Here is a 72,089-nt window from a genome sequence, read left to right as displayed (position 1 = left end):
AGCACAGAGGATTTTTTAGGGCAGTGAAACTATTCTGTATGGTACTCTAATGGGGGATACATGTAACTATACATTTACCCAAATCCATAGAATGGACAACACCAACAGTGGACCCTAATGCAAACTATGAATGTTGGGCTATTATGAAGTGTCAGTGTAGGTTTATGGATTATAGCAAATGTGGCACTCTGGTGGGGAATGTAGATAATGGAGGGGGCCGTGCACATGTGAGGGCCTGGGGAATACGGGAAGTCTCCGTACCTTGGTTCAATTTTTTCTGAGAACCTCAAACTTCTCTGAAACATAAGGTCTATGCGTATCTAAAAAAGAAAAGGTCCCTTAGGGACATTCCCAAGCACAAGTAACCCAAGGGATCTGAGCAGGTTTTAACTGTAAGCCAGGGCACCCACCAGGTCCCGGAAATGGAGGGAAAAGGATGATGGCTCCTCAGGGGTTTTTCCTGATCAGTGATAATGAAATAAGGAATTTAATTTACAGGGCCATGGGAAAAGACACAAAAAATTTGTAAACTTACCAATCTTTGTAAATTTTCCACGCTAAAATTAGACCACTTACATAGTTACCTGTGATGTGCTCTAGAGGCTTTGCCTGGGTTTCAGGTTGGCTTTCATACTTTTTGCTTGCTTTTTAGGTATTTCCATTATAAAGTATAAAATCAAAATTATAATGTAGGGAGTAATAGTTTCCTTGTCAAATTGAAATAAGGTAATTGGTAGCTTTCCAAGATAGTCTGAAGGGGGTAAGTTACATTTATGTGATCTAAATCCATTGGTGAAATGCACAGGGGTTAACATCTGTTAAAAGAATTGTGCTTGGCACGCAGGTGTTTTAATATTTGCATTTAGTATGTGTTTCAGAAACAGCCTCTGAGAAAAACATTTATGTCACAATCTGGTGGTTTTATTGTCTAAATCTGTCAGGACAGTCATTTTGTTACTCAGACTTTGTGACCCTCTTGCAAGCTGTAAACTCTTTAATGAAGTGAGTATATTGAGAAAGATGACAGACCTTCAGACTTCAGGGAAAGAGTATTATATGCGAAGAATCAACTTTTCCCCTCGAGACTGTGCCTAATATGTGAACAGCAAAAACAATTACATTGGTGATTTCAGGAAGTCCAATAAATTCCATTGCACAGCTCCACTTTTGAAATATTACATCACTCAGCAAAAGCTTAGGCTCATATATTAGCTGAAATGAACTAATCATGAATTAATTACCATCAGTTTGGTTTTGTGAATGGAGTGCAGAGGTAGGGCTCTGGTTTCAGTGCGGTCAGAGCCTTGTGGTCTAGCTGTGCCTGCAGTTTCAGTCTGTGTCATTGTGCCCATATGTGGAGGGCGCTTCAGACCTACTCATTTTTGCAGTCTTCGTGATCACCTCCCATTGCGGTGATTGACTTAACCATTCCGTAATCGACTTTGTTAAAATAAGTTGTGCTCTGATGATTTTTTTTCTTGTAGGTAAAGCTTGAGGAAATAAATGCAATCTTTCTTCAAGGGTTTTTTTTTGGCCTGAAATTAGGAAGAAAATAGAGGACTTGGTTTCACACACTGCCTGATTATACCTCAAGAAAATTAAAACTGGGTAAAAACTGAATTATAAGTGATTTTGGCTTTATGAAAATGACACATGTGGCTAGGATAGCACATGATGACTCATTTTGCTTCAATTACTTTTTAAGTGCCTGAAATATCTTTGGGGGGGACATGACTATGCAGTTAGAAATAGTGTTGTGTGTCTAAATAGCGATTAGCTTTTGATGTTAATATCTGCCACGTAGCTTGTTCTCCTACACTTACTTTACTTTTTGACTTCTAGATAGTTCCTAGATTGTGGTTGTTTCAGGTCACTTCGGAAATTCACCCAGGAAATTTCAGTTGCTGCAGATTCAGATACCCATGTTGCTTCAGGCTGTCCCTGAGCCACAGCGTAGGGTGGGGATGTGGACATGGGACTATATTTAAAGTTCTGTCTGATGGCTTCTGGAAGAGTCTTGCACTTCTCCAGGGCTAGAATAGCCATGCATTGTGTTCCCTTCCCTGGATGCTAACACTGCTAATGGTTGTACCCAGTCCCATTAATTCTTGTTCTCTGGATTCCAAGAGTTCAGCACTGGTGAAGACTGGGGGGAATCTTAGCAGCAAAGGCTACAGAAATCCTCAGTGGTGGTAAGGATTGCTGGGGTCCCTCTCTTCTCTTTTCCCCCAGAGGGTGAATCCCTCTGAGGGAACCCTCTTCGTTGAGAGCTGCTCTGGGCTGAGGGGCTGGGGTGACGCACCCCAAGTTCTTCCATATGCTTTCCACTCCACAGGATTTCCGCTGCTTCTTTATTGTGGTCCAGATCCTTCTCAGAGCTGTTTTCGTCGACTGTTAGCTGTTTGTTTATCCTTTTTGTTGTGTTTGTGGAGGAGACAAGTACTAGTCCATCATTCTGGTTACAACGGTCTCCTATGTGGTGCTTTTTTTTTTTTTTTTAAAGATTTTATTTGTAGAGAGAGGGGAAGGGAGAGAGAGACAGAGAGAAAGATCGATGTCAAATATCAATCGGTTGCCTCTCAAACATACCTCTAGCTGGGGACCAAACCCACAACCCAGGCACATGACCTTACCAGGAATTGAACCAGCCATGCTTCTTTTTTTTTTTTTCCTTTTTCTTTTTTACTGTTCAAATACATTTGAACCAGCAACCTTTCGTGTGGTGGGACACTGACCAACCAACTGAGCCACACCAGTCATGGCCTAGATGGCGCTTTTCCACCTCAGCAACATATCATGGAATCCTTTAAATACAGTATTATATCAAGATCTGGATCATTCTTTTTAGTGGCAGCATTAGATTAACATGATATAATTATTAATTAGTCCTCCATTCATGGATATTTAAGCTGTTTTTTTGGCATTATAAACAAAACTGCAGTGAATAATCTTGTAGAGATTATTTTGTACCTATGCAAACGTGTGTAGAAGAAATTCTTAGATGTGAAATTGTTAGATAAAAGGCATGTGCATCTTATATTTTATATAATATTGCCAAGTTAATTTCCATGAAAGTTATAGATCAATGTTTGGTCCCATTAGCGATGTGTTTTCACATAATTTCACTAGCAGAGTATGTGAAACTTTAAAACTTTTTGTCCACAAGTGAAAAAATAGTTTTATAATCATTAATTTCCAGTTCTTATATTATAAAGGAGAATGTCTTTAAATGTTTAAAAACATTTACAGTTACTGTTTTATGACCTCTCTGGTTTTATTATTTGGCAGCTTTCATGTTGGGTTCTGATTCTTTCTTATTGATTTACAGGAACTGTATAATAAATTAATAAATTATCCCTTTGTGATATAGAAATATTTTATCCCAATTTGTTTTTTGTCTTTGACTTTCTTTATAGCATTTTTTGCTGATTACAATTTTTTTATGTAGTCAAAGATCACTTTTTTCTATTATAGTTTTAGAAATTTGTGTGATAATTAGAAATCCCTTACTACAAGATTATTTTAAAAATGCCAGTTTTCTCCAAGTATTTTTATGGTTTCTAAGTTTTTTCTTTTTGTGGTAATTTCTGGAGAATTTTCTGCAGAGATGGTAATTTTTCATACAAATAGAGTCAGTTTATTTCCTTCCAGTTTGGATATCCTTTATTTCTTTTACTTGTCTTATTGAACTGGCTTAAACTTCCAGCCCAATGTTGAATAGATATGGTAAGAGGGGATATCATTGCGTTTTTCCTGGTCTTAGGGGAAAAGCTTTTAGTCTTTCTCATTACATTTTAAAAAATTCTCACCTGAGGATATGTTTATAGGTTTTTATTTTTAATCATTTTTAAAAATTTTAAACCTAAGTTCTAGGGTGTTTTTTGTTTGCTTGCTTTTTTTTTAAAAATCCTTAAATGTAGGACATTTTTTCATTGCTTTTTAAATAGGGTGTGAGAGAGAGAGAAAGAGAGAGAGAAACATTGAGGTAAGAAACATCAGTTGGTTGTCTCCCCTATGCGCTCCAACCAGGGATCAAACCTGAATCCTAGGTATGTGCCTTGACTGGGAATCGAACCCACAGCCTTCTGGGGTATGGGACTATGCACCGACCAACTAAGCCACCCAGCCAGGGCTCTGTCCCGTGAAACATGACATTAGATATAAGTTTTCTGTAGATGCCCTTTGTCAAGTTGAGGAAGTTCCTTTCAAGTCCTGCTTTGCTAAGAGTTTTTAGCAGATTGACTTATTTAATTTTCTCAGGTGTTCTTTCAACATTTGTTGAGATCATATGATTTTTACTTTTTAGTCTGTTAATGTGGTGAATTACTTTGACTGATATTTGAATGATCAACCAATTTTGCTTTTCTCAAATGAACCTTATTTGGTCATGTTGTGTTATCCTTTTTATATGTTGTTGGATTTGATTTGCTAAAATTTTACTTAAAATTTTTGCATTTATGTGCACATGGGATATTGGTCTATGGTTTTCTTTTCTTGTAAGATCTGTCTTATTTTCGTATCAGGGAACTTTCGGCCTCATCGAAAGATCTGGGAAGTTTTCTTCCCGCTTTAATTTTCTGGAACAGTTTGTGTAGAATTGACACCATTTCTTATTTAAATGTTTGGTTGAATTCTCCATTGAAGCCACCTGGGCCCAATAAATAGGGCTATGTCAATAAATCTTCGAGGACTGGACTTCCAAGGAAGTGAAGTAAGCACATTGACAATTGAGAATATCACAATATCCCTGCTCCTTATTTTAAAGGTAAAGAGTGACTAGGATATAAATTAGGTCAATGAAAAGAAGGTGGGTAGGAACTCCAATTGCATATCACACTTCATCTGCTATTTCTGGTGCATCCTAGATGATTAGTTGTTTTTACTACATTACATAGTAACAGCTTGCCCTTGAATAGCACATTTAATGTAATTCACATTATCTCTATTTTAAAGATGAGGAAATAGATGGATGAAATTTTAAAAATTCCTTTATTTACTTTTTACTTCCTAAAAGGTAAATAAAGGAATTTAAAAAATTTCTAGCCTAAAAGAATGTAGGAACTTCTAAGAGACAGACAAGGGAAACTATCTTTAAATAAGTCTGAACCAGAGAACTGCTGGAGGGAACTCTCCTTTGTTCAATGTGGTGCTGCCTTAACCATACACTTTTATGCTTTATGCACTGATATGCATTTGCTGAGGGTCTTTAATATTTATTTTATAATATATACTTGTGCTTCTTTCAGGGCCCCTGGCGTTGCTGCGTTTTTGGTGGTACTTTACGGGTCAGGGTTCCCCTTGCCAATCTCAGTGTTTAGGGCATCAAAGCAGTGACCCACAAATCACGCCTTATTTAATCTTGTGAATTCTAGTTTTCTTAGATCCATTTCAGTTTAGTTGTTAAGAAGGAACAGTTCTTTCACACATTTATTTCTGAGAAAATGCCATTAATGAAAGCACTGTAGAGTCATAGTCCCACAAGTTCTCCAATAATTTGTATATTGTGTGACCTACCACATGCTGCTTTTGCAGATTTACACCTTCAGTGGAAACTTGCTCGCTGAAGACCTCAGGGAAGTGGGAGGGAAGGAGAGGGGGAGGGAGGGCGAGCCGGAGAGAGGCTTTATTTTTAGCTCGACTTCTAAGTCCGGGCAGAGAAGAAACAATCACAAACGTTCATGACATTCATGCCTGGGTGATGAGGCCTGTCATGCTACTAAGTTGTTCAGGATTTCAGTGACCTTTCTTTTAAATTCTAACCTACTGATTGAATGTACTTGAGAAAAATTCCAGAAAAAAGTGATTTCCAAAGAGTTTTTGTTGTTGTGGTGGTGGTGGTGGTGGTGGTGATGAGGGATGTGTGTTATTGATCTTATAATAGAAATAATGGCTTCAACCCAGGTTTTCTAAGAAAATTAATGACTGCCCCAGGTTAATGGCCTTCAGCCAATCTCCCAGCCAGCCATTAATCCCCAGGAAATGCCCTAGGCCTTGATCATTATTGTGTAAATAATACAAAAGTGGGTATAGTTCTCTTGTCAGATGGAAAACATACATTGCCCTTGTTCTCACTGGGACTCCCTTTATGACAATAAGAATAACCTATTAGGGGAAAAAAGCAACAATTTTGTAACCAAGGCAAATAAATAGGCCTGTTTAAACAAAATTATTAAACAAATTATTAAACAAACTTGAACTCTGTATGTTTGAGTAAGAAATGATGGAAGGCTCTAAGCTCAGCATTCTTAGATGGCTGTAGTTAGAGCTGTGAGGGATGTAAAATGTAGAGCCAAATATTGAATTGTGAGTAATGCAATTACTGTCATATTAGATATTTCAAGTTAAAATCAGGGTTAAATAAACACGTAATTGACTACTTTAACGGTTGCAAACAAAAGATGGTGGAAATTTACTTTTAAAATTAGGACTTTATATTCTAATAAAAATAGCTTAAGTAACTACATTTTTAAAGTTTTCAAATAAATATTATGATGCATAGGGATATTTTTCTTATCTTAAAATATCAAAGGATTTTTACAGTCCTTTTCGTGGCTTATTTTGCATTGCACGATCTTCTAGAAGGCAAATAGTAAAATAAAAACCATGTGCAGGAAATTAGTATAGCAGTTGCCCTTGACTGCCAAAGGGGATGCTACTGAAGTGGAAAGGCCTTCAAGGGGATTTTCCGACTTTGAACAGACATGTGCATGTGTAACATCATCCCGTGTCCCAAATTCAGGTGCAGAACTTTACACCAAGAAGGTTTGCAATAAACATTTTCATAATGAATGAATGTACCCTTTCAATATCTTAGAATTTTCTTTGCCAATTTTTTACCTCATAAAGCTGCAAGAAAACTACCCCCCCTTCCTTTTGTCCTGAGAGTTCTCTGTATAATGGGTTGATTAACTTTTTCTATTTGATATATGTTGCAAGTGTTTTCTGCTAGATTGGCATTTTTCTTTTACCTTTTTTTCACTTTCAAATGACTATGCTTTTGTCACAATATTATTTATTAAAAAGTCCATCTTGTCCTCAGAGACATGAGATGCTATCTCAGTTATAGTGTAAATTTCCATATATAGTTGTATTAATTTTTAAATTGTCTTTTGTATTACTCCTATTATTTATTTATATGCCATGTTTTGATACCTAGGAGAATTAATCATTTTTCTCTTGGTCCTTTTTAAATAAGCAGCTTATTTTGCATATATTTAGTATATATATGTGGGTTGTAGAACCAGCTTGCCCAACCCTGGGTTTTATGCCAATTTTTTTTTTTTTTTGAAAATCACATTAGAGTATTTATATTAACTAGGAACTTGACAACCTTTGTTGTTGTTTGTTTTCTGTTTTTTGTTGAGCCATTCCAGTGAAGAGCAAGGGCTGTCTTTCCTTTTCTTTAATTTCACTTTGGTCTTTCAGGATTTTTGCTACTTATATGGTTTTGTATATTACTGTTAGTTTACAAAATGTTTACTTTTACTTTTTTAAATATTTTATTGATTATGCTATTACAGTTGCCCTGATTTTTCCCCCTTTGCTCCCCTCCACCCAGCACCCCCCGCTCCCTCAGGCAATGCTCTCGCCATTGTTCCTGTCCAAGAGTCATGCGTATGAGTTCCATTTCCTATATGTTACAACCTCATGGCTATTTTATAGCTACTTATTTGTACTTTTAAAAATTTTTGTAATTTTAATTTTTTAAATTTTTTAAAATATATTTTATTGATTATGCTATTATACTTGTCCCAATTTTTTCTCCTCTTTATTCCCCTGTGTGCTACACCCCCCTCCCCAAATTCCCCCCCACCTTGCCTTAGTTCATGTCCATGTAAGTTTTTTGACTTCTCCATTTCCTATACTATTCTTAACCTCCCCCTGTCTGTTTTGTACCTACCAATTATGCTTCTTATTTCCTGTACCTTTTCCCCCATTCTTCCCCCTCCCCTTCCCCTCTGATCTCATTTCTGTTATTCTGTTCCTGTTCTGGTTGTTTGCTTAGTTTGTTTTTGTTTTCTTTAGGTTCAGTTGTTGGTAGTTGTGTTTGTTGTCATTTTACTGTTCATAGTTTTTGATCTCCTTTTTCTTAGATAAGTTCCTTTAACATTTCATATAATAAAGGCTTGGTGATGATGTACTCCTTTAACTTGACCTTATCTGGGAAGCACTTCATCAGCCCTTCCATTCTAAATGATAGCTTTGCTGGAGAGAATAATCTTGGATGTAGGTCTTTGCCTTTCAGGGTCTTGAATACTTCTTGCCAGCCCCTTCTTGCCTGCAAGGTTTCTTTTGAGAAATCAGCTGATAGTCTTATGGGAACTCCTTTGTAGGTAACTGTCTCCTTTTCCCTTGCTGCTTTTAAGATTCTCTCCTTATCTTTAATCTTGCATAACTTGATGATGATGTGCCTTAGTGTGTGCTTCCTTGGGTCCAACTTCTTTGGGACTCTCTGAGCTTCCTGGACTTCCAGGAAGTCTATTTCCTTGGCCAGATTGGGGAAGTTCTCCTTCATTATTTTTTCAAATTAGTTCTCAGTTTCTTGCTCTTCCTCTTCTCCTTCTGGCATCTCTATGATTCAGATGTTGGAACATTTGAAGTTGTCCCAGAGGTTCCTAAGCCTCTAATTTTTTTTGAATTCTTGTTTCTTCATTCTATTCTGGTTGAATGTTTATCTCTTTCTTCTGCTCCAAATCATTGATTTGAGTCCCAGTTTCCTTGCCCTTACTGTTAGTTCCCTGTGTATTTTTCTTTATTTCACTTTGCATAACCTTCACTTTTGCCTCCATTGTGTGACCATACTCAACTATTTCTGCGAACATCCTGATTACCAGTGTTTTGAACTATGCATCTGATAGGTTGGCTATCTGTTCATCACTTAGTTCTGTTTTTGGAGCTTTGATCTGTTCTTTCGTTTGGGCCATATTTTTTGTCTCAGCCTGTGTGTTATGTTGGAAGGAGTGGAGCCTTAGGAATTCACCAGGGTGGGGCAACCCAGGTCACTGCGTTGTGACACTGCATGTGGGGGAGGGGTCTGAGAGGGACAATGCCTCTTGCTTGGCTTTCAGCTGGCTTTCAGTCACTTGCCCCGCTACCCATAAGCAAGTGGGCCCTTATGGTGCTGATTCCTGGGTGGGTCCATTTGTGTGCGTCCTAGGACTCTGTGGGTCTCTCCAACGAACTCTCCTGTGAGGCTGGGAGTTTCTCCTGCTGCTGCATCCCCTACAGGATTTTATAGCTAGAGGTTTTGAGGCTTTCTTTTCCCGCACTGGAACCCTGGGTTGCATGGTCTGTCTTGCTCCCCAGCTGTTCCTCCCGGTTTATCTGCCTACAAATGTGGGAGGGCCTGGTCCTCCAGCTGCCACTTTGCTGAATGTCCTCTCTGTCCAGCTGTTTCTGCCCCTCCTACTGGTCTAGGTGAATGTTTCTTCTTTAACTCCTTGGTTGTTGGACTTCCATACAGTTTAATTTTCTGGCAGTTCTGGTTATTTTTTGTTTTTAAATTTGTTATTTCCCTTCTTTTGGTTGTGCAAGGAGGCAAAGTATATCTACCTATGCCTCCATCTTGGCTGGAAGTTCTACTTTTATTTTTTTTTGATTTCTCTTCTGTCATTACCTTTTTTGACTCATTATTTATATATTTATGGCTATAGATTTTTGTATAATTTTGTATTTTGCTAGTTTACTAAATTATTTCATTTATGATAGTTTTGTCATTGACCCAGATATTCCAAGTAAAGTATTATGCCATGTGCAGATAGAGATAATTTTACGTCTAATAATTTTACTTCTTTTCCAATTCTTTTATCTCTAGTATTTGCTCTTGTTTTATTGTGTTAGCTAATAAGTCCAATTCTGTGTTAAATAATTGAATGGAATAGCAGGTATCCTTACCTTGTTTCAGATCTTAGTGGAAATGCCCTTAGTGTTTACTATTAAGTAATATGCTGGCTTTAGAATTGAGAAAAATATATTTTTTCAATTTAAATAAAAATCTATGGTTTTCTATTTTTAAAAGTATTTTATCAGATATTACTTTTGAATTTTGTTGAAATTTTGTTTAGTATCTATGTCAAGCAGCAAATAATTTTTTTATATCTTTTAAAATTGTGGTTATACTAATGGATTTCTTAATATTGAATCACTCTTAGATTCATGTAATAAACCTTACTTGGTCATGATATATTAATTTTTAATGAGCTGTTGTGTTCTATTTCCAAATATTTCATTTAAGATTTCTTTTTGCCTCAATAATCCAAAGTAAGATTGGTTTGTGTTTTTCTTTACTATAGTATTTTATCAAGTTTATAGATCAATACTATATTTTTGTAATAAATTTTTGGAAATGTGTTGTCCATGCTTGGAAAAATTTAAGTGGCGTTGTATTATCTGGTCTTTGAAAGTTTGGCTCAGTTCCTCTGTGAAACTATCTACACATGGTAATGTTTGAGGTCTAGTTTTCCATTTCTCTTATAAAAATCAGTCCAAGATTTTTTAAAAAGAAATCTGTGTTTGGGTCTGTGATAGAGTCATGCGTCCTAAAGATGTCCATGTCCTAATCCCTAGGCCCTGTGAATATGTTACATTACATGGGAAAAGGGGGTTTGCAGATGTGGTTGAAGACCTTGAGATGGGGAGGTTATCCCAGACTGTTTCAGCCTTTGAAAACTTAAAAGTAAATAACTTTCTCCTGCTAGGTCAGAGAAAGGCAACATGAGAGGGACTTGACCTGTACCCACAGTTGCTGGGTTTCAAGATGAAGTAGGAACTATAAGCCAAAGAGTGTGGTTGACTTCTGGAAGCAGGGGACAACCCTTGGCTGATTGATAATTAATAAGAAAACAGGGACCTTGGTTATACAGCCACAGGAAAGGAATTCTGCCAACACATGAATGAGCAGCAAACAAATTCTTCTCCAGAACCTCTAGAAATGGAAGCAGTTTCTGACACCTCAAGTTTGGTTCAGTGAGACCCACATTGGGTTTCTGACCTCCAGAAGTATAAAATAATAAATGTGTGTTGTTTTAAGCCCCTAAGTTCATGGCTTACTTTTCATGGCAGCTATTGAAAACTAGTACTTATGTGGACAAAAAGGGTCAAATTTGATAAATGTACTTTATAGGAAATTCACTATTTTAGCTAGGTATTCAAATTTATTTTCATAGAATTATGCAACATGGAATATTACAGTTTTCAAAGTTTTATCTACTTCCCATTTGTCGTTTTTTATTTCATGTACTTTTACTTTATCTCTTTTTCTTCAAATAAGTTAGCTAAGTTTTTGTTTATGGCTATTTTTTAGGTCATTTGAAACAGCAGCCTTGTATGAGAAGGCCAAAGGCCATATCTTTATCTGATTTTTGTCAATAGACTGGCACTATTTATCTCGGGGATTTTTGAATAAAATTCTTATTCGAGGATATGTTTAAGGATTTTAGAAAGAAAGTAGTGGAGAGGGAGAGGGGGGAGAGAGAAAGAGAGAGAAAGAGAGAGGGAGAGAAACATCGATGTGAGAGAAGCATCGGTCATTTCCCTCATGTATGTTCCCTGACCGCAGATCAAACCCTCAACCCTTTGGTGCATGGGATGACACTCCAACCAACTGAGCCACTCAGCCAGGGCTCGGGGATGTTTTTGAGAAGACTGAGCCCGTCTTATCTCCTGCTAAACCTGCTTAAAAGAAATATCTTGTAATTTGCTTGGACTATTTTCTCTTGTGGGCATGCTAACCTTAGCAAAAATAAAACAACAAAACCCAATTCTCACCAATATAATGATCCCCTCCTTCCCGTGTAGTCTCATTCATAGGGTCTATCTGCCTGTGATTGTACTGGAAGGTATTATGATCTGTAGTTTACCAAATAGTACAGGTAATCAAATAAGGTACCATGGCATTACAAGGATCACCAACTTAACAGACTGCAGTGTCTGTTTTCTTGCTGGTCTGACCACCAAAGTAGTATTTCGTATTATGTTTTGTTAAGGTAGTTCAACTTCTAGGTACCAAACTGTATTTGTAGAGTATGTCATTTGTTCACAATATAAAAATAAAATAACAGTGACTTTAAAAAAGTGAAAGTGTATTTGCTTCTCTTGTAATAATCCAGGCATAAGCCATTCAGCATTATAACATGGTAACCGTTGTCTTTTCTTGCCCTGTAATGGTCTCTCCCGTTCGTTCTGGTCTGCATATGGCTGCATATGGCTTACACTACTGCTTCCACATTCCAGGCCCAAGTGCCTATCACCTCTGTGTGCAACTGGTTTGGTAGAGTTTGGGCATGTTCCTATAGTCTCACATAGAAGGGAGAATGGACAGTGTGGTGTTTGTTCTCAGTGCCCGTTTGTTCACATAAAGCACAGGGATAATCTTATAAAGGCGGGGGTGGGGGTGGGGTGGGGAGGATGGATAGTGAGGCTAACTGCAGCATATGCCACATCCTTTCTTTCTTATGATTTTTTTCCCTTTAAAATAAAAATGTTTCTTTGCATTTCAAAGCTTAAAATTTCCCCCCACAGTTAAGTATTTATAATGAGAGAAATTTAAGCTAGTATTTCTTTTTGTAGCTTTTAGGTTGTTTTCCTCCAATGAAAATAGTCTTTCATCATATATTTTATATATAACAATGATTGCTGTTTTAAAAAATCAGCCAAAAACAGAGAAAGGAAATATCATCAAAACTTTTGCACATTAAGAAAAAGCACCATGAAACATGTTTTTAAATTGAGATTACATTAGTTTATAACATGTAAGTTTCAGTATACAACATTATGATTTGGCATCTGTATACACTACTACTTCACTTCTGGGTAATTTTCTGAAAAGTACCAATAACATTTTGATGATTATTGTTTCATGTACCTTTTCAAGAAACATGCAGATAAAATAATGCTGCTTTTAATGGATGAACCTTTTAAAAATGCAATTTTTTTTTGTTTATTGTCTCTTCCTGCCAACTGAATAACACTAATTATAATTGCTACCAATTTGGTATGTATCTTGGCTTACTTTAATTTACGATCATATCATTGTAGTCTTATATTTAGATATATTCATACATATTTATAGTTGTATATATATTCAAATATTTTGGTATTATTTGGTTTAGAAAAATAGGATAATATACTATATTAATCATAATTTAGACTAATGGTAATCTTTTAAAGTCATAGCCTTTGATTAAGTTAAGCATTGAAACCATTATTATGTTAACATACTTGATTGTGTTAAATATTAAAATCACTCTTCTTCAGTGTAAAAGTCTTGAATTAGGTGCTTAGAGAGCACAGTAGGGTCAGACTAAGTAGTTTAAAAATATGATTATCAAGGTTTTTAAAATATATTTGTTTTATCTACTTGAAATCTGAGATCTTATATAACCATTTATTTTATGCCATAATGTTAGTTGCCAAATATTACAGGTTGATTAACTTATGCCAGTCCCAACTTTTACAATCTATTCAAATATGCCACTCATATTTTTACATAGGCACTGCATGCTTATTTGTGGTTACAACTGGAAGCATTTATTTAATATAAAAAAGGGACACAAACTTATTTTAAATTGCTGTTAGAAATTCAAAGTGCATGATTACTGTAGCTATATGTAAATGACATACATATTATGGATGCCAAAATCAAATACATGTATTTGGTTGTAGTAGATAATTTTCCCCTATGGTATCATGTTTCCCTTAAATCTTTAGGAGTCTTTCGGCTGCTATATAAAGCTCTGAGTGCTAGGTGAATTTTTTTAAATATAAAGATACACAAAATTGTAGCTACTTGTTTCTATGTGATAGGGACAGAAACTGTGAAATAAATGCGGTTGTTCTTGTGGCATTTTAAACAAGCAAAGAAGTTAAACTGTCTATAAAGAAACTGTATTTATAAGTTTTATTATTAAATCTGCCACTGCTTTGCTGACTAATAAAATGCAAAATGTGTGCTTTTATAGGTTTATAAAAAGGCAAGCTATAGTTTCATGAAAATATCTTAAGCCGATTGAATACAGGTGGCTACTTGTTTAGACTTTGAAGATGTAAAGGCTTAGTATAGATGTCTGAAAAAGGTAATATGGCACAATAAAAAAAAAATCTTCCTTTCTTTGCTCATCAATCCTTTGGGTATTCCATGTCAAATAAACGCTACAACAATTTATAGTAAAAGTACACAGTGGAAGTGCCAACGTTAACACTCCTTAGGACTGGATACCTGCCAGATTTTTCACACCAATATTTAATGTGAACTAAAATGTCTTTTTCATTGGAAGTGTGAGAAGGAGCTTGCTTTCCTATATTTGGCAACGCGCTTATGTGAAGTGTAAAGTCCAATGCCCGTGATGTTCTCTTTATTTCAACCATGATAAATTGTGTTCATTTGTTTAAGCGCATGTGGCAGCTTTAGTGTTCCAACTATAAATTTTGGTTAACTTCTATTGACATGCTGTATTAAACTTAAGAAAAACAAATTACACTTCACCCGTTTTAATTGACTAAATGTGTCAAAAACACAGTAAGTATAACACGAAGGTCAGAGCCTTGGTCTACACTGTAATGGGTGTCATGGCAGGGATCCAACTCTTCTTGTACATTTCATTTTTCATGAAGTTTTAGGACAAGGCATACGTTTAACATTCACTTCCACTTCTCATTTGTACTTCAAAGTTTATCATAGGCTGTGTGACTACCAAGAACACTTTTCTCCTGTGCTATTTAAAGTTCTCTTCGCATTGACGTGCGTGCCCAGAGAATGCTGCTGTTCTCCTGTAAACAAGGCCCTGAGAACAGACTTTGGCATTTTGAAGAACAAAATTCTGATTTATAGATCACTGTAACACTCCCTGCAAAAGACCTGGTTTACACATATTGTCCTTGCTTCCATGACTGAACAAGCAACCATGTGGTTAGGCGCCAGATTAAACTTGGCATACTAGATCCCCTGGGATCTGATTAAAGGGACCCGTTTTAACCCTTTTGCTCTCTGTTCAATGTTTTATATAAATCTTTATTCCTCAGTAACTTATTAGCTTGATGCCCAATGATTAAATAACATTAATTAAACTCCCCTCTCACTTGTTGCTGCCAACCTCTCTTCTTTCTGAGAGATACCTCTTGGTGTGGTATCTTTTCATCCCCTTTCTCAAAATTAGCTCATTTGCCAGGGTTCAAACATTAGTTTGCAGGGTGAATTTATGTCTGGAAAAATTCAAAACGGGGCAGGTGTTTGCAGAGTGTTATGTTTTGTATTGGAGAAAACAGGGATTCTAAATCTTAAAGTTTACTCCATTTTCATCACTACTTTTAAGAATCTCATTCCTTAGCACATACCTTACTAACAAGAAACCACAACTTTTTTGTTGGCAATAATGGGAGACTCTCAATATCTGTTCTGTTCTGATCGATTTAGAGGAGGGAAGAATAACAGTCATCCTTACTCAAGAAGCTCAGAGACTGCCTGTTGGAGCCAAAGGTTTTGATTCTCCATAAAGAAAAGAGACCATCCTGTTCCCCCAACCCCCACCCCACCCCAGGGGATCTCTACCATCACAAAGAGTCCCTGAGAGTGAGTCTGATTCTAAATTATGACTTGGCGAACTTTCTGTAAAGGGCCAGATAGGAAAACTTTTAAGCCTTGAAGACCAGATGTTCTCTGTCACAGCTGCTCAACTCTGCCATTGACAGCACAACCATTGACATTATGTAAACGAATGAGTGTGCCTTTGTTTCAATAAATATTTATGGACAATGAAATTTGAATATCATATAAATTTCACATGTCATGAAATAGTCTTCTTCTAACTTTCCCCCCACTGTTTAAAAATGTAAACATCATTCTTCGGTTGGGGGCTGGACAAAAACAGTTGGCAGGCTGGATTTGGCTGGAAGGCCCTAGTATGCCAATCCCTCCTCTAAACTAATATAATTTCTAAAAGGCCCAAGAAATTAAGAGTGGGGAAATGTTCTTTTAAAATAATGTTGTCCTAGTTTCTTCTTACATACAGTGTTCTCTTACATACCAGGGTACCTTCCCTCCCTTCCTGCATTTTTTAATCAAATGATAAGTATATTGGCATCTGGAGTCTAATCTTTTGGGAATTTGGTGTAGCAAACACTGCAGAGTCCATGCTTGTCTCTGCTTAGAACTCACCATTTCCATGCCCATCCACTCTGGTGCTTTCTGCAGTGTGCAAGTGGGACTCGGCAGTTTCCTTCACGTGGCCTGTGAGTAGGGCACACCGGATGTGCTGAGGCAAGAGCTCTCGGTCAATGACTAGTAGAATTGGTGGGAGTGTATCTCCAGCTTAGGATATCTCTGGAGGCATATTTCACATTTTTTTCCTGGGTTCCTCAATGGGATTGGAGCTCCAGCTGCTAACAACTGCAACCTGCTCAGAAACATACCCTTTATTGACCAACTTCTTTCTGTTTCACTTTTCTCCTTTTCTCCTGGTGCTTCTCAGCATTACTTCCCAAATTAAGCACTTGTTTGCTAGATTTTCAAAATAGTGCATATTCTTAAATTCCAAAACAGCCTTGTGTAAATAATGAAGGTCCCTGTCCTAAGTTGCAGATTCTAAATCCTTGCTTTCTCCTTTTGTATTTCTGCAGAACTTGCCACCTGTTTTTTTAGTGTGGTGGGGACTTTTTCTACCTCTTTTGTCTTCAGCCAAGGGGCAGACAGTCACAACTATTGGCTCTCTTCCATGACTGCTAAGCAAGGAGCATGCCAAGAAGTGGTGTGCCATCCTTACCCAGGTCACACTGATGATTGTGCCCTGTACAGTGTGACATATGGCACAAGAAAATAGGTCAGAGGGGACATTATTCACCCTCCTCCCCCATATCCATCCTGTAAACATCTCAAAGGTTATGCCTCTGACACTTCACTCTGATTTTCCCTGGTGAAGTGTAGAACTGGGATGAATTAAAATGATGAGATCTTTTTTGAAATCCAAGGCTTTGACAGATTTCACCCTGCATCTCATGCGCTGCAGAACTCCTCACGGCTGCCTTGCATGCTGGCCTCTACACTCACTTGTCTTCCAAAGCACCCATGTTTTATGGTATTTGGAAAAGCTATGTAAAAAAAAAAAAAAAAAAAAAACAGGTCCCTTATTTTTATTAAAACTCTTATAAAGTAGTTAAAAGTTTTCCTCTAATATCATCCTATCTCTGTTTCTTTCACTAGCGTGAAGCACAGATTTACTAACATTCCTGCTGTTGGTTCCTGTTTTTGGAAAGGACTACCCCTTTGCGACTTGCAGAGCACGAGGGGGACGGAGTAGGGATGGCCAGAGCCTGTGAAGGGTAAAATTTTCTTGAAGAAAGAGATTCAAAGTGGATAAACACAAAGGAGAGAAGCTAAGATTTTTTTTATAGCAGCAGAGGGTGGTGGTGGTAGAAACATCTGAGCATTAAATATACAGTTGATAAGGTAGAGGGAAGGGCTATGCCTACCCAAGGCCGGACAAACTGAACTAGAAGTTATATGTTAACAAAAGTTTGTATTTTTAATAAAAGGCCCTGCTATTACTTCAAGTTGAATGTCAGATTTTTAAAAAAGTATGTTGGACTAGATGGTTATCTCCATGTTAACTCCCAATTCCTATGAATAGTAAATCCATGTTTACTTGGACTAAGAATTAGTTTTGCATGGAGAATGATGTGAAAGGCTAAGGTGAGAATAAGAATAAAATCAAAGATAGAACAAGAATTATAATTTTATAGACCAAACTTACACGCTTCAAGAAAAATACAGTTAAAAAATAGTCCCATGTCTATGAAGAGCTATATATTACAGGAAATCTCATTTAACATTGTTACAAATATGATTTTGAATGGATGAATGAATTTTCTTTTTTTGAGGATGAAATTATCCTCAGAATTATTATTATTTTTTTTGTTCACGTGAGTTTAATTCATCTACTTAAAGACTTAGAACAATGCTCAGCAAATATTAAGCTCTTCATGACACTGTTACCTATGGTGAGGATGATGATAGTTAACATACATGGGGCCACTGTATTTCTTAAGTCTTGCTTGGTAATCAAGAATTTATGTAGAACTATCTCTTTATTTGAAAAATACATAAACCAAAAGTTTCCAGTTTCTAACTTCTTGTACATGTTGAAACTTTCAATAACGATCTCTTGGATATAAAATATGGTTCAAGTGGCTCAAAGTTAATTCTATGATATATTATTTTGAAAGTCTGAAGTTCTTTTTTATGGCAAAAGTGCCACCAAATTGAAATATTTTTACTTTGCTAATGTACACATAGAATATAACAGTCCAGTTTTTATGGTTTCTAAACACCTCTGACGATTTCTGTACGATGGGATTGTCCTTCACAAACTAGTGTCTGACCTTCTTCTATAAAAGCCCAACTTGCTTTCCTATCTACCACCGAATTAATTTGTCTTTTCAGAAGTCTTGTTGGATGTGTTCTTTGTTGGCCTCTCCATGTTGCTGCTTCATTTGAAAGACTTCATTTTCTGATTGCACAAGAGTCCTTTCAATCTCATAATTCTTACTGACCAGGGATGTTCAATTTAACTCCATTTCTCTTCATTTAGATCCAGCTGTGAATTGCATGTTCTTTGGCTGACAGTTTAAATCTTGAATATGTTTCCTTAGCTTCTGGAATTCTTTCTATGCATGTCAATCATATAAACTAGGTTTTCATTATATATTTTCCAGGCATTGCATCCGTGTTGTGACATTAATTCCAGGTAATCAGTTTGAACTGCTTGATGCTCTTACTGGCCATAGAATTGTTTACACACTCTTGCCATGCAGTAATGTAATTTTTCTGACCCGAAGAAACGGCTGGAAATTCATATCTTTTAATATTGAGCAATTCAATTTGTTGTCGGGCAGCCAGTTTTTTGAATTCGTTTTTCATTATGTAAGTTTCAAAAGCAAAATAATCCAGTGCTGTCGGGTAGCTCAGGTAGTTCTTAGTTGGTATCTGTGAGTTTCACCTCCACCAGTGCTGAGCCACTTCCTGCACACCAGGTGCTTCATAACCTTGGTCAAAATACGGCAGCGCCTGTACCACAGCCTCTCTAGCCACAAACCCCATGTCCGTGATGCTTAAGTTTGCCTGTTTTCTGAGTCTCTCAGTGAATTTTCTTATATGTAGGCCTAGTGCTGGGTCCTAAAGTCACCATAGTTACTGAGATGCAGTCTCTGGCATAAGCCGCCTGTAGTCTAGTGACTTCATGATCAGCACCAAAAATGGTATAGGAAAGCCCATTAGGGCCTTATGCTCTTTAATAGATGCTGGATAGATAGAAGACCTATGGGTGGTCTTAGCTTTGTTTAGCTGTAGATTCATATTGATTTCACCATTCATCCCTTTACTCACTCACTCAATATTTTTTTGATCACTACTATATGCTAGATACTATACTAATTGCTTCAGATGTCTTTGTGGGGCTTACTATGTTGTTTTTAAATATAAGACCCAAAACCATAAAATCCTAGGAAGAAAAAACAGGCAGTGAAATCTTGGATATTTTTCTTAGCAATATTTTTTTCTGATATATCTCCCCAGGCAAGGCAAACAAAAAAAAAAATGGGATTGTAACAAACTAAAAGTTTTTTGCACAGCAAAGGAAACTATCAGCAAAACGAAAAGACAATCTATTGTTGTGGTGGAGAGGATATTCACCAATTATACATCTGATAAGGGGTTAATATCCAAAATTTATAAAGCACTCATGCTACTCAACACACACACAAACCAAACAATCCAATTAAAAAATAGGCAGAGAACTTGAATAGACACTTCTCTAAAGAGGCTATCCATAAAGATAGCCATTAGACATGTAACAAGATGCTTAATGTCACCCTTTGTCAGGGAAATGCAAGTAAAAAATAAAATGGGCTACCTCACACCTGTCAGAATGGCTGTCATCAATAAATCAACAAATGATAAATGCTGGTCAGAATGTGGAGAAAGGGGAACCCTAGTACATCTTTGTGGGAATACAGATTGGTGCAGCCACTATGTAAAACAGTATGGAGTTATCTCAAAAAATTAAAAATGGAACTGCATTATGACCTAGTGATCCTACTTCTAGGTATTTATCTAAAGAAACCAAAAGCATGAATTCAAAAGCATCTATGTACCCTTATGTTCATTGCAGCATTACTTACAATAGCCAAGATATGAAAAACAATCCCAAGTGCACATCAATAGATAAATGGATAAAAAACTGGTGGTTCATACACACAATGGAATATTACTCAGCCATAAAAAAGAATGAAATCTTACCATTTGCAACAACATGGATGGTCTTAGAGGGTATTATACTAAGTGAAATAAGGCAGTCAGAGAAAGACAAATACCATATGATTTCACTTATATGTGGAATTTAAGAACAAAAGAAACAAAATTAAGACAGACTCATAGACACAGAGAACAGACTGATGGTTGTCAGAGGGAGCGGGGTCTGGAGGACTGGGTGAGAAAGGTGAAAAGATGGAGAAGTACAAATTGACAGTTACCAAATAGTCACAGAGATGTAAAATACAGTGTACAGTATAGGGAATAAGTCAATAATATTGTAATAACTATATATGGTGCCGGGTGGGTACTGGAAATATCGAGGAGAACACACTTTGTAAAATATATGGTTGTCTAAGCGCTATGCTGTATATCTAATACAAACTAATATTGAATATAAACTGTAATGAAAAAATTTTAAAAATTAAACAAGCCCTGAGATTTAGGAATAAATTAGTATCATTGAGATCTAGGGTTAATTAAAATTGAATTATGACACAATAGAATTTCAAAATGATCCACATGTGGAAATTAAACTATGGCAGAATAGCTTTACTGACAGCATATCACTACTGTCACATGAAGACAGAAGATAATTGGAAGACAGGACATCTTCTATATTATGTTTAAATATTTAGTTCCCAAGTGTTGTTCTTAATACTCTTTAAAATATCCATGTATCAAAATTCAGCCCCATGAGTTTTCAAGTTTCCTACTGATCATTTGAGTAATCTTTCAAGATAAAGTTTTTAACCGTATGAATAGATGTCCAACACCCCAAGCTCGCTGCCCGTGTCACTCGATCGCTCCTTGGGATTCTCAGCTGCACTTCATTATATATCATCCCCTTGCCGCCTGCTCTGGGAGCCCCATCTCACACTTCATCACTTCATGCATTCTTTGTGAGCTTGCCACTCTGCTACAGGATTCGTCTCCATTATCCATTCTTCATTATTTCCAGACCAAATATAAATTAATCACTCTTTATTGGTATCTAGATTAGTTGTTTTTAATTTATTAAAACAGGAACTATTTAGTTGCACATAAAAAAGGAATAATTTTCTATGATAAAAGGTGGTCCAGAAGGTATTATATGCTATTATACGATCCCTGGGCTTTTATTGTTCTCTATGTGGATTCTGTAAGCCTAAGCAGGCAACGTATTGCTAGGGGTCTTTGTTACATTAAACTGAAAGAAGCTAAGATACTTGCTGACTGCCCTGTTGAGGTGTCAGCATTATGAGTTGGTCATGTTGCTTCTGGTGATGTTAACCTGAACAGGTTATTACTTTGCACTTCAGAGTAATGAGTGTCATTTTTCTGGATTGCCTTTTTTTACCTTACACAGCTAAATAATTTCTTTCATTCTGATTGACTGATCCAGATTGAACATAAACTAATCTGGATCATCTGAAAGAAAATTTCTGTACAAAATCAAAAGTACTGTTGTTATATGTTTTACTATTGGCTTAAGCAGATTTTTCTGAGCGAATTATTCCTTCAAGTATTCTAATGCCAAGTTGCCAACAATATTTTTTATTATATAATGGAACTGGTCATACAAATGTAATCTTTTTTATCCATAGTAATTATACTCTATGCATCCAGTTTCTCATGTATTCTATGTGTAATTTCCCATCTTTTGCTAATATAGTGATCTGAAATTACCCAAAGAGATTTTCCATCACTTGGTGTCTTAGCCTGTTTATGCTGCCATAAAAAAATACCACCCTCATGACTTCAGCATCTCCCAAAGGCCCCACCTCTTATAGCATCACCTTTAGAGGTTAAGATTTCAACATATGAATTGGGGAGGGGGGCATAAACACTCAGACCACAGCACCATGTCCATGAGAATCAAAGGCTGTCCACCTAGAAGTTCGCCATCTCCACATGGTCACCGCCATCTTTCTGGTTTGCCTTTGAGTTTCAACATGGTTTGGTAGAGTCTAGAGGAGGCTGGCCAACAATTTCAAGATATAATGTGATAGGATCATGATTTCTGATTATCTCATTTTAATAATTCTAGAAGTTGTATTCATAGCTATATGGTAAGTCTTATTGATGTGACTAGCTCATTATTCAGTTAGTCTTAGTGAATGTTGAATTTATGCTATTAAGCCGGAAAAGCATGCCTCTATTAGGCATTTCAATTATTATTTTAAAAAAGTATTTATTATTTAGAACAATACATTAGCTTACAAAATCAAATGGCTGCAAATTTAGGGTTACTAACCTTTACAAAGTCCTCCTTGAGTACCTCGTTATTGCCTGGGTACTAAATTGCAATATTAATCACACATGTTATAGCTAAGCAGGCAGGTGTGTGTGGTCAATTTTTAATTTTGTTTTTATTTTACTCTTTAATCTGTGGAATTTAAGACTTTGTTTATTCAGAGGAGGAATAGAAAAACCTGCCTTTGGAGTACTCCATAAAAATTTACAGAGACAATGCTTTTTTCTTTAGTCAAAACAATGCATTTAATTTACTTTAATGACTGCTTGAAGTTGTAACTGGTTTGCACTTTGAAACACTTTGGTATTCGGTGGTGGTTTTCAAGTTTAGGCGGTATGCAAGTTAAAGTAGAAATGGATTGATTAAGTCTTGACTTCAGGCACTGGCTTTTCAATTTAATTTCAGGAATCCAAGAAAACAAATGTTAATAGTTTGCAGGATAAGAGGCTATGATGTTATATCATCAAGTATGTACAGAAACACTCCTAGAATATCTGATGTTATAATTAAAGCTGTGTAAAAAATTTTCAAACTGAGATAGGCAGTGCGGCCTTGTTGATATTTGTAAGTAAGGGATGAGGGAGCACACAAGAAGACTTTGCTGTGACCTGGGACTGCATACAGACATAAAGCTTACTTTATGATTGGATTCAGATGAAAAAGGTGAGATAATTTGGATGATGAATTTTAGGAGGCTCTGAGTCAGTCTACAAAAGCCCACTGTCTTCCAAGAAGAGGCCAACATATAATCTACACTTACTATTTGTTCAGAAAATATTTGAATCTCTTCAATGTGTTAGGCATATGTGATGGAAATATAAAAATAAATAAGACACTATCCCACTTCATGGATGGAGCTACATGGAAATAATAAAAGTAGAAGTAATATAAATAACGATAGGTCCTGTATTTTGAACCCCTAAAGTATGCCCACTACTTAAATGCAGTTTTCCCTAACAAAATGACTATGCAAAATATTATTGCTCTGGTTTGCAGCAAAGAAACAGTCTCAAAGCAGTTAATTAACTTGTCTGAGTCATGAGAGAGCACATAGAGAATTTCAATTTGAACCTTATTCTAATCCCAAGGTCATCATTTTGAAAAAACATGGGTCAAGTCATACTTGTAGACCATTTAAAAATCCCAAGTAGTTGAGATTTTATTTGGAAGGCCATTGAAAGCTTCTGATTTTAAAGAGCATATGGCATGCCAGGACTCGGGTTTTGGAGAGAAACTTTTGACAATGGGATGGAGAATGGCATGGAAGGGAATGAGACTGGAAGCAAAAAAAGCACTGCAAAAGTTCAGGTGGGCGACGATGAAATCCTGACTTGAGTCACAGCAGTGGGAATGAGAAGGACGTGAATGAATTTAAGACGTATTGAAGAGGAAGTAGGTACAAGGGTCAGTTAAGGACAACATCAGGTTCTTACTTGAGAAGCCAGTTAGAAGATGGTGACATTTTGTAAATAGGAAATACAGAAAGAGTAAGAGATGAGATTAGTTTAAAAAATTGTATTAAAAATTGCACAAGGGCTCATTATATAAATTGGAGGAGTACAGGAAGGCAAAAAATAAATATTTATGTTACCCTAAATCTTAGAACTTAGACATATTTATTATCAACTTTTGGTACACTTCATTCTGAACATATTTCTATAAGAAAATATAGAAATAGAAAGATAGATAAATTACAGGATTTAATCAACTTTAGATGAATGATTCTTTACTATAAAGGATATTAGTTCCTAAAAGCTCTGTGTAAAGTTAAGACATATATTATATGTCAATAGTGATTCTGGTTTTATAACCACACATTAAATCTCTAAACAGTATCCTGTGGGTTCAAGCTTGGTTTTTAACACATTGAATTTGAAGCATTTATGGGACATCCATATGGAATTGTCCTTTAGTGAAATGTATACGTGGTCTTGGATCCACAGTGAGATCAGGGCTAGACATGTCGATTCAGATGTTATTGAGGTAACACTAGATTAGCGTGCAGAATGCATGAGACCCAAGGATAGATAGAGCCTTTGAAGGTACTCAAATATTTGAAAAGTGGGAGAAATGGGAGATGACTCTCCAAAAGTATTTATTTAGGTGGAAGAAAAAGAGAAGAGATATGTTGTTATAAAAGAGAGGAGAGAAAAGAGTTGGGAAAAGTTGTCCATGGTATCAAATGTCATAGAACGACTAAATTAAGATAAAGTGGGACATGATCCATTGGTTATAGCAATTTGGGAACAGCATCAACAATAATTTGCCTCATCAAGAACAGTTTTTGTAGAGTGGTGGAGAAAGAAACTAAATTACAGTGAATGAAGAAGTAAGTGGGAAGCAAAGATCATTCTTAAGAAACTCAGTGGCGAAGGTCAGGGAAAGCTAGAGAGATTGGGCAAGAGACACAGGGGATTTAGAGAAGGCTTGTTTTTCATGCGAGAGAGGCTTGATTATATTATATAATGTGGGTGAAATCCAAAACAAAGGAAGAGGCTCAAGGAGCAGGGGAAGCCGAGGTGACTGGGGAGCAGGGAGCGGGGCAGGTCAAAGATGTGGGTTGCATGACTAGCTTTGGGCAGGAGGCAGGACACATTCTCTGTGATAGAGCAAGTGGAGGTATGGAGATAGACTTACAGAGTAAAACAGGGCTTTAAGAAAGTTCTTCCTAAATGATTTGTGTTTTCTATATTAAGAAGAAGATAAAATAGCCTGCTGCAAATAAGAGAGATAGGGTTTGCAAAAGGAATCAGAGAAAGTAAATGTAAATAGTAAAGTTATTTGTGGTAATAAGAAGAGGTGCACACTAAAGGTATGTAAAGGAATGTTAATTGGCTCCAAAGGCTTGATCAGAGTTGAAAACCATATTTCTTCCTGGTGCCAGATTTCATGGCTGTGTGATTTTCTTCCCTGAACTTAGATGTAGAAGTGGAATAAATCAATGGTTAGGTTGAACCAAGGCTTTTCAATCCTTATGCATTGTAAGAAAGATTGACAGAGCCAAGGCAAATAGATGTTAACAAGAGAGTATCTGAAGGGATAGACCATGAGACAGTCCAGACATGAGAGAGAGCGGGAGGAAGGGAAGGCAGGCTCTCCGAGGCTGACTATAGATAGCAATGAAAGGAAGGGAGCAGGGAATCTGTAAAGAGAAAAAATTGTGACTGGGATGTGATGTTTTTGATTTAAGAGATGGAATACTTTCTATTGAAATGAGACATTTTATACAGCCAAAAGCAATTTACATATTTTTTTTTGTGAGGGGAAAAGTAACCGGGAATTCCACTGCTGTGGACTGGAGAATGCAAACTCACCAGCTGCGGTGGGCACACAGCAGAACTTCAGGTCTGTACAGTGAACACAACGTCTTTCTCCCAGGCTATCAGTTCTACAGAGAAGAGTCCTTCTAGGTTTAGAGAGATTGGATCCTCTGAGTGGTGATGGAGGTGGAATGAAGGTCCATCATCCCAAATCCACTGCGGCTAATCTTAAACTCATTTTTACTTTCAAACTAAAGTAACTATGTGAAATGGTTGTTTCAGCATCTTTTATTATTATGCTATTATATAGCTTAGTACATTATATGATAAGTGCTGTTATCTCTGTCCCATTAGACTGTGATTTCATCTGTGGCATGAACTGCATCTTATTTATTTTGGAAGCCTTAGTGCTAAGCAGTGTCAGTAATGTTTATTTCCTCATGTAGACAGAGAGAATCAGGAAGACTTCATGAACGTAGCATGCTTTGAACAAATGACTGTCCTTTTTTATCACTGTTTTCCATATTTAACTCACTCTCAAAAGACAAACATGGCACATAGTAGGTGCATAATAAATTATTTGTCATCAATTGATTATAAGATGGCATCTTTCCTTAGTTGTGGAATTTTGGGCATTACTTTGTTTTTATTTATGTAAACATGCATGTGTAGAGCTATATTTACACAGATTTGTTTACTGTTATTAGTTCTGACAAAATTTTTTTATTTCTTGAAAATATACCTTTGAAATACTGCTTATGCACCTTGTTGAAGGTACTTGTCACACAGTTCTATTAATGATAGAATGATTTCAATAGTAGTGGCTTATCTCTGTATATTGTATGGATCCTACTGGAGATCTAGTATGCTTTCAGACAGGTAGATGTTTACTGAGAACTCTTCTGAAAATGTTGTACCCATTGTTTTCAAGCCCAAGTCTACCTGACAAAAGTGGAAGGTTGAGCCTTTAGCTTATTTTTATCTTTTTTTTTCCTTGACTGGTTCTCTATCAGACAAAAATCATTGAATAATTATTCAAACAGCTCAGGTATGGTTTGGGTAAATCAACAAGTCTGGGGAATCATTTGCTTGACATAGGATGGAAAAAATGTTGCCACTTAAAAAAGGTGAAAAAATTATTTTAATTACAGGAACATTTGTGTACTGGAAACTTGAATGACTAGTTTCTTTCAGGCACACAGCAAATGTCAGAACTTTTAGAATGCCTGGCTGGAACCTGTGCCATAGTCTTTAAGACTCTCAGTTCCATTCTCACCTTTAAGGAGTACTAGTCTTCTTGTCTTTGAACAAAGAGCTGTCTTTCTTTTTCTTTTTTTCCTTCCTCCCTCCCTTCTTTCTTTCTCTCCCTCCCTTCTCTCTCTCCCTCTCTCCTTTCCTTCCTTCCTTCTTTCTTTCCTTCCTTCCTTCCTTCCTTCCTTCCTTCCTTCCTTCCTTCCTTCCTTCCTTCCTTCCTTCCTTCCTTCCTTCCTTCCTTCCTTCCTTCTAGTTTCAGTTATACAGTTTAATTCAACAGCTGTATATGCTACAAAGTGATCATCCCCAAAAGTCTAGTTACTATTACCATACAAGTGACTGCATTCACTCCTTTATTTTAATGTCTAGTGAGAGCTTATCTATCTATCTATCTATCCATTTATCTATCTATTATCTATCTATCTATCTGTCTATCGATCTACCGATCTATCATCTATCATCTGTCATCCACAGGAGTTTGGGGTATCTAGTCCCTAGATGTCCCTTATAAATAGTCATAAAATTCCACTTAACACATAAAGGATGTAAACATTAATTAAATTGTGAACCCAAGTGAAAGTATTTCTATATTAAATGGCCATCACAATAGCCACATTCTAATAACATCGGCTTAAATATTTATTTTGACTACAGATTTAAAAATCTTGGTAAGGGGAGAGGCTTAGGCTTAGTGATGAGATGATGTCATGTGTAACATACCAAGACAAATTGTTTCTTTGAAATGTGGGTCAAAACATCATTGTTTTTTTTTGAAAATTTCATCAAATGCAGTTTAGATCACTTTAAACTTTTAAGTAGTACAGAGAAGGAATAGTCTCAAGGAAAAGAAATATAAACCTAGAGCACTTAATTAGTTGTTTTTACCATTAACTCAAGAATCAATATTTACATGGTGGGATATATTTTATAAAATGTCACAAAATAAAACATACATAATTTAAATGCCCTCAATTTCTGAAGCAACTGAATGCTTTCTTTTTCAAAGTTAAAGACTTTTCAAGGAAGATTAAAATAAGGATGCAGTCCCAACCAGATGTTACTGTAATCCGTCTGAAAGACTAGTCAGCAACAATTTTATTTTCACTCCTGATTGCTTGTCTTCTTGACAAGACTTTTCCAAATCCTTCTTGGAACAAAAATAGGGAAGAGGGGGGCACAAGAGCTGTTATTTCCTATTATTCATTTAGACAATTTGCTTTCCCTTTTTCAGATTCAATTCATACACATTTCCATAATGTGTCAGAAAAGTTGGATTCACCTCAATTCTCTGGTTTTACCTCTGAGTGAATTATTTTTGGGTCAATTTTTCCCATGTCTACTCCTGGATTCTTATTTCAATCAAAAGAAAGCTTTGAATTCACTTTTGATGTTGCCAATCATAAGTTTCTAATAATTCACCTCTTCTCTAACCTCTTTTTCCTACACCCAAGACATCTATGGATGGGAGCCAAGAAACAATGTTTTTCCATCCTCTTTTCTTCCATGTAGTATCTATATACAGAGTTTTTAAAGTAAGCTGCTGAATTAGAGGCTTATCATCTGTCTACCCAGTTGTTAGGTGAAGTAGAGAATGATGAAGGAAACTAGTTACTCAATTTGTGAGAGCAGGAAACTGGGGTGTGTAGAGGTTAAACACCTTTCCTCAGATCACACGGTTAAGAACCAGCAGAGCAGAGACTTAATCTCAGGTCAGTGTCATTTTGAGGACTGTTTGTGCTCTTAAGTACCACACTACAACAACTCAACCAGCTGTTTAGAAACATTTGCAATGGATAACACAAACACCTTTCCTATGGGAACAACTCAAAGCTCAGCTTGTGTGAGTGTTGGGTCTGTAGCCCTGCCCGTGTTGGTGCTGTCCAATGATGCCCGAAATGCCTCTGTTGTGTCCAGAGAGAAGGGCATTGTGTCCTGGAGGAGGGGGGTGGGGTAAATGGTGGAAAACCAGTTCATTTCAAAAGACCCACAAGAGATTGGTATATAACATGGTAGTTCAAATTATTTCTGTGAAGAGAAATATATGTCTATAGGATTACAAATATTGATCATTTGGAGAGAGTTTTCCTTTTAGCTAGGTAGAGTCTCTTAAGAGATCCATTAATATATTAGGAAGTTTCTATAATTAGGAAAAATGTTCATAATAGATTTTTAAAAAATCTACCATCGCCAAGTGATTGGTATAGGCTGAACTGTGTCTCCCCAAAATGCCTACGTTAAAGCCCTGACCCGCAGCACCTGAGAATGTGCTGTTTTGGGAGACGGGAGCTTGAAAGAGGTGATTAAAGTACAATAAGGTCATATGGGTGGGCACTAGTCCAATATGACTGGTGTCCTTATAAGAAGAGGAGATTAGAGCACAGACCTGTGCTCTCACAGGGGAAAGACCACATGAGGACACAGTGAGAAGATGGCTGTGTGTAAGCCAAGGAGAGGCCTCAGGAGGGACCAAACCTGTGCACATCTTGATGTTGGACTTCTAGACTGCAGAACTGTGAGAAAATGAATTTCTGTTGCTTAAACCATGAAGTTTTTTATGACAGCCCTGGCAAACTAATTCAGCAATTAAATTTTTTTATTGTAGAATTATTTCCATTTTACTAAATAATATTGGTTATTAAAAAGGCAGAGTTCATCTTCTCTAAATAGTCCTGAAGATATTCTGAATGATTTTTAATCTATTTCCTAGATTCTGTACTGATCTTTCTTCTATATTTTCCCCCCTAATAAATTGTATTAGTTTTTATTATCTTGATCAGATCTGGTAAAATTTTAGACCAGTCCTCAACAATTAAAATACAATGTGAATCATTAAAGTTCACATTACTTAAGTTTCTAATAGCCATATTAAAAAATGAGAGAAAACCCAGGTGAATTTAATTTTTAATAATATATGCATATATATTAATATACTATGTTATGTCTTATATATAAATATTGCATATGGCATATCCAAAACAGAATAATTTCAACATGTAGTTAATATAAAATTATTAATGAGAAATTTTCCATAGTAAGTCTTCAAACTTTAATGTTTATTTTACTCTTAGGGCAGATCTCACTCTGGAGCTGCCACATTTCAGATGCTCAGTAGTCAGTGCAGCTGGTGGATGGGACAGAATCGTAGAGAATTTAAAAGACATTTTCCTTCATCAGTACTGTATTTGCATGCTTTTACAGAGGCACTTCTGCAAATGGTTGAGGTCGCCTGTAGTATGTTGGTTATTTGAAGTTTCAATTTAGAGCGTAATATGCTCTTATCTGAGAGCATAAAGTTTATTAGTTCAGTGTCATTCTATGTACAGAGTCTTGATGGACACAGAGGAAGTCACTATTAAAGTTCCAATCAGGTAATATCTTCCTTCCAGGGCTTTCCAGAAACATTCCATTTTCTTCAATAGATATTTAAGTAATTTCTTGCTACATGCAAGGCATGAAGAGGGAAAATATGTGTACGATCATTTATTTTCAAGTTTAATCTTCTCTAATATTGAAAATCTATAAAAAGAGAAAATGTTTCCATTTGTTAGTTTGTTACTATGCACTGACATATGTCATCTCATTCATCCTTTAATAATCTTGTGAGTGTTATACAAATGAGAAAACTGAAGCTTACAGGTTTTAAGCAAATTTCGCAAGATCACATTGTTTACAATTGATGAAGTCTTTCGTACATATTTGTTTGATTTTTAAAGGATTTGTGCTATGGTTAAATCTCATTCCAGTGCATTCTTTATGTTTGAGAAATTTCAAAGCAACATGAGGCGTGTATAAATTTTGCAGAAACTGTTAAGCCTAGTTCTCAAGAGTATGGCTTTGGGGTCAGCCGGACTCAAATTCAAGTTTCAGCTCTTCCAGTCACTAGTTTTTTCTTTCTCTTTTCTTTTTCCTTTCTTTCCTTCCTCTTTCTTTTTTTCTTCCCTTCTTTCCTCTTTCTTTTTTTCCTTCCTTCCTTCCTTCCTCTCTTTCTTTAATTCTAGTCGTGTGTTTCCTCATTTAGAAAACAGGCATCATGATGATTCCTATCTCAGGTTTGTATAAGGACTGAGCGAGCTCATTCAGGAAAGCGCGCTGTGCAAGGCTTATACTAATGACTCACCAATGTTAGCTTTTTCTTTTTTATCATAAGCAGTGACGGGCCTGGTGTATATTAACTCTTTCAAAATTTTTCAACTACTTAATATAGCAGAACAGATCTTAATATATTAAATATGATTAAGCAGAGACGCCTGAAGTACTTTTCCATAATTAACTGTGCAAATTGTATTCAAGAATGAGAACAGCTTTCAGAAGTAGATCTGACATCCACCAACAGCTACAGGAGAGGACAGCACTGATGTCTTTTCTACCTATGAACTAACAGTTTTATCCTTCAGAGGTGGTGACCTTGATTTCTCTCTGAAAGATACCTGAATTCTAGCCAATGCTGCTTTGGGATTTGACATACCACATCACCCATTTAAAAGGAGATAGACAAATAAGGTTTTTCCAAAGCTCATGTCTAAGCCATTCGAATATTTTAAAAATGTTTTTGCTATTGCTAAAGATTGTATTAAGACAATTGCAACAAAACAACAAAAATATAAACGAACCAATGAACAGAACAAAAAATAGAGAAAGAAAGGGGGAAAAGAGCCCCTGTTTAGGGTTCAAATCCTTCCACTCGTCAGTTAGTCTTAAACTTTTTGATAATTACATTATGTGCAGCAGCAAAGAAACAAAAGGGGATAAAGGTCTGAGGAGTTATATTGATAAACTATGTGTGGCGCTCAAAAATGGCATGGAATATCTTGTTCAAGCTGTAAAAATATATTAGCATGTCATGTTATCTTCATAAATTCTTCTCACACGGAGGGTGGGTGGAGCTCCCAAATCCCAAGGCACATTACCAATTCGGCTGGTCACTGCAATTCATCAATTGTTTTGTCACATATTTGCAAGCTCGCAGTTGGGACTGAGGTATTATGATTCTAGAGGGTTTGATAATAGGTGAGTTATTAGCTGTTGGGGACAGATTTGTTTCTGAGCTTTTCTGTGGCAGTCTCTTATATAGGAAAGCAATCATTCTCATGGAATTTGCTCCCTCCGACTTAAAGAGATTTTGAATATAGCTTGTAATTTTTTTCCTGGTAAAATTTCATTAGTGGTTAATTATGACTGGTAGAGCTTTCCGGAAGTTCACCAAGTGTGTTGAGAGTTCAGACATGTCAAATTTTAAACAGTTTCATGATACAACAGCCCTCTGTAATCTTTGTCACCATGTTACACACATGGTATACAGTTCCTATGTAATATTGCATGTGGAACTTGTTCGTTTAACCTTTTTGGAAAACAAAAAACTTTTAGAATTTATTTTTTCTTAGGTAGAGCAATTTTATTCTTTGGATTTTGAGTATGGTATTGGGGAAGAAATATTCATTCCAAGGAATATGTAAATAGCACCAAACTTTGATAAGGATGCAAGAAGTTAAATGCTTTTTGTGGGAGTTGTAAATCAGGCCAAAAGAACCCAAATCATGCTTAATCCTAGTCATTCCTAACTAGAAGCTTCTCAAAGAAGCCAGAGCGTATCTATGGCAGATTAAGTAGAGTCAATTTCTCTTCCAAAGGCGCACATTTGTGGAGACAGAGAGGAGATAAAACACAAAATAATGTAATAAACTTCTCAATAAATTCTCAAAGCTTCAAGTTTCTATTATCATATGGTGACTTCATATTAAGATAGGTACTTTGGTCCACACATTGTCATCAACTCCAAAATTAACTTGCCTGTTAAAATGTTATTAATTATGTATTTTTTTTCAGTGAGGGTGGGAATATATGCAAATAAGTTTTCCAAATAGTCAATACAAAATATAATTACATTGAAATAATTAGATAATTAAACACATGATTTAAATTGTGCTGAATTTAAAGTTTTTGTTAGGACTACAATACTTGGAGACCATGTGCTGTTTTTCTTTCTATTTTCCTGGTGACTGGGGTTATAATTTCCTAATCGTGGCATACAGAAAAAAGAATGACCAAAATTTAAGATGGAAAAATGGTTATTTTGGCAACGGAACTCTTAAGTGGCAATTGCATATACAGCAAACATTCTAGAAACTGGGGTAGATTTAAAATATTACTAAAGAGTTATATTTTTGCTGTGTTGGGATGAAAACATTTTGGGGGTGAGGGACATTTCTGTCTCATCAAAAGAATTTTGTGGTTGAATTATCGGGGATGCGATTCAGAGCTTGAAAGAGTTTTGATTATATGCTCTAAAGGGCTCCTAATTGAAATAGGGTATGAGTCACACCCAATATATATCCATCCAGCAGTTATGGAAATTGTTTCTGATAAGTTACTATGAGCCCTTTTGTCAGCCCTAAACTTCTCATGCCCTTTTACAGAGCCCTTGGCTTAGGGCAGACTCCGTCTTAGATGTTCTAATATAAAGTGCATTATGGGGGATACGAAAGAAATCTAAGCCGTAGACTCAATATTCTAAAAATGTATAGTCTATTTTAAGAAAGCAGCACTCAGAGGAGTAGAGAGAGGGAGAAGGCCAATGTGATCTTGAGGTGACATTGGAGCGACATTGAGGTGTTATGGAGTGACTTCACCTGGATAGGCAATGAACAGGGAGGATGAAAATCTAGGCTTATTTTGGGAGCTAAATAGGTGTGCAGACTGAGATACACCTGGCATGAGGAGTTAGATGGCCCTTCTTCCTCTTATTTGTTTGTTTAACTCAGTCACTCCCTCAACACATGTTTATTGGATATCCCCCATGGGCTAAGTGCCCCACTAAGAAGCACAGTGCTGAGGACAAAGAACACAGTTATTGCCTTCATGAAGTTTAAGGTCTAGTGAGAGCAGGCATGAAACATGGAAACGAAAAATGTGTGTAAAGACAAACTGTGGTGAGCTATAGTAAAGAAAAGTAAGGTGCTATGAGAAAGATTATGGGTTGGAGGATGCAGGTCCTAAGAAGGAATATTTAGGCTGAGATTCGAAGGATATGCTTATTAAAATATAAAGCCGTACAGAAGATATGCTAAAATATGGAATTCTCTACCAAATTGCTCTTTTATAGTATGAGTCTGTTAAGCAAAATAAAGAAATATTTAGGTAATGCTCATTTAATTCAGCAAGTGTATCAGTCAGGGGCCCAGCGAGAATCAGACGTCACCTGGAAAATAAAGAACTTGGGTTTAATGAGTTTTATAAAGCAGTGGTGAGAGGATAGGGAAATGACAAAAGATAGAGAAGCGCTCTTTGGGCTGTCACAATGTCTAGACCCAAAGGACGAGGTGGGAGGCATGGCTGCCAAAATCTGCAAGGACAAAGTAGGAGAGAGGGATTCCGTGCTGCCTTGGGAAGAGAAGGGACCTCAGCTGAGGGACACAGCAGCCTGAGGTGGCCTCCAAATACGAGAGTCAGGGGGATACATGTTCAGGGTTCGCTCTCCTTTTCCTTGTCCCCTGGTGGAACTCCCTTCGGGCTGCACCCAGTTACAAGTCAGAGAGGGAACCCTCTGACTTCTATGCCCTCTGATGAATTCCACACAGGTCGGCCTCTCAGTGCCGACATCAACGTCTAGAAGGTAGAGCATAAGTCTTGGGGGAAACAGAAGATATCCCACATAGCAAGTCTGTGCAAAGCACCTACTGTGGGCAAGGCTCAGAAGTGGGGGAAGCAAAAGAAATGTAAGCCTTGTGAAAAGATGTGTAAAGCCTTGCCCTGTTGTGAATTCATGTATGCTGGGGAGTGGTGTGATCTGTCAAAACAAAATGTGTGGCTGCTAGATAGTACGATAGAAGCCCTGTCTTCTAAGACTTCTCCTACTCGGTAACTCTGACTTCCCTCCTCAGGGCTGTGTTTTCTCCACGCGGCATGTGGCGGCAGCGTCATGGGGAGTGCCACAGGCCAGAAATAATCTCACAACTGAGCACTGCATACCAGAGTTACGCAGGCACGGACAGCGCATTCTTACAATGCCGCGTTCTCCTGTGACGGTTGCTCCGCTCTTTCTTAGGGTGGCTTTGCAATTTTCTTTCTTCTCAGCAAGGCAGGGGATATAGAAATGAGGGGAGGCAGAAACTGAAGCGTGCTGGTAATAATGGCTGACATTTGAACACTGGGATTCCTGTGTAAGAGGAAGGAATGGCTGTATTTACCAAATAGCTCCAATTCCCCTTTCTGCCTTAGTTTCAAATTTTGCAGGAATAAGACAGCTCTGAAAATTTACGAGCCATAACTTGCTCTTCATTACTTGGTCACAGGGTAAGCAATGAGCACCCACGCCTAAGGGTCACCTGCAGGTCTGGAAATCTTTGTAATTTTATAGGGAAGTTCACTGGCTGCGGGAGGAGTGATGAGGTGCTGAGAGGCCACTCAGTCACCAGGGAGGCTGCTAAATAGTTTTGTTAATAATAAGGATACACTTGTGTACAAAGGTCTTTAGTTACAAAATTTTCCCCCCTTGCGAGAATCTAAGGTAATTCTTACAGTGGCCCCATGAGTTGGGTAGGGCAGGCCTCACCGACTCCCAATTCGGATGAGAAATTGAGTCTCGGAGGCCCGCTGACCTGCCAGGGTCCCTGTGGCTGAGAAGTAGCAGAGGTTCTGAAAACTAGTGCCAATTAAAAAAAAAAATCACAATAGTTTCCAAAGGAAGGTTTCAAAGCGAAGAATATCTAAGCCTCTCTCTGTTCTCAGAAAATTCTCGTGTTGGGAATAATCGAAATCTTTTCTTTCAACAAGTTTTGTTTGTAAATTTGTTTGAGGAAAAAAAAACAACAGCTGTGGTTGGAAGTAAAATTATACTCTGAATCATTGTTCAAATACCTTTTTCCTTGTTTTTTCCCTCCTTTGAATACTAGTAGCAGGACTGGAAGCTATTTGAGGACAGTATCAGGCCTGTTTCTCCTGTGTCACCAAGTGCTCACCCTTAGTAAAATGAGGACTTGTTGCAGTGCTTTGAATAAAGGAGGTTCCATGAGATGACTTACAGTTTTACAAAGGCAGCCTCAGGCACTATGTCGAGAACAGACATGGGGTAAAGCGACAGCAGGAAAGTCCAATTATAAGTCAAAGTGAGGGATAATGATGGTGTTTTGGGCAAAAGTGGAGCAGAGGAGGGGGTAACAAATATTAAGACCTGGATATATTTTGAAAGCAGAGCCAGCAGGATTTTCTGGCAGTTTAGATGTGAGTTGGGAGAGAAAGAGAGGAAAAGATTAATACAACTGGAAAGAAGGAGGCGCTGACAATGAAAATGGGGAAGAATGAGGTGAAGCCATGTGGAGAGAAGATCAAGAGTTCAGTTTTGGAAATGTTGAGCTTGTGGTGTCTATTACACATCTGTATTAGTTGGTGTGGTTTTTTTTTTTCCTTGTGTAACAAATTACCAGAAGTGTAGTGGCTTAAAATAACACCCATTTATTTAGTTCACAGTTCTATAGGTCAGAAGTCAGGCAGTGCATGGCTGGATTCTCTGTTCAGGGTTTCACGTGGCTGAAATCAAGGTGCTGCTCAGGAGGAGTTCTTGCCTGTAGGCTGTGGGGAACAGTACACTTCCAGGCTCACTTAAGTTGTTATCAGAATTCAGTTTCCTGTGGTTGTAGGACTGAGATCCCTGTTTCTTTGGTGGCTGTCAGGTGGGGGCTGTTTTCAGCAACTAGAAGCCACTCTGAGGTGTTTGCTCCACGGCTTTTTCCATTTTCAGCAATGGAAAAATTTCCATCGTGTTGAATTTGTCTCACACTTCTACTCTCTGCCTTTTTTTTTTTTTTTCCCCTGAGAGGAAATGGAGAAAACACCCAGCTTTTAAAGGGCTCGTGCAATTAGGTCAGGCCCACCTGGATATCTCTCTTATAAAAGTTAACTGTGCCATATAACGTAACATAACCACAGGAGCGGGATCTGTCATATTCTGTCCCAGGCATTTCACATGCATGTACGCTGGGGGCCAGGAATCGTGTGGGGCTGTCTTAGAATTCTGGCCGCCACAACATCCATGAGAAAAAGTTGAATAGAGTTTGAACATTCATATTAGCGTTCAGGGGAGAGAAAAATGGCATTCATTGTGGTATAGATGGTATTTAAAGCTGCAAGTCTCAGCTCACTAAGAGGGTGAATCTAGACAGAAAGGAGAAAAGGTTCAAGGACGGAAATCAGATGATGTCAAGGATAAGAGATCAGGGAGAAGAGGAAGAACTACAAAAGGAGACTGAAACAGAATGACCAGTGAGGTGGAAGGAAAGCCAAAGACGTGCTGTTCTGGGAGCCACTTTAAAAAAAAAAAGTATCAGTATCAATTTGATCAGTTGTGTCAAATACTCCTGATGTGTCAAGTAACATGAAGATGAATTGATCTTTAGATTTAGCAACATAGAGGTCTTGGGTGACTTTGATGAGAACGGTTTTGCATAAAAGAGATAGCAAGTCTGTCAAAGGGGGAATAAGAGAATGCAAGGAGAAATAATGGTAATAGTGGAAGGGGAAGTAGAATAAAAAATGGGATTAAAAGCGGAGTTAAGGACAGGTTAAATAACATGCTTCTATATTAAAGGGAATAATCAGCTGGAGAGAAAAAAAATTGATGATGTAGCATAGAGAGGTGAGCATTGCTTGTGTGGCTTTGAAGAGGCAAAAGAGTAAGGATCAAGTACCTAAGGAGGTAAATCAGCTTTACACAAGAGTATGAATTCTCTTTCTATAGTAACTGGAGCAAAGCAGATTATTTAGGTACAGATGGGACCATGACCTACAAACTTGCAAGTTGTGCGCTACTCAAGGTTGTCTGCCTAAACAGAGAGAGGAAGCTGAAACACAACCCCTTGATATGGGGCTGAATCTACTTAGTAGAAGGGGCAGAAAACTATTATTTGGGGTACGGATGCTCATAGATGGTGTTATGGCCTGACCTGTGCCTCCAAAATACGTATGTTAAGCCCTAACCGCAGTTCCTCAGAATGTGACTATTTGAAGATGCGATCTTTACAGAGATGGTTAAAGTAAAATGAGGTCATAAGGGTAGGGCATTAATAATATATGACTGCTATGTCCTTATAAGAAGAGGAGAAAAGAAATACCAAAGATGCATATACACAGTGAAAAAACCATGGGAAGACACACTGACAAGGTAGCCATCTGAGAGCCAAGGAGGGAGGCCTCGGAAGAAACCAAACCTGTGCATACCTTGATCGAGGATGTCTAGCCTATACTTGATCTTAGCCAAAAGGTCGAGATGTGATGGATTTCTAGGCTAAAAAACTGTGAAAAAATAACTGTCTGTTGTTCAAGCCATCCAGTCTGTGGTACTGTGTTCTGGCAGTCCGCGCAGACTAATTCAGGAGGGTAGATGTGGTGGTGGGAGTCTGCGGGGGTTTCTTTGGATGGCTTAAATTTTCTCAGATGTAATTTTTAAAATGTAGTCATGGAAATGAGCTCTTACCATGAATATATTTTAATTGTTGTCTTCTTTTCATGGGTTTGTTTTGTTTTTCACTTGTTAGTATCTTACCATAGATATTTGATCAATTTGAGACTTTCAACATTTTTCTGTAGCTGTTAGTGCAATAAGATAAGAAAAAAGTTAGAGGCGTAAGGAGGAATAAAACTGTCATTATTTGTAGATAACTATTTATATAAAAACCATAAAACATTTAAGTAAGTTATTATTAAAGATAAAAAATGTATACACCAATTCAATCAGATTGTATAAAAATAAAAAAGGGAATGAGGAACATGGCCTTTAGGGGTGGGCAGGAGGTGAGAGAGCAGACTAACTGGCTAGATGTGAATTGTTATTAGGGTGCTAGTTTATGTTTTGAATGATGATTTCATAACGTTTATCATGTTATTAAATATGTAGCCCTGGCTGGTGTGGCTCAGTGGACTGAGTACTGACCTGCAAATCGAAAGGCCGCCAGTTCAATTCCCAGTCAGGCCACATGCCTGGGTTGCGAGCCAGGTCCCCAGTTGGGGGCATGTGAGAGGCAACCGATCGATGTATCCCTCACACATTGATGTTTCTCTCCCTCTTCAAAAAACAAAAACCAAAAACCAAAAACATGCTAACTAAATACAGAGTATTACAGTAAGTGGAATAAGCCAGGCAGTGAAAAATAAATACCATATGATCTCACCTATAAGTGGAACCTAATCAACAAAACAAACAAACAACAAAACAGAACCAGAGACATGGAAATAAAGAACAAACTAACAGTGACCAGAGGGGAGGGGGAAGGAGGATAATGGGGGAAAGAAGGGGGAGGGTCAAGTCAAGGAACATGTATAAAGGACTCATGGTCAAGGACAATGGGCAGAGGAGATTAATGTGGGAAAAATGGGGGCAACTGTAATTGAACAGCAATAAAAAAATTTAAAAATAAATAAAAATAAACAGGCTAACTAAATAATCAGTCAACTAAATAGAGAAGATACAAGCCTGGACCAATAATGAATGTGTGTTGTGAATTAAGAATTATGATTACTCTAATTCTGTGCATGGTAAGTACAAATAAAAAATATATTTATAATTACTATGTGTTTATTACTTTACAATGTATGACATGCTTTCACACCTATACCTAATCTTAATAAACAATGGAAATATCTCACTCAATTCTCACAGTGATTCTGTGAGGTAGAACTTTATCCTCATTTTACAGTAAAGACAGAGCTCTAGGAATATTAAATAAATGCTACATTGCTCATAGGTAGTATTTTTAGAACTTGAATCAACATGTTATGCTAAGCTTTGTGCCAACTATTATGTGTAACAATGTTTTCCAAATTGTTCAGTTGAATGCCAAGTCTAAAATCAGGAACTGTATTTGGATGTTTTTTGATTTGTCTTGCTATCATTTTATTAATTGCTTTTATATTTTGAACAAATTCAGTGTATCCTTTTAATATTCATCTATATCATAACTGTCAATAAGTGAAAATTACAACAAACAGACAGGTGTCATTGAGATTTAGCTATTCATATAGTGGAAGTGTACAGTTTTTAGCTCTGGTTCAATATTTGGCCATTAGTATTCCCACTGTCTTAACACCCACTGAAATCAGAGAATTCAATAGCCTCAAAAAGACAGATATTCCTGCCCACTCCACATGCCTGGTGAGAGATTGATTGGAAACTGATTAATAGGCATGGCAAAGTAAACAAGAGTCCAAGCTTCTCTCCCAGCAATGGAGGGGAGAAAGACCCTAAAATGACTACTTTATTGAGAGGGACCTTCTCACAAATGCCTTCCATTTGCCCCATTTGTTCTTTTATAATGTTACTTTAAGGAGGACACATCAAAGTTCTATTTAGTATAGTTTATTTCATTTTCCTAGCTTCAAAACAATCACTTGCAAAAGGGAAAAAAGGAATTAGAAACAGGTACTTTTGACTATTTTTTGACTGAGCACATCATTTTACTAACTTATTTTCAAAGTTCAGTAAGAGATAGTTTTTCAATTGATTTTATTTTTGAGCTTTACAAGAAATATTGTGTACTTCAGACTCGTTTCTTCTATAATTGATTTTATTTGGAGCCTATGGAGAGGCATGTCTGTCTGTTGCAGGGGCGTCCCTGCTGAGGGTAAGGCTTTCTCCCAGGAAGTCGGGACTGTGTTCGGTGAGTGTCGTGTTGGTTCTAACTTGGTAAATAATGTCAAGCAGCATCAAATGTTCAATATGAGGATATAGCACATGAAGTATGAATGCTCACAAGTTATACACTGTCCTGACTCCTTTCATTAAAATACGGACTACTAAAATTTAGGGACCTACACTAATTCTGCTATAATGTTAGGCTGCCATTCTGTGATAAACAGCCTTACTTCACTGAATTATAAGCAAGTAAGAGTTCCTTTCAAGCTACTTAATAGTCACATACAGAATAAGACAATTAACATGGCCAAGACAATGGATATTTCTGAAAATATCTTTAGTAGCTTATCTCATGTTTGTAGAAAAAGCATGTGTTTTATGGATATGGTCATGTTAAGACATTCCAGCACTTTTCCTATAGCCTCAATATGTTAAAAATTTTTCTTCTGAAGGCATTTCAATTTTCTCAAAAGACAGGTATAATTTGCTAATACTGGTGCTAACTTTTGATTGATATTTAAGCAAAAACTATTGTACATATTAGCACATGAAGAGATGACTTATTGAAATTAAGTTATACTGGTTATTATCTAATAATTTATTCTAAGCTTCAAATAATGAGAATCTCAACATTTCCAGGGATATACAATTTAATATTCTTTATATATTTATATTGGAGAATTTTTAATTGAAAAAAATGCATTTTTAAGAATGTACAATGCAAAAAAAATGTAAAATGCCATATGCAGATAATGTACTACAGAATTAAATGCTTAAAAGCTATATAATTTTATTAACCAATGTCACCCCAATAAATTTAATTTAATTAAAAATGCAAATATCTATTTTATATACAGATATATATAAAAATTTTATCATGGGCTGGTTTTTCTTCCATTTGTGATATTCTCTCTTCCTGATGTCTCCTCTTTACCTATTCAAACTCTTAAGTCCTTTAATATCCATCTCAAATTGCTACTCAGCGACGCCTGCCCTGAGAATCAGGCCTTTGTGACACTCTGCATTCTGAGCAGTCACGCACTTATTAGGTGTATCATTGATTTAGACACAATTTTTATAGAACTGATTACATTCAGCTTAGCACAGTATTACATATCATTTAAAAATTTTTAGTGCATGTAATTATTCTCTCTCCACTTAGTTTCTAAGATGTCTGCAGACAGGCAGTCATGCCTTTTATTTTGGGAGCAGTACTTTTTGTTGAACAAAATATCTTACCCATTCGTTCAACCACCACTTAACCAGGGCTCACTATAAGCCAGGGATTGTGATAAATACTGACATACGAGAATTCATTTGTTATTTATTAATTCATCAGACATTTGAGTGTTCACCATTTGCCAGGAGCTGGAGCTTGAGATATAGGTATAAAGTAGATTAAATTTCTAGTTTAATGGGCCTTACATAAATAACCAACATGTATATATTATCAAGTAGTGGGAAGGGCTATGAAGAAAATAAAACAAGGCAAAATTATAGGGAGTGATAGAGTATGAGTGTGGGAATATTTGAGAGAAGATGGTGAGAAAAGGTCACTTTGAGGGGATGGCATTTGAGAAGTGACTTGTGTGATGTGAAAAAATGAACCAATATCTGGAAGAAGAGAGTTCTCGGCAGAGGGCAGAAAAAGTCCAAGTGCCTGCGATGGGGGCGCCCTTGGCATGACCTGGCACAGCAAGAACGTAAACTGTGGCGCGAAGGCCCTGAGTGACAGGGAGGGCTCACTGGAGGAGGGGCCAGAGAGGAGGCAAGGCCAGCTCATGGTGGGCTTTACAGGACTGAATCCTATATGTGATGGGAAGACATTGGGAGGTTTTGAGTGTGGGACTGATATGGTCTGATCTATGATTAACGAGACAATAAAAAAAAACAACCCTGGAACTGCATTAAAGAAACTTAAAATCTATTATTCAAAATTCTACTATACAAACATTCATAGATTTTTAAAAATTGATTTGAGAGAGAGAGAGAGAAATATCAATTTGTTGAATGCATACTTATTTATACATTCATCAGTTGATTCTTGTACATGCCCTGACATGGGAGCGAACCCCCAACCTTGGTGTAGTGGGACAACGATCTAACCAAATGAGCAACCCAGCCAAAACCAGATATTTTTATTTAACTGTGAAATTAAAAAAAGAAATTTACTAAAATTAAAAAAATTTCAGCTATGCGTAGGGTCTATGTAAGGTGCATATATATGAGTGTAATTGTGAAAAGTGGTAAATAGCAAATTTAAATGGAAAATTATAGCCTCAAAAGTTATAAAGATGAGGAATGCAGCATTTATAAACTGATAACTCAAATCCAGGAAATGCAGCCTAGCCATTTGAGAAACAAAAGCTCGACTATTATTTTTACTTCTGTATTTTTATATCTCAAAATATTAAGATATAATTTAACTATTTTGTGGAAGAACATAAATTACTATTGTTTGAACTGTAGGTCCCAAAGCATATTTTAAGAATATTTCCATCACAAGTTTACCTCAAATAAGGGCATGTGATTGGTTGGTAGGTGGATCTGAAGTGCTGGAAATAGGGACATAATTATATGATCTTAGGTATCAAATAATCAAAGGTCCCTTTTTTCCCTGTTGTAGATGAGACCTTAGTTCTGTAATTAAGGCAACTGGGTTATGATATTAATTTTGATGCTAGTATGATGGGCACTTTTGAATAGGACAAAACAATGATGGTAACAGCTACTGTGAACTGAGCACTCACTCTGTGTCAAGCACTCTGTGTGCTACATGCTTTAGGTTGATATTTTGTTATCAGAGTTCTGAATTGAGAGAGGAAGCAAAACAGGTCAGATAGAAAACCAAATATCACTTTCATGACTAATAAAGCCATTATCAGACAACGTGGCAACAAAAGCCTGCCAAATACAGAATCCTGGAAATACGTTTTTGCATCAAGCCTTTGGCCTTGTGGTTGATTGTAGGATTCTCCTAAATGAAACAAAATCTAAGATGAATAGAACAAGACAGAAGTTGAGTGTTCTGTGGGCAGCCGCTTCTGGGATTAAGCCTGAGAAACGATCTGGGCCGTACAACTCTTCCTCCTCCAAAGTCATGATTAGGGCTATTTAAGGAAATTCCCTCTTCATTAAAACTATGAGATTGGGAAAGAACTATTCTTCATAGTAATGTATGTATTAGCTCATCCTCATGGACACCCTCTAGAGTAGGTATTATTTTGACAGTTTTATAGACACAGAAACAAAGGCACAGAGAAGTGAAGTAAGCCGCTAAAATGCCCTGCAGTGAGGCTGTGCTGAGAGCCACCTTGAACCCAGGCAGTCTGGCGCTAGAGTTCCTATTCTCAGCCACCATGCTTTCAGCTTCTCTAATCTTTTTGAATGGACTTTCTTATCTGAACAATAAAGGGGTTACACTAGAAAAATCTCTAAAATTTTCTTCCAACTTTAAAATGCTTTAATATGCCTCGAAGTTTATTGTAGAAATATCTGGGTGTGTAAAATATTTTAAACTCCTCAGGCAAGGGATAATATGGAACAATATTATACACAACCTAAAATATTATTTTGATGAAAAGTCATAGTAGGGAATTGTAACCCAATTCTCTCTTCAATGTGGAAAACTGAGCAGTTTAAAAAGGAACAGACAGATGGAATTTTGCTAACACGTCCAAGAAGGAAATATGATTTCACATGCATATTATATGCAAGTTTATGAATGCAGTCATAGTGTCTGGAATCTAGGTAGGAAACTATGATGAAAATCAGTGAAGTTAAATATCAAAATAAAACATTGCATGACAACTCCTAATGGGGAGCAACGTGGCGCCTTGAATAAAACCACTTGGGAGTATTAACATGAGACGTAAGTGGCTGAAGAGTTCTGAATTTCCCTGGTGATATTCATATATCACAAAATAAATGTTAGCTGGCAATAATTCAAGAAGAAACATGCCTAACATGCTCCTGGTGAGATGCTGAAGTTGTGATCACTGACAGTTAATTGTGACATTCTACTTTCTGTCTAACTAAGTAGACCCTAGTTTGTAATTTCCTAAGAACTTGTTCGGAGCAAAGATTTAGGATTATAAATCTCAATTAGGGATGGCACGTGTGATTAGGTAACAGACTCACCTATGTATATTTGGAAGGATAGAGCCATTATCAACATGTTTCTAGCAAAACTGCCTTCAGTGTCTCCCTGACAGCAGAGAAGTGACCCAACATTTAAACACACTCTGGGCATTTTGGAATAGTATTTTTGATTGAAGATTTTTTAAAAATCTTGAATTAATAACGTTTTAAAAATGAGTTCAAACCAATGTAAGTTCTACTTATGCAATGGATAGTTCAAATAACTTCAATTTTTTATGTCACATTAATTTGGTGACTGGCAAGTGTCGAATGCCTTTATTCAATGCAGTAAGTACATTTAAATTCTAGCTGATGCACTTTATTTTCCTTCTCCACCAAAAAATTTCAAAAGAATGGCTTTGCTTTTACTAATTACAAAATGTGTCTTTGATGAGTGTGACTTTAAAAAAAATGAGTATTTCCTTTTTTTAGCTGCTTGGGTACTATTTCTAACTGCAGTTCTAATTCTCAGCTCATACCTACCATTCTTTTAGCAGCATTATTTTTCAGAATTCTGCTTGCATCTAAGAGATTCTCTGTGAAGATTTTTTTTTTATTTTTGGTTAAAAAGAGATTTTATTTGCTTGTTGAATCTTCATGTGTACTTGCTCTTTCCAAAGTGTATGTTTTATACTATAGCTGAAATGATTTCTTGAAAAGTTATGGTATAAATGGGATGTTATGATCCTGATTGCCTTAGAGAGTCTAGCAGTTTGACAGCTCTGGGGGGTAGACGGGGGGGCGGGGGTAGGGGTGGTAGAGGGATTGAGCAAAAAAAGGAAAAAAAGAGAGAAAGAACTCATGGACACAAACAAGTGTGGTGATTGGAGGCATAGGAGGTGGCTGGAGGTGGAAAAGAGAGTAGGGAAGATAAATAGTGATAAATAAATTTTAAAAAGAATTTCTTAATGAACAATCTAATCTCTATGTTATAAATTTCCTCTACTAATATGTTTATTTTATTGACTAACATCTCAGGGCAGAGCACATAAATTAATAAGAAAGTGGAGCTGGCATACTAAAAAGATAAATGACAAATGCCAGGTACATTGGAGCATAGCGGTTTAATAAAGTAAATAGAAAAAGTGCCTGATTTTTTCCTTTACTACAACATTACAAAGTGATAAAACCTCTAAACATGTAGCAAAAAGTAAATTATAAATGGATTATTTGACTCCTAATTAAGTTGATGACTTGTTACAAACAAATGAAGAGTATGTAGAACATATGAGTGCCTAAATGTGTTGATATGTATTCAAATAACTCTAATAATATCCAGAGTATAATGACTGCTGAGATGTCAGGGAAGGGAATGGCTCTCTGAATAGGGAGATTTTATTTGCTGTTTATTTTGAGAAGAGTGACTTGGACCTCTTGTGAAATATTCTCTTCTGATTTCTCCACCTATAAATAGCTCACTTTGGGTCTGATGGCTTCTAATCAGTGAATAATGATTGCTGACTGGGCCTCGGTTATCAACAGCAACATTTATAGAGTATTTAATCCTCATAACAAGCCACTAAAGTAAAGATTATAATTACCTTTCTTTTATTCACAAGCAAACCAGCACTCAGAGTTTAGGTCACTGGCCAAAGACCATCAATCAATGCAAATATGATGGATAGTTGTTGTGTTCCTGCTATGTTCTAGGTACAGTACTGGTTCTGAGGACTAAACAGAATGGGATACAACTATCTTCTCAATTCGCAGGTGGCCTTCTGGGGGAAACATGAACTCCCAGGCAGCTACGATGTAGAGGGCTAAGTACTGCACTGGGGTACCATGAAATGCGGAACACATTCATAGGGTGCAAGGGGAGCCTTCTGCAGGCAGAAAGTCACAGAGCAGGATGAGACTTTTTTCATGTATGTACCTTGCTAGTGAAAGTAGACTCTATTCATCTTTATTCTTTTAGCTTTGCAGGCTTTCATTTTTTTTTTTTATCCATTATAGCTTTCCATGATACCACGTGGGAAACTATTCTCTTTTGCATATGTAATGCCAGGATAGACCTTACATTTATTTTCATGGCTGTGTTTAGGAGGGTACTTATCTATTGTACCAAAGAAAATATATACTTGAGAAAAACACTGAATGATTTTCTAGATACATGTAATCCACAGCCAGTTGTTTATAAGATCAGGTTACTATTTATAAACTTTCAATTTTAATATAAGATGTTTTAGCTGCTGGAAGCGTTCTGTCATTTTGAAATGTTTTAACATTTAGAAGTTCAGCATTACACGTACTTCCCAGCCATGTGTGTGGTTACATGAATTTACAGCGTTGGCAGAGCCATCTGCAGACCTGACTAGATTTAAGAATGAAATGCCTGACATATTTGGTCAGTTTTGGATGCTCTGAGCAGTGGGGATAGAGAACCAGGATATTGTCTGCCCAGCATCTCTTTTCTAGAAAATGTCCCCTGCCTCTAAATTCACAGGGTTGCCTTACGTGTCGCCATGTTTATAAGTGTGACCATTGATTGGTTCAGTATGGGAAGAAGATCTTAGTTGTATGATCCCACTATTTGACTTAATTGATTAAGCTTGGCTACTCAAAATCTATTCTATTTCTACTCCAAATAGGTAGACTGTGATTAAGTTCTGGCATTAACTACCTGGAGTTAGTACCAGACTCCCCAAGGTAAGTCTGCCTGTTCCGAGTCTGCCTTTACCTTAGACACCAGGTGCAAGTGGGGCCGCCCAGTCATGCACACTTCTGATTTGCCTACTATAAGTTGGAGGGTTTCTATGGCTCCCTCAGATTCCATAATTTGATAGAACTCACAGAACTCAAGAAAGTACTAGTCTCATAATTCAGTTTTATTATGAAAGATACAACTCAGGAACAGCCAAATGAAAAGTTGCATAGGACAAGGACTGGGAAGGCCTCAAATGCAAAGCTCCTGTGCTTTCTCCTCATGGGGTCAGGGCGCTTCACTTTCTGGGCCTGTCAGTGTGTTCACCAACCAGGAAGAGCCTTGCTGTCCAGAGTTTGTTTGTTTGTTTAATTTTTTATGCTATTACAGTTGTTCCTGCTTTTTCTCCCTTTTCCCATCTCCACCCAGCACCACCCTCTCTCCTGCCTCGGTCAGTCCCCAAATTCTTGTCTGTGTCCATGGGTCATGCATAAGTGCTCTTTGGTTAATCCCTTCACCATCTTTCATTCAGTTCCACCCCCCACCCCCAGCAGCTGTCAGTCTGTTACATGGATCTATGCTTCTATTTCTATTTTGTTCATTAGTTTATTGTGTTCATTAGATTCCACAAATAATTGAGATCATACGGTATTTGTCTCTCTCTGACTGGCTTAGCTCACCTAGCATAATGTTCTCTAGGTCCAACCATGCTGTTGTAAAAGGTAAGAGTTTTTCTTTTTCACTGCTGTGTAGTACTCCATTGTGTATATGTACCACAGCTTTTTTAATCTACTCATCTACTGATGGGCACTTAGGCTGTTTCCAGATCCTGGCTATTGTAAATAGCATTGCTATAAACATAGGGGTGCATATATCATTTTGTGTTGGTGTTTCAGGATTCTTAGGATATATTCCCAGAAGTGAAATCACTGGGTCAAAAGGCAAAGGATATGCAGATGGCTTATAGACCTATGAAAAAATCTCGACATCACTAATCATCAGAGAAATGCAAATTAAAACCACAGTGAGAAAATACCTCATGCCTGTCAGAAGGGCTACCATCAATAAATCAACAAACAGCAAGTGCTGGTGAGGATGTGGAGAAAGGGGAACCCTAGTGCACTGTTGGTGAGAATGCAGACTGGTACAGCCACTGTGGAAAACAATATGCTGCCCAGGGTTTTTGTTGGGGTTTCGTTAAGTAGGCATGATTGATGAAATCATTGGCCATATAATTGTACTCAATCTCCTGCCCTCATCCTTTCCTGGAGGTCCGGTGCCTGAAAATTCCAACTCTCCAGTCAGGTGTCAGTCTCTCTGGTGACCAACTTCCATCCCGAAGCTATCTAGGCACTGACCAGGAGTCATTTAATTAACATAATATTTATCATTCAGAAAACTCCAATGGTTTTTGAAGCTGTACGGCAAGAACTAGAGACAAAGAACAGAAATATACTTTGTTTTTTTTTTTAAAGATTTTTAATTTATTTATTTTTTAGCAAGAGAGGAAGGGAGGGGGAAATGGAGGGAGAGAAACATCAATGTGTGGTTGCCTCTCATGTGCCTCCCACTGAAGACCTGGCCTGCAACCCAGGCATGTGCCCTGACTGGGAATCAAAATGACAACCCTTTGCTTCACAGGCCAGCACTTAATCTACTGAGCCACACCATCCAGGGCAGAAATATACTTTCTTATGTCAGAGAGTCCACCTTTGGAAATTCTGCTACTGGAACTAAGTAAGAGAATTCAATCTCTTTATATTCCTATAGTGCGATATGTAAAGCTTAGGGCTGTTGTCTGCCATGTTTCCCAGAAAGACAGAGGCTAAGGTGTAGGGAGAAACAGAGGTAAAGCAGATGCATGGAGAGGAAGGGGACTAGAGGAATTGAGGCAAGAGTGAGCCCTTAAAGATTTGAGTCTCTTTTCCAACTATTTCCTGTTCCTGCTTCTGTGGGATTTCACATTATTCTTATCAAATATTCTTTTTCTCTTCTGACTTTCTCCATCTGCAGCCGAGTTTCTCCAATTTCTGAGCAATCTACTGGTAGAGTGAATGTTTGTATAGTAATGACAATGTTGTGTATACTTAAGTAATGTTAAGTTATGGGTGGGATTTGTATCTACTTACTACATATCGCATGGAAGCTTACTTGTTGCTTTGTGCAAATGCTAATCTTATTACTTTTCAGAGTGAGTTGGTGTCAGTTTTGGGAAATGTTGCCTACCCATCGTCTGGTGTTTCCTTCCATGCTCTGACATGGGTCCCTGGCAGTAAGAACATCTCTTCCTTTATGAGGTGCTACTGTAGTGGCTACAACAGACCTGAAACCAACATCCCATTCTAGGTCTTGCTGACCCAGAATTTTCTGAAATGTGAAAGTGTTAAAAAACACGTGTAGTTAGTGAGAGAGTAATGACTGGAACCTAGATGACCCCACGGCAGTCCAGAGTTTTTGTACTACATTCCACTGCAACTTCAAAATGATAAAGAAAACCAATCAACTTCCTTTCAGGTATTCTTCTGAGCATAGTTTGAGTAGCAAAAGCAAAGGTCTATTTAAATGTAAGTTTCAAAATCAAAAAGTTTTAACAAGCTCAATTGGAAACTTATTTCTGATAGTGTTTTTTGAGAGTACTTTAAAAGTTCACACTTTGTGTGGCTTTTAATTTGAAAGTGGATATTTCCAATAAACTTTTCCTTAGGATATAATTCTGTTTCAAGATTTCTCACCAGTATATGGGAACATAAATGCTATACATTATACTCTTAAAATTCAAATGCATTGAAAAAGAAGTCAAAATAATATTAACACATTAAGTGCATGTAGATAAATTTATCATTAGAAAAGTCTAGTAAGATCAAATCAACACAACAGACATATGTTTTCTTGTCTTAGTGTGTGCATGTGTGTATGTTCTATGACAATGGAGACGTAGCAAAACAAACTCTTTCAATAGTGAAATGAGTCCCATCATTTATAAGAGAAATTCAATTAGATCAGTAATAAGTAGAAGATCCATGTGAGTTTGACCTAAATTTTCTGAATGTAAAGGAACAAACCATTATATAGAAAATATGATTAACTTCCTAGTTCTCTCAATCACAGTTTGAGACATTTGTCATTTTAGTGGCTGTGATTACCTCTGTCAGTGTAAGCTCTTAAAAAAAAAACATAGTCATAACAACTCAATATTGGCAACATCTTTGATTCCTTCTTTATTTCTCTTTTGAACATGATAACAATTTGTGTCTGGTGATTTGCAAGTTCATTTTTTTATGAATCTCCCAAAGGGCTATAATTCCCCATTAAATTGCTGTCCACACTAGTACCACAAAACAACTCCTTTCTTCTATTATGATTTTTTCTTATCCTTATAAGCATTTAAATTTTTAAAAAGTTGTCTTACTTGAGATTCTTTACTTTTAATTTTTTGGAGGGCTCTAGGTAAGTGAATAGAAGAGTTTAGCCTCAAATGAGTTTATATTTTACTTAGTTCCAAAAAAAAAGAAATGAGATCATTAGAAACTTGGGACAATTTCATGATTGATGTATCATGAACTTTCTTATTATTAGTGATAGAAGAATCATACAGGTGATAAAATAAGCATCCTAAACTGCTTCTGGTGCTCACAGTTCAACATAACTCTCTTGATACCACCTCTCTCTACACCAATCCATTTCAAAGACGCTATGGCTGCCACCATTGGACACTACTGAGACGCTGGATACATAGAATTCTCAATGATCAAAATTTGCTTTGTTCTAAACTCTGGAGCTCTATTCAGAATTCTTCCTTTCCTATGAAGGATAGGTTTTTCTTATGAGATCTGTAGGGAATAACTGGCAGGTTGAACTCTTTCCCAGGAAGGATTTCTCAATCCCTCTGGTAAACAGACTGATATTTCTTGAATTAATAATTTTGACACCTAACACCAAATAACCAAGGCCACTATAGTAAAGTGGTAGTTACATGATATATATATATAGAGTCAATAACTATGAAGTCTTACTCTGGGCTATAACTGACCTTTCTGGTCTTGGTTTATTCAAATATAAAATAGTTAGTACTTTACAATGTTTTATAAGTTTTAAAGATAACTAAACAATCATTTACCAATTCTTTCAACATATATTCATTGATTCCTTAACATGTACTAGTTACTACTATCCAAGTTGCTACCATACAATGAGATTCAAAACCCCACCCTTGCCCAAATGTATTTAACATTGATCAATATTCAAAATTGGGATCTTACCATAAACATTAAATATGATTTAAAAAAATATAACTTAATGCTACTCTTGACTCAGACATTTTTAAAAGTCAAACGAGTTGTTTAATCCCTTTTCACTCATCTCTATGATGCTTGTAGAAATGGTTGCCTTAAATGAGGCCGGAAGGGTCTCTGGCCGGGGCCTTCCTTTAGAGGGTCTGTATACTATAAGCACCACTTGGTTCTAAAGAAATGTTTCGTTACTTTTTTTGCCCTGTATCCTTAAAACAAAAGATTCCAGTGTCCTAATACCATGAAGGTTTGTAGGTTGTACTGCTGCCAATGTCCAAAACAGACCATGCTTTGGAAGTGTGTGACAAAAATATGTAGGTAAGAAGAAAAAGATATTAACTTGTCAAATCCTTTCTATTAGATAGCATTAATACAATAATTTTTGAATAATAAAGTATTTGTTTCCCAACAGTGCTGAGAATCTATAGTCTTGCTTTTCCTTGTTGCTGTAGACTGAACTATGTTTCCTCCCAATTCATATGTTGTAACCCTAACCCCCAATGTTACTGTATTTGGAAATAGAGCCTTTAACAATGTAATTAAGGTTAAACGAGGTTGTATGGGTGGGGCCCTGATCTGATAGGATGTGTCCTTATGGAAGAGACACCAGAGGTCTCAATGTCTGTCTGTCTCTGTCTCTCTCCCTCTACATGAGCTCAGAGAAAAGACCATGTAGTGACTGCAGTGAGAAAGTAGCTGCCAGTTAGCTAGGAAGTGAGTCCTCACCAGAAACCAAAACTGCCAGGCCTTGATCTGAAACTCCCAGCCTCCAGAACTGTGAGAAATAAATTTCTGTTGTTTAAGCTACCCAGGCTGTGTTCTTTATTATGGCAACCTAAGCAGACAAATATCCTTTTTTTTAAATTCATGGATCTGGAGGTAGTCATAAATTAATGAGATATATGCAACAATTGTATATGAAGTTTGAATATTACTTTGCAATATTTAATAATTCATATACTTTAAATATATATAATATATAAAGATATATCTAGATGAACTGTGAAGCATGACATTGAGTCTTTTTTTCTAATTTTATTAAGGTATAATCAACAAGCTTGTATATATTTAGTGTACGATGTGATTATTTGATATATGAATACATTATGAAATGATTACCACAACCAAGTTAATTAGCACATCCATTATCTTACAGTTACTTTATGTATGTTTTGTATGTATGTATTTCTTTATTTATTTATGAGACTGCTTAAGATTTACTCTCAACAAATTTAAGTATATAATGCAGTATTATTAGGTATAGGCTCCACGCTATACATTAGATCCTCAGAACTTATTCATTTTTGTAACTGAAAGACCAGTATCTGGCCCATTTTTCTCAGCCATTAGCCCCTGGCAATCACCATTCTACCTCTGTTGTTAAGAGTTTGACTTTCTTTTTTGATCCCGCATATAAGTGAGATCAGTCAACATTTGTTTTTCACTTGACATTGATTCTTTATATTGGCAGCTAGATGAACATTGAACATTTAGATTGTGAATGGTTTCATTTTTATAAAAATATTTAATATGATGCAATTACATTTCAAAAATTAAATTAAAATTGTAGTTTTATTTGTATCTTGATTTCAATTTTGACATTGATTATAATTGTTATTTTGCTTTTTAATTTTAATATATTATTTTGAACATTTTGGAGAGGAAATAAATGTAAAAAATAGTTTTAAATTATTTACATTTGGAATTTTTTTACCCTTGGAAAACAATGTTTTATTTTTTAAGTCCTTTAGATCTGAGTCAAATCTGGTCTGCCATTTGTTTTTACGTAAGGTTTTATTGGGATACATTTATGTCCACATTTTTATGTAGGCTGTATGGCTATTTTCATGCTGCTACATCAGAACTCAGTAATTACTACAGATACTATATGACCTGCAAAGCCAGAAATAATTACTATTTAGCCATTTGCAGATAAAGTTTACTGACTCCTGCTTTAGATAATTGAGAATGTGTACAATTTGTATCATGATAAAATGACAAATTACGAAATTAGAATTTAGAGTGGAAGAAAAACTAAAAGCAATAAGAAACGTAAACTTTTCAAATTAGTGCTTAAAAGTTAAGAAAGAGCACGTTTTGGTACAACATGGCCCACATAACATCTGCAAGCAGGACATTATAAATTCTTTATTTAAAGAAAACTGAATGAAAATGATCAAGGAAATTATTCTTATCTAATCCATGACTGGGACTGGTCAGATAAAAGTTCCACATTGCCAAATTTTCATTAAATGAACCCGTAACTTCTGATCAAAACAATAAAAACAAAAGAGAAAATTATTCCTATCAAACGTATAATTCAGAGACAGCAAATCTCATTCTGATATGTTTGATGGAAGTTAAAAAAAGTGCATTTATAAAATCTTCAAATTGGATAAGTCAAAATCTCTGGAACTTGACTCTGTTTATTGGATAATGATTCTGGAAAATGGTTGTCATACCCTGACGTGAATGAAAATGTTTCTAGCAAAGCACAATCTGATTCAAATCAGTGATTACAGTTTTCCATTGGGTAAACATGGCAGAACATTTATGTTTCCTTTTTTTATAAAGTTTATTTTTTTTAGAGCAGCTGTAAGTTCACAGCAAAACTAAGGAGAAGGTACAGAGATTTCCCATGTACCTCCTGCTCTACCACATGCACAGCCCTCCCATAATCAACAGCTTCACCAGAGCGGTGCGTTTGTTACAACTGACGAACCCGTAGTGACATCATTATTGCCTGAAGATCAAAGTTAAGTTTCACTCTTGGTGTTTTACATTTTATGGGTTTGAACAAATGTTTAATGACATGTACCCATCATTATAATCATATAGAGTAGTTTCACTGCCCTAAAAATTCTCTGTGCTCCATATATTTTATTTAAAACCAGAATTCTTTTAAATTTGGAAAGAAACTGTTCTAAGTTCAAAGAAAAAATGTCTTGTTACTACTGTTATATATTTCTTAATCAATGTTCATAACTGGTTTGGCCAATGAAGATATCTGTGTTTGGAAACACGTTCCCAATTAAAAAAATATGAAATGTCACATTACATAAAATTAGCAAATATTAGAACAAAAAAAGATTGAATATATGACAAACAACTGATATTTTTCAACAAAGAAGTAAATATAGACCTGAATACTGAACATTGTTGTAATGTTCTTAAAAGAATATTAAAAGATACCGGTTCAACATTTAACAAAGCATAGTGATGTTTATTACAGCATTAATTTTTCAGATTTTACTGAGATATACCTGACAAATAAAATTATAATAGATTTAAAGTGCACATTGTGATGATTTGATGTAAATATGTAATATGTAAGGATTCCTCCCATGTCGTTAATTAATAAATCCATCACCTCACCTAAATATACATATGTAATTTTTTGGAGAACATTTAAGTTCTAATTTCAGCAAGTTTAAGGTATAGTGTTAGCAACTATAGTCATTATACATTAGATTCTTAGACCTATTCAGCTTATAGCAAAAAGTTTGTAACCTTTTACCAACTTGTCACTAATATTTATACAAATAATGGAAAGATTTTGTGTTTAGTAGAAATAATTTCCAAATTGGTGAACAGAGTGGCTAAACATGTAATGTGAATTTAAAAAATAAGAAATAAAACTTCTTTTGGATGGGGAATTAAAATTAGATAATTAATTTATTAGATAAGCAAGTGGGAGAAGAAAAGTATAAAAAAAATAAGTAATTTTAATGGGATTTCAAAAATTGAGAAGCTCCTCAAATAAAAATCTAAGTTTGAGAAAACAATCAAAGTTTGATATTTAGTGGAAAATGAATTATGTATTTAATTTTGAATGTGTACTATCAATGTTGTTTGCCATTTATGTTAGTAAAAAATAATAGCAGCAACACGAAAATGAAATATGGTTGGCAACTTCATTTTTAAAAGGTTTAAGCAACTTTTATAATTTTTGGAAAAAAATATTTTTCTAAGTCACAAGAAACTGCACGTTAAATATGCAACAAATGTGACATTTCATTAAAATAGAAGGAAATTACAACAAGAAATGAAAATGTTTCTTACTATGCAGAAAAATATTTATGTACAAATATTTCCAAAACTGATGTCTATAAGGAATATTTTCTGGCCATTAGAAAGCAACTTACAGTCTCAACCGAAGAGAGGTCGGACCAAATTGAGCAATGCACTTCTATTTTCAGTTCTCTTTATAAAATCTCAGCATTGACAATTTTAGAAGAAAAGAGATACTATGTGGCTTAGATATTACCTTATGATACTTTAAAAATTCAACAAAAGTGATAGAAATTTAGATCTTATAATTAAACTACTTTGTAATGCTTTTCGATAATAATTTATTGCCAGCATCCATTTCTACTGTAATGTTTGAATATGATTTGTTAACTTCATATTTTATTTCTGAAGCTAAGTATTTCTTTAAAATTTTATTGACTACACCAGTTGTGCTACGTGAGCAGAACAAAGTTTCTCCAAATTGATGAATAAAAAGCTATTTAAGAACTACAGAGTCTCAAGAAATCTGGTTTGACTGTCGAGAGAACTCAATTATGCGAAAATCTTGATTATAACAACGTAATTAATAAGTTTGCAGTAATTTTATAAGATGAATATATATTTAAAAAAATGAACTATACTATTTCTGTAACTATTATTTTACTACATACCCAAACAGTGCTGCCCTATCAACAAAACTCCCAGATATGCACGCTAAAAGTTAAATTCAGTTTTCTTTGCTATTTTGCCAACTTTCAGTCATATACAAACAAAATTTTCAGTCTTGTTGTTTGGAAGATACATGGGTTAAGGAGGGAGAATAGAATACATGAAATATTTTATTTAGCAGCTTGTTAGCTTATTGTACAACTTGCATGTTTAGATATGTGATATGTGGACTTCCATTTGTCCTCTCATCTCTCAAGGGTAGGGGCCTCATCTTCATGGGTTTTTATAAGGAACGATGGATGGGATGAAATGTATAAGCAGGTTGATTCCAGACAAGTGTTGTGCTGGTGTCTTTCTTTAGCCTTCTCTCCACTATCGCTAGTTTCATACGGGTCCTCGGGCTCCGCTCCTAGGGAGTAGGGACATTGCTCCACACTAACTGCTCAGCATTTTCTTCCAATTTGATGCCTTCTGCTTTTTTTTACAGAAAACAAAAGGTGTTTTGTTTGTTTTTGAATGACCCCACCTACGTAGGCTGCCTCTGTTGAAAATCCAAAGAAAGTTGTTCTTGGGTTCTTCCTACAGGCTTCCAGGGAGGGTAAATATCTTACCATCTAGGAGAATCCACAGTCTGTCCCAATGCAGACCTATGAAATTTAATGATTTTTTTTAAAATAATGAAGGCTGTGCTACTATATTTAAGCAGTTATTACATATCTTATATGCCAAAGTTGTTAAAAATAACAGACGACTATTATCTTAAATGTGAGAAACCAAATCATTTTCCTTTAAACATGATTAATGCTGTGTGCTTGGACCCGTTTAAGGTACATGTGGAAAGCGGTATTCCATGGGAACTTTTGCAGCCTGTGTCCAGTGATGTAAACAAAAAGTTAAAGCAGAGCTTACATTCTCCCTGGCATTCATTAGCATAGCAAAGCAAGCAGGACCTAACCACATTTTACATAAAAAGACTTTAGAAATCTGTGTCTGCTTACATTAGCATTATTCAATCTGCAGGTGCCAACTACATGCATAGAAACGATTTATTTATAGGCCTATCACCAAAATGTGTTCTTCATTAATTCATATTTTTCTCAGCCTCACATTACTGCTTGAACCCATCCAGGTGGTTTTTAAATGCTGAGGGTAATTTAAAACTGAGCAAATTCATGCACGCCCTGTTTTTCAGTACTTAAACATAATTGAATGGAAATGTTCTTACCGCTTAATTTGATATTTTTGTCAATTTGTTTGCCTTTAATTAACCTGAAGAATATCACGAATGTGAGCTTGGCTGGATCTTGTGAGTTAAAACCCACCTTGGCAAGGAAATAAACCTTGAAAGTCTTGCCAGAGATATTTAGAAATATATTTCTCACAAGATTAAAGCTGAAAATCCAAAGTAACTGCATTTTAGTCCAACAATACAATTCAATGAATCTGTTATATTGAACATTTCCTTATATACGACATTCATTAAAACAGAAAAGACCTCATCTAAAGGCTCATAAAGTGACGTTTCCTCCATGTAATATTTTCCTGTATGTAATGTTCAAAAAAGTATAAGTGCCCTGGAAAACATTACAAAGGACTTTCCTTATAGATCTGTGCTTGTTGTTAAATTTATTTTGGGTCGTCCTTCTGGTTAGCATTTCATAGCTCTTCACAGATTCAGTCAATATATAATTTTTTAAAAAGGCCCACAGTTTGCTTTTTAGTGCTATTAATAGGAAGAAGCAGGAGAAAGTTTCCATTCCTGGGCAAAGGTCCATGAGTGCATAATTTCGTTCTGATAAAGCTTCAGTTACAACCTTCCATTTTTCTCCCAGGGAACCACGTTACCGAGGCTGCTCTCTGCTACTAGTGTAATGTTTGGGAATGATCCAGTCATGAGTAATTTTGTTTGCAAATTACGGTGACTCCATTCTGGAGAGTAACTTTCACTATATGTTGTATTTCCATATTGTGTTATAGATGGAAAATCTCTATTAAAAAAAGATTACTGTTTTGTATTAATCTAGTATAATTTGTCAATATCCATTATTCTTCAGTCAGCAGATGATTCCATTAGATGATGAAAACAGTTTTTCTACATCAGCATAGGGCTTTGGTTTCTAGTAACAGATGTCAAGTGTATAGTACATACAATAAAAATTTATGCAGAGATAATCTGCCCTCTATTACTGTATCATTCTGTGGTTTGTTTTAAGCTAATGTTAACCCAGAAATGCCTTCTCATTCATTCACTCACTCATTTATTCAAAAACATTTTTGAGTACCTACTATGTGCTATGCCAGACACAAGGTATGAGTGACATTGTCTTCCTCTGCCTGAGTATTCAGAAAGTTATCATGGGCCTGTAATAGGATGTAGAGGGTTGACATGGGTGGAGACACAAGATGCTATGCCGACAGACGGCAGGGTACCCTGAGCTACTTCAGGGAGCCAGGGCAGGCCTGATGGAAGGCTGGGTGTGGTGGGTGGCATTTAATATGACAGCCGAAGGATGGTAGAGACAAGCTAAGGGAGAGGGTGGTTTGAAGGTTGAGTACGTTCTCAGGAGAGGGAACAGCATTTACAAAGGCGCAGAGACCAGAGAGAATGTGGTCTGTCCAAGGAGCCTAAAATTGGAGGCCAAGTGGGAACGGGGAAGGGGCGACCATGACGCCAGGCTGCATGTCTCTTCTCAGCATGCTTCAGGCAGAGCACATTATTTTTGTGTTTGCTAAGGTAAACAATCACAAAACGGTCCTTCTCTTAAGCAAGTGACGGAATAGATTTCAAATTTAATGGCACCTCTGAACATTCAGATAGATTGCATGTGCAACCTAGCCAGGCCTGAAATCCAGATCTGCTCAGGGCAAGGAGAGATTCTTCAATGGCTTTTGATTGATAATCTGGGTGCCGGAAGGAGTTTGCTCCTGCTGAAAGTACACTATGGAGCCTAAGTGAGGGTGTGCGGGCTGGATGCACATTTGGGCACAGAAAAGGGCCCTGCAGAGTAATAGGCCCAAGTCTGCGGCAGTCTGCTGGTGCTCGCCTCCAATGGTGGGGGGAGGTGGGGCGCTGCTCGGTGCCTCTGGCTGACCTCAGCCCCCTCCTGCCTGGCGAGGGAGCTCCCATGGGTTCCTCAGTGAGGAAGGAAAGGTATCACTCGAAGTCTTGGCTGCCCGGGCTGAGAAGTGGTGAGAGAGAGAATGGAATCCAGGTATGTGCCCTGCATGCAGGTTTTGTTTTTTCCCCTTCTATTTCTTTCAAAGCCTTTATTTTTATTATGAAGCTTTTTTTCTTTTAAAAATGACCTATAATTCAACTGCCCAGGAACCCCTGTTGACATAAAAAAAAAGAAAAGTGCTCATCACATGCACAAAAATATTTTTGTAACTACGTATGGTGACAGATGGTAACTAAACTTACTGTGATCATTTCGCAACACATACAAATATCAAATCATTCTGTCATACACATGAAACTAATAGTATATGTCAATTATACCTCAATAAAAAAATTGACAATGAGGTGATGAATATTAACTAAACTTGTTATATACATAAATGAGATCATTATGTTGTACACCTTAACCTAATACAACGTTATATGTCAATAATATCTTAAAGAAATTGGAAAAGAAGAGGAAACTAACAGTGTGATGGAAGGAATTAGGGAATTTTATAGCTTATAATTTTTCTTAAGTTAAATGCCTCAAAACAGATATATTATTAGTGATATGATAAACTACAATCTGGAGATCTTTGTAGGTTCCATTGCCAGGGAAGCAGAGAGTAGCATGCAGAATATTTATTAAAAAGAGCCCTTAAAAGCAATAGCCATAGGAAACAGGGGAAGGAGGCAGAGCCGGGCCGAGAAGCAGCTAAGCTGCCATGCTGTTCAAATCCATGACCTCAGGAGATCTCACGGAGCTGCAAAGCTGCCTCCATCAGAGCTGTCCCCTGGTTCTGGGCCTGCACCTCCTCGCCTGGTAAAGGAGCATGCCCTTCAGGGAGCTCCTCTTTGTTTTAAAAGCTGGACAGGAGAGAGATCATTGAAACTGGGAGAGAGCCCAGAGGTGGCAGCCACAATGACAGCATTGGTGGTGTCCACAGTGGGGGTGTCATTTAGGGCATGAGATGGGAGTTGGTGGCAGAAAAAGCTGGCAAGTTGCCCTTGCAGTGGACCGTGGCCCAGCAAGCAGAGGCCAGTGTGATCTCGCCCATCGTGTGAGCTCAAGGCCGGGAGCTCGCCGGGAAGTTCTGTTGGCAGGACAGCAGCAGGAGACTCTCCAGGAGATCAATGACAATCACAAATGCAGCTGACGTGTACTGAGGGCTTCCACGGGCCGAGCACGAACAGGCATTAAATCACTTAATCCATGTCTTGGATATAGGTACTATTATTATCCCCATAGCACAGACTTGGAACCTAAAGCACCAAGATGCTAAGAAACTTGTCCCAAGTCACAAGGCAGAACTTGGATATGAACACTTCAGCCCGCAGGAAGTTTGTGCAGAAAGTCGCTTTGGGCAGAGCATCCTCCATATGGCCACCTAAAGAGAAATAACTGAACATCACATTTTGATTCGACTGTTGAGTCTGGCCATGGAGAACACATTTATGGCATGGAGTTAAGAATTTTATACCTTAAAGGGAACTCTTCTTTTGTGAAAAGACCAGACTTTTCCTGTTATCAAGTCGTTTGTGTTGGGTGGGTCTCAGCATGTATCCCACGTGGCTTTAGACCTTGGGTTGGCTTTGCCAGCAGTAGTCGGGTTGATGGTCTGATATGAGAGTCCCCTTGCCTCAAAGTCGCTGCTAGTGACTGACAGTGCCAGAAACTCCAGTATTAAATACTCATTCTTTTGAATGTTGAAGAGTTATTATTTTACAGGATTCTCTCTTAAAATGTAAATGTACCTTTTAAAGGAGAAATGTAAATACCTTGAAGGGTTGGCAAAAACATGTTACTGTACCATGAAAATGTTTCTGGAATATAGAAGGTTAAAGGGAACAGAAATAGAAAGAGAAATATGGAATAAGATTTCCCTGAGAAGATGCCAGTGAAAAATTGTTTCTTAAATGTCCTTAATTTATATGTGGCAGCTTGAGGACTCATGAAACTGTGGTCAGTAATGTATAGGTTTTACTGCATGGGTTCTTTAAATGCACATGGTATCTTTTCTGGAATGTTCACTGTTCGGCTCTATCAAGAAAAACTAATTATTTAAAAACATTGTTAATCATTAGTAGCATTTTCATATTTTCTGAAACTGTTCTGTGTCCCACATAATGGTGAAAAGAGAGCTTATTTAAAAAGATTTTTTTTTGAATAGCACTATGAGATCACCATGGAGAGACTAGTATAACATCATATAATAAATTATGTCTTTGAAACAATCAAACATGGCTTTAGATGTGGTTGTTGTGATTGTATGCACATAGTGAAGGCTGTTGTTGTCTGAGATTAATGTTGCATTTTCAATGATATCCAGTGGATCACCGAATTTATTATTTTTTCTCCTGCTGCATCTATTACTCTAATTGTCAAGTTGCAATTAAGAAAAAATGACGGGGAACTGGATGACAGAAGGTGAAGGGATTAGGCAAAGAACGCATATGTATAACCCATGGACACAGACAACAGTGTGGTGACGGCAGAGGGAAGGGGGAAACGGGGCCTGAGGGGAGGAGGGGGGCCACAGGGGGAAAGGCGGACATCTGCAACAGTGTCGATGATATAAATAAAGAAAAAAGAAACTATTACAATTAAGATCCTACAGAATAGATTGAACATACATCAAACCCAATGTGTTAAGAGCTTATATTCTAGAATATTTGATTAAGATGTGCAAATAAACTAATTTACAAAAGAATCATGACCTTATTAAAAATAATATATAACAGAAATGTAAGACTCAGAATATTTGTGGATACTGCAAAAAAGTCTGTGTTTTGTATTGTCCTTTTGGGTTTTACAAGAAGTAGTGAGAAATCAGGGGACTGATAAATGACCTTGAGTTTCCTCTTCTGTGAAAAATGTAGGCTAATGAAACCTTTTGTACACCTCTCCAGGTTGCTGTAAGAATCAAAGAAACTGTTGTGTGTAAAATGCCTTCTGAGTTATGATGGGTGAGATATAATCATTGCAGCTTGTTCAGGAACATTGGGTGGGGGAGACCAAGGTTTGGCATCATTAACATCTCTGTTCATGTGTCAGGAAACAGCATGGTTATGTGTATGGAGTGGGCGATTTCTGGGAAGTGCATGAAACCCTTGGAATGTATTTTCCTCACAGTGCAGAAGTGCTGTTTTTTTTCTTAGTGGGTCCACATCCCTATTCCCGTTCTCAATCTTCCCCAACCCTGAAGTGTGAAGAACAACATTCTGGGAGGAAGTGTTTTCCACATATTTTCCCAAATGATCTGAGAGTAGAAGAAACAGTTTCACAGACTGTTTTGTTTTATGGAAATTTCATCAATTCTCAGAGTTTATGGAGCACAGATTAAGGACGGAACGGATGCAGCTATATTTGGAACACTGGTCCCTGCCAAAGTCTCACCCATCACGTTGCATGCCTACAGTTAATTGATTCACTGTAGACTTGACTCGAAATTATCAATAATGCATTCATTTCATTTCATAGCATGAAATGTCACAAAAATAATATTTGCATAGCATTTTGGTTTATGTTGTATGGAATTTGGGCATGTCTATTATGGATCTTGGTGAAAATACATTTTATTTTCTTTGCATAACAATAATAGAGAAAATGAAGTACAAAGAATTGAAAGGGCAAATATTAAATATTGAATTTGTATAACCCTTCCAAATAAAGTATTTTCAAAAATTTTTAATAGGGAGGGGGTTTGGGGCACTGGGTAAAAAGGTGAAGGGATTAAAAAGTACAAATTGGCATTTACAAAATAGTCACAGAGATGTAAAATGCAGCTTAGGGAATATAGTCAATAACATTGTAATACTGTGAATGGTGTCAAGGGGTGCTAGACTTAGGATAATCACTTTGTACGTTATATAAATGTTTAATCGCTATGCTGTAAATCTGTAACTAATATAATACTGAATGTCAACTGTAATTAAAAAGTAAAAAAAATCCATTTTTAAAAAAGATTTTGTTTATTGTTTATTTTTAGAGAGAGGGGGAAGGAAGGGAGAAAGGGAGGGAGAGAAACATCTATGTGTGGTTGCCTCTTGTATGTCCTCTAGGGGGACCCGGCCCAAAACCCAGGCATGTGCCCTGACTGCAAATTGAACCAGTGACCTTTTGGTTCGCAGGATGGCACTCAATCCCTGAGCCACACCAGATGGGGCTTAATTTTTTTTTAATGAGAAACTTGAGTTTGCTTTCATTTATCAGGTTTAATGTTTGAAGCGACTACGTGAAATTTTTGATCAAGACTTGTAAATGGATGATCTCTTCAGTTTTTGAATACTTCTCATTGATGAGATAATTCAAAAGGGTTTTTGTCTTTTCTTTTACTGGTTTAAAACAATACCAATATACCATCTTACAGTTCCGGAAGTCAGTAGTCAGAAATGAGTATGATGGAACTAAAACCAAGGTGTCAGCAGAGCTGCATTCCTGCTGGAAAAAGGATTTGTCTCCAAGTCCTTTTCTCAGGGTCTGCCTCTGTGGGAGCCCAAACTAAGACACATGTGTAGCATGCATGACTCAAACCACAAGGAGTGCAAATAATTTTTCTTCCTTTTTATTCATAATGCAACTTAATTTATGCAAGGATCCCTTTTTACCGGGATGCTAAGAACTTGATATCTCTCAATTGGGAACCATCCATCCTCACATGCTCTTTCCCAAAAATGTCAAAATTCCATAGAGTTTAGGAAATGCCAAGGCATTAAGGGTGAGGGAGGGATCCATCTGATTCTCGAGCTAGAAGTCCACACATGTGCCCAACATCAGTCTGCTTCTGATCCAACAGCCCTTTACTTTTGTACTCGTGACTTATCAAGGGTGGTACGCTCTCTGCTACTCCTTGGTCTTGCCCGGGAGGCTGATTTTCAGCCAGGTTGAGGCACAGGAACTCTTGGAGGCTGTCTGTGCCTTCAACTGCCAGGAAACACTACTGAGTCGTTTCTTGTTTGGGCTCTGCAGTGGAGAGCAGAACTCAAACCTCTTCTAGTTTTGAGTCCCTCTAAAATTTCTCTGGGGAATTTTCCAGGGTTCTTTTTTCCTCCTGTGTTATGGGTACTGAATTGCGTCCCCATCCGAAATGATATGTTGAAGCCCTAGTCCCTCAGAACATGGCTGTATTTGGAAACGGGGCTTTAAACACGGTAATTAAGGTAAAATGAGGTCATGTAGGTGGGCCCTACTTTAATATGACGGGTGTCCTTGTGAAGCTATCTTAGGACACAGACACACACAGAGGGAAGGCGATGTGAGCACAGGGAGAAGACCGTCATCTATAAGCCAAGGAGACAGGCTTCAGGAGGAACCAGACCTGTCAACACCTCAAGCTTGGACTTGAGCCTCCAGAACTGTGAGAAAATAGATTCTTATTGTGTTAGCTCCCTGGTCTGTGGTACTTTGTTATGGCAGCCCTAGCAAACCTCTAGTCCTTCCACCAGTCCTGGGTTTCTTGTTGCCTGGGTGGGTGGAGAGAGGGATCGGAGGTGGGATCCTTACAAGTGAAAGAGGGAGGTGGATGCACTGGTCAGAATGGCCATCATAAACAAATCAACAACCAACAGGTGCTGGTGAGGCTGTGGAGAAAAGGGAACCCTAGTACACTGTTGGTGGGAATGCAGACTGGTGCAGCCATTGTGGAAAGCAGTGTGGAATTTCCTCAAAAAGCTGAAAATAAAACTGCCTTTTGATCCAGTGATTCCCCTGCTGGGACTATACCCTAAGAATACCAAAACGCCAATTCATAAGAACCTATGCACCTCAATGTTCATAGCAGCACAATTTACAATAGCCAAGTGTTGGAAGCAACCTAAATGCTCATCAGTAGATGATTGGATCAAAAATTATGGTACATTTGCACAATGGAATAGTATGCAGCAGAAAGAAAAAAAGAGCTACTAAACTTTGCGACAGCATGGATGGAACTGGAGAGCATCATGCTAAGCGAAATAAGCCAGGGGGCGAAAGACAAATACCATATGATCTCACCTATAAGCGGAACCTAACCAACAATACAAAGATGCAAGGAAAATAAGACCAGCAACACTGAAAGGAAAAGAAACCAACAGAGACAAGAGGGAAGGAGGGAGGGGTGGGCAGGGGAAAAGGAAGGAAAGGGGAAAGTCAAGGAACATATAGCAAGGACTCATGGACAAAGCCAAGGGGGAGGGACTGAGGGATGGAGTGGGGGCGGGGGCAAGGGAAAGTGATGGGGGGAAGGCGGAAACAAATGTATTTGGAAAAATTAAAAAAAAAGAAAGAGGGAGGTGGAGAGGCCGAGTCCATGGCGGTGACAATAGAAGCAGAGGTTGGAGGGATGTGATTGCTGGAAAGTGGGGAGAGGGCACAAGCCAAGGAATGCAAGGGGCCTCCAGAAGCTGGAAAAGGCAAGGACACAGATTTGTCCCTAGAACTTCCAGAAGGAATGCAGCCCTGCTGATACCATGGTTTTAGCCCGGTGAAACTGATTTGGACTCTGACCACGAGAACTGTAAGAAAACAGATTTGTGCTGCTTTACTTTTCTAAGTTTGCAGTATTTTGTTACAGTAGTGAAGGCTGACTCACATGGGGTGATCTGGGTGGTACACCGCAGCATCTACAACAGTCCGCCCTGGTGTCGTTTGGATCCACATGCCTTGCAAAGAGGTTCACTGTATTATATTATCCAAAATCGTTTTTGAAATGACTTACCAGCCAATCAAAATTTTACAAGAGTTGAAATTATATATTTAAAGTCTCTAATATTTTTAGTTTCTTTCACTGAAAAGTTCTTAGCTAATGTACCAGGATTCCAAATCCAATGGAACATTTGCATATCAAGTATTTCCAACTAATGAAACTCTGCCCTTGGGAATGGCTGCATTGTTGGATCGCCATCATGCAGCCAGCTTGAACAACACTAAATGGATCATCGGCCAGCAATGGGCCCAGGAGTTCAACATACGTGAACACTCAGGGTCAGGACTGCCCCCTGTTGTTGAGCCTGCCAGGGCCCCCTGCCTTGCCATCCTTGCCTGCCCTCTCCTGTCCCAATCCCTGACTGGCTTCTGAACTCTGTGCTCTGTGCTCCTCTACCTGGGCACATGGGATATGAAGTTGTTTGGCAGCTCCATGGTCCTTGTTCATATGGCTGCTGAGTGAGCTATGCAGACCATAGAGTCACTTCAAGTTCGGTAGAGTGAGGAGGGGCAGGACCCGCTAGTTAATGCTCATCCTGCTTGCTGCCTCCAGTGACAAGGTGGAAGCACAGAGGTGCCAAACCTGGATGAAGCACTTGATGCTGGAGAGAATGTGGCCGGGGGGCTTGACTCCAGGCCATTCTGACCCTGAAGGCTGAGGAGATCAGTATCTCCATTCAGGGCAGCTGGTAGCAAAGCTCTGGACCCGGGCTTTTCACAGGTTGGTGTGTGTCAGGAGCCCCTGAAAGCCTTGCTGAAATATGTTGCTGAAACACAGACTGCTGCGTCCCACCCCCAGATTCCCGCGCAGCAGGACTGGGGTACGGCTCGAGAACTTCTGTTTCTAAGACATGGCCAGGTGATATTGATAGCGCTGCTGGGGAGCCATACTTTGAGAACTATGGCTATGGACCACGGCGTTTCTCATAGGATTCAATGAAATTTGTCCCTTTTCTGGGATACGTGTCTGAAATCAATCCTTTCAAATGCGCATCCCTCTGTCTTTAAGAAATGTTATAGTATACAAAAGAATCTTGCCATTCACACATGTAAGAAGTGTGGTTTTGAAACTAGGAGGGCAACCCAAATAAAATATTTTTTTATTTTGCTGCAACACAAAATTGAATTTCATGTTATGCGGTCATTGTGTGTGCATGAACAGGCTGGCTGGTGGTCAGTAGCCGGTCAGTGAGTCTACCCAAAGGCCAGTGTCAACAACTCAAACCATCTTCATTTGCTACTCCTGGCCGTTGTACATTTTGAGTGAATAATTTTATGTTGTCATGCTGGGCCACAACCTCCAATGCCCAGCTGGTTCAGTGAAGCAACTATGAATGAGTGGAGAGCTCTGGGTGGAGAATGAGGTGGGCTTGTGTCCATCTAAGAATAGAAGTTTCCAGAGCTCCAGCTGACTGTTGCCAGATAGGTATGTGGGCTGCTTTGCCATGTCTTCCAATTTCCAAGAGATCCAAGAAATCCAGATTTTACATGAAATCCCTTTCTTTTTTAATGTCAGCTCTCTGAAGGCCAACAAAACACATTGACAAGCCAATTCTAAATGTACTTTTACCATCAAACAATACCCCACAATTTGAGCATTAGTGAAAATTTTGGAAACATGGCTTTTGTGAATGTCACACGCTCACTGTTCAGTACTTTGCGTTTAGTTTAAATGGGATTGCCCTTTAACAGCAGTTTTGTTTTAATGAAGCAAAAATCTAAAAAAAAAAAAAAAAAAAAAAAGTTTTACAGAGTTCCTTTCTGAGGGCAGGAGATGGAGGAGGAGGTTCTTCACAGACAGCTAAAAGCAAATTTTAAAAAGTCTGTGTTCAGTACCATGAGTACGTAGTCCCATGCCAAACAGAGATCGTATTCTCTGTGCTGGGCCTTATCACGATTCGCATTCTTCTGCTAGCCTGAAAATCATTTTGGGAAACAAACCTCCAGTTGTTGAAAGCAGATATAATTTTTCTAAAGTGAAACAATTTGCCATTAAAATATTTTTTATCCAGGGGCCAAAGTTGCTGTGTGACAGCTGACGTGTTTATGGTCACCTCCCAACGATCTAGAACCAGGCCGTTGGGTTTTCACGGTACTTCTGCTTTCCTTCGCGTTCCCTCGGCCTGTTTTATTGCTCGTCCCACTGCCATCACAAGCCTGGCAGAGCGATAGGATGTGGTTTTACTAGCAATTCTGTTAAGAGTCAGGTTGAGAGGCTCTTGGAATCTAAGCCTTAATTTGCAGTGAGGGTTTTGGCATTTTTCATCTATGCATTTTCCTGCCAACCCTGCTTTCATTTAAGTAGCTGAGGATGACTAGGATTTGTGTTTCTTCTCTTTCCAAAACACTCAGGATTTTTGGTGTTTTGCCTTGAGAAGGGAATGTTCCAATCTTCTTCTTCTTTTTTTAAATGGAAATAATGGGATAAACACTGGATATCACTGAAAGCTAAGCAAAGGGTCAGCCTATGGAGCAGCCAGCAATGCCCTTGACAGATAGATCCCTTTGCATCTCGAGGCCTTAGTTCCTTCACCTCGAAAATGAGGAGGCTGGGCAAAAATCAATGATGTTCCCCAGTGCACTGTGGAGAGCTCCAACCTTTCTCCGGAGGTGCCTCCAAGGAGCCGGGGAGGGAGCAGAATGCCTCTGACACTTCATCTACAGCGACTCTACTTTCATCTGCATGAATGTGAATGCTGCGAATTGTTTGAAAACCACAGTTCTTGATAATCTTCTTAGAAAATTTTAAGATGCCCTGTGTATTCATCATGGAAAGCTGCCACGCTCATAGTCTCCTGTAGTGCACTGGTTTTATGTCACATCCTTTCCAGAAAACTTCTTCTCCCCTTTTGTTGACTAGCCAATCCCGATTCATTTTTAAACTTTTGGTAAATGCATCTAGTGTCTTAACTTCACTTAGTTCCTTGAGAACAGAAATTCTGTTCATACTACAACCAGCTATAAACCACACAGTCCTAAGCATGTAATAGAAACATACTGGTTGATGCTTTAAGATATATTTTTATAGTTTAACCAATGAACACTTTGGTATTAGCATCTCCACACCCAGGTAAGCCAAGAATATAACTTTGTTTTCCCTTAACACAGATAAATTTCTATCGCTAGCTCCTCTTTCCATCAGTGTGAGGGAAAACTAATCTTAACCTGGAGTTCCTCCCTGCCAGGGGGGCACCTGAGTTCTGGAGGTTCACTCAGTGCTGGGGCATGTGGAGGTGGGGGCCCTCTGGTCCCGGGCATGGATTTCAGGTTGCTCCAGAGACACTGCCAGCCCCCACCCCCACGATCCATTCACATGGGCTCCACTCTCTCTGGTCTCCCTTTCCTGTGTGCTCTTTCAGAGACGGTCTGTTCTCAACTTCGGGCCGAAATCATTTTGTCTTCTCTGATTTGGTTTTAGGGAGAACTACTCCTTTAAACTGAAATTTCTGCCATGGAAACTTCCCCCAAATATTTGTCTATGCTCAGAGTTTTTTTCATTCTTCCAGGACTTAGACTTTTATAGACCAAAGCTATGGGGACACCGCTCTTTCTGCTTCTGGCCTTGGGGTGCCTCCCACCTCTGGGGATGAGCTCAGCATGACTCAGATTCTTGAGGGAAGGATGAAGATGGTGTGGTGAAGCTAAAGAAAAAGGAAAATGGACGCAGGGGAAGAATTCATTGGACTGTAGGTCCTGAGTTAAACAGCTTGCAAAAATTGGGATGTTTTCATAAGTTAGTGTAAACACCAATTAAAATAAAATACTAATTTTAATTTTTTGGTATGGCAATGATTTAAAAAGATGAGTCTATGTACACTTGCATACATAGTGGTGGGAAAACAAATTAGAACTTTTCCAGGCTGAAATTTTGCGATCTATCAAAAGCCTTAACATACTAATATTCTTTTTTAGAGTAATTCTGCTTCTAGGAATTTATCTTAAAATATTGCTTGTGTTGAACTTTTTTATTACAGTGATCTTTGTAGAGGTCAAAAAGTTACAAACAGCTTAAGGATACAGCAGAAGGGAATTGGTTAAATAGGATGTATTTATTTATCTGCCTGCCTTGAATACCCCTGAGTGACATGGACAAACATTCATTGTATGCTATGAAAAGGAAGAAGGTTATGAAATACTGCACCCGGTTTGGTATATGCCTGCATATGCATGTGCACATCCATACAGAGACAGAACAAAAGCTGAACAGAAGTCTACTAAGACACGATGAATTTCTCAGAGTGGTAAAAAAATAAAAGTGATTTTCAAATTCTCCAAATACCTTTTACATTTTCTAAAATTTCTACAGTGTGCATGTACATTAATCTTACATTTAAAATTTTTAAATTTATGAATATTTAAGAGGGAGATAACATTCTTGGACACTTTTGTTTTCCCTATAATGTCATATTATTATAAAATTTGTTCTTCTATTTACTATTCTTGCACATTTGCAGTTTAGAACTAAGTAACTTTTATAAGTGAAAGGGTCTAATGACTCATATATAAAGGTTTCTGGTTTTTTCTTTCAACGTGGCATTGTAACAGTGGTCCTGCTTGCTACTTAATGACAGCTATGTCTCATGATACTATGTTACATTGCAGCCATACACTATACCATAAGAAGAAAGTGAAATATGGAAATATGGTAGTTAGTAGAGATGAATTAGGTTATTCTGAGATTTTGGTATTCTATAAATGCTAAACAGTAAAGGACCACGTAAATATGTGAAATCAATTAATTATTCTTTTTGCTATATAAGTTCCAATCTGACAGCATTATAATGTCAAAAGATTTTTTCGACTAGAAATTTCAATTCTTAAAATTGTTGTGGTAGAAACAGCCCCAATTCCTACTTAGGAATTAAGATGAAGTCAAAGTCCTTTCTGTTAATTAATGAATACAAACCATTTGAGGAAGTGAAGTGAAAGATATTGTGAAATTCATTATGGATAATTATGGGGATGATCCATACAGGTAAGCTCAAACTTCTATGGCGAATATGTGTATCTGTGTTTGTTTCAAGTGTTTATCTGGCTAAGATTACTTTTTATAAGTTTTATAAATGGCATGTATTTAAAAGGACATTATGTATGCTTTTCAAGATAGGATATTTCTGGCATTAGAATAACTGTCTTCTGAGAATGACTCAGAAAAAATTAACATGCCAAAGCGGTAAGTAATTGAGGCGACCCTATACGTAATTCAAACAAAGAGAAAACACTTCTTCCCAAATCACCTCTGACACACTGGTTTCCCCGAATGACCCATATAATTGCCATAATACTTCATTTCATTTGGACTATGGAGACCTGATTTTTAGATTTTGTTTTCTGTGTAGAACACAAGGGGTTAAAACAGAAAAAAAGCAAAACCTTCTTTCTCTATGAAGTTTCACAATGAAATTGAAAAGGGAGTGACTCACCCCAAAGTTGCAGAATAAACCAAAAACTTACACCGAAGGCAAGTTTTATTCTTTTTCTATTTAGGGCCAAACCATTTCTATCACTTTTGGTGAAAGTAATCTGATGAAAGCATTCTTCTTAATCAAACAAAAAGCAAAGCATCTTTCCAAGAGTATGAATTAGTTTTAACATCTATCCAATTTTGGCAGTGGCATTGCCAGGTCACCTCGATATTTCAAAATTTACTACGCAAATGTAAAATAAAATTTGAACCACACCATTGGTATGAGTTCAGGACATTTTAGCGACTGAGGCTAGGGGAGAGTTACACACTTTTTCAACGGAGTGGGCACACTGCTGGCCTGAGCCCTTTGAGGTGGGCTTGGTGGCGTGCACCTAAATAGGTTTATTACTAATGTTCAGTCTTTCA

General features: G+C 37.3%; 1 pseudogene; it reads right to left on the bottom strand.

Moving 5' to 3' along the window:
- Positions 1-18,410: 18,410 nt before the first annotated feature.
- LOC129072503 (pre-mRNA-splicing factor SPF27-like) lies at positions 18,411-34,963 on the bottom strand (annotated as a pseudogene).
- Positions 34,964-72,089: the final 37,126 nt, after the last annotated feature.

The sequence above is a fragment of the Pteronotus mesoamericanus genome, unplaced genomic scaffold (assembly GCF_021234165.1).
Source record: "Pteronotus mesoamericanus isolate MK-2021 breed Mesoamerican mustached bat unplaced genomic scaffold, CSHL_Meso_final contig_32, whole genome shotgun sequence".
NCBI lineage: Eukaryota > Metazoa > Chordata > Mammalia > Chiroptera > Mormoopidae > Pteronotus > Pteronotus mesoamericanus.
This window is presented reverse-complemented; position numbering and strand designations above follow the sequence as displayed.